The 70219-nt window shown below is 32.2% G+C and overlaps 7 protein-coding genes across 14 annotated transcripts in view; 1 reads left to right on the top strand and 6 right to left on the bottom strand.

The window, feature by feature from the left end:
• Positions 1-9084: 9084 nt before the first annotated feature.
• On the bottom strand, positions 9085-15389 carry LOC129291860 (flap endonuclease GEN-like 1). The gene is given in 8 exon segments (XM_054929415.1): positions 9085-9622; positions 11354-11814; positions 12037-12172; positions 12237-12474; positions 12575-12756; positions 13393-13566; positions 14425-14601; positions 15021-15389. Coding segments are annotated over 8 exon segments (1821 nt in total). The 5' UTR covers positions 15216-15389; the 3' UTR covers positions 9085-9364.
• A 7901-nt stretch (positions 15390-23290) lies between these two features.
• Positions 23291-26750, bottom strand: LOC129291360 (uncharacterized). Of its 5 annotated transcripts, none has more exons than XM_054928656.1 (8): positions 26591-26750; positions 25777-25935; positions 25376-25468; positions 24638-24885; positions 24448-24530; positions 24224-24335; positions 23987-24061; positions 23291-23624 (listed from the first exon to the last, which is right to left on the bottom strand). In XM_054928656.1, exons 2-8 carry the CDS (start codon positions 25859-25861, stop codon positions 23439-23441), a joined length of 882 nt encoding a protein of 293 aa, XP_054784631.1. In that variant the 5' UTR covers positions 25862-25935; positions 26591-26750; the 3' UTR covers positions 23291-23438. The 5 variants fall into 5 exon arrangements, with proteins under 5 accessions (XP_054784631.1, XP_054784630.1, XP_054784633.1 ...); XM_054928655.1 differs by having other exon boundaries at positions 25777-25932; XM_054928658.1 differs by having other exon boundaries at positions 25376-25465; positions 25777-25932.
• Positions 26751-29153: 2403 nt separating this feature from the next.
• On the top strand, positions 29154-33678 carry LOC129291341 (monothiol glutaredoxin-S15, mitochondrial). Of its 2 annotated transcripts, none has more exons than XM_054928635.1 (7): positions 29154-29308; positions 29820-29893; positions 30746-30880; positions 30998-31097; positions 32596-32662; positions 33299-33377; positions 33464-33678. In XM_054928635.1, exons 2-7 carry the CDS (start codon positions 29831-29833, stop codon positions 33509-33511), a joined length of 492 nt encoding a protein of 163 aa, XP_054784610.1. In that variant the 5' UTR covers positions 29154-29308; positions 29820-29830; the 3' UTR covers positions 33512-33678. The 2 variants fall into 2 exon arrangements, with proteins under 2 accessions (XP_054784610.1, XP_054784609.1); XM_054928634.1 differs by having other exon boundaries at positions 30743-30880.
• An 804-nt stretch (positions 33679-34482) lies between these two features.
• On the bottom strand, positions 34483-38906 carry LOC129291255 (uncharacterized). Of its 3 annotated transcripts, none has more exons than XM_054928527.1 (10): positions 38617-38906; positions 38189-38280; positions 37836-37950; positions 36800-36836; positions 36392-36461; positions 36203-36307; positions 35754-35904; positions 35557-35639; positions 35292-35385; positions 34483-34827 (listed from the first exon to the last, which is right to left on the bottom strand). In XM_054928527.1, the coding sequence occupies exons 2-10, from the start codon at positions 38217-38219 to the stop codon at positions 34749-34751; spliced, it is 765 nt and encodes a 254-aa protein (XP_054784502.1). In that variant the 5' UTR covers positions 38220-38280; positions 38617-38906; the 3' UTR covers positions 34483-34748. The 3 variants fall into 3 exon arrangements, with proteins under 3 accessions (XP_054784502.1, XP_054784501.1, XP_054784500.1); XM_054928526.1 differs by lacking the exon at positions 38617-38906 and adding an exon at positions 38474-38608; XM_054928525.1 differs by lacking the exon at positions 38617-38906 and having other exon boundaries at positions 38189-38431.
• Positions 38907-47604: 8698 nt separating this feature from the next.
• LOC129291706 (cytochrome c oxidase subunit 5b-1, mitochondrial-like) lies at positions 47605-51118 on the bottom strand. The gene is made up of 6 exons (XM_054929193.1): positions 50826-51118; positions 50637-50722; positions 50455-50505; positions 49028-49094; positions 48845-48924; positions 47605-47976 (listed from the first exon to the last, which is right to left on the bottom strand). Exons 1-6 carry the CDS (start codon positions 50977-50979, stop codon positions 47914-47916), a joined length of 501 nt encoding a protein of 166 aa, XP_054785168.1. The 5' UTR covers positions 50980-51118; the 3' UTR covers positions 47605-47913.
• Positions 51119-56197: 5079 nt separating this feature from the next.
• Positions 56198-59864, bottom strand: LOC129291705 (protein DUF642 L-GALACTONO-1,4-LACTONE-RESPONSIVE GENE 2-like). Its single transcript, XM_054929192.1, has 3 exons — positions 59771-59864; positions 58376-58888; positions 56198-57242 (listed from the first exon to the last, which is right to left on the bottom strand). Exons 1-3 carry the CDS (start codon positions 59838-59840, stop codon positions 56707-56709), a joined length of 1119 nt encoding a protein of 372 aa, XP_054785167.1. The 5' UTR covers positions 59841-59864; the 3' UTR covers positions 56198-56706.
• Positions 59865-66590: 6726 nt separating this feature from the next.
• The window catches only part of LOC129291314 (boron transporter 4-like), a 5071-nt gene continuing 1442 nt past the window's right edge, over positions 66591-70219 (bottom strand). The window contains exons 5-12 of the mRNA XM_054928603.1: positions 70115-70219; positions 69579-69745; positions 69328-69501; positions 69158-69253; positions 68908-69024; positions 68225-68812; positions 67043-67186; positions 66591-66937 (exon numbers count right to left, since the gene is read on the bottom strand). The exon at positions 70115-70219 is cut by the window's right edge and continues 61 nt beyond it. Coding sequence (XP_054784578.1) covers positions 66890-66937; positions 67043-67186; positions 68225-68812; positions 68908-69024; positions 69158-69253; positions 69328-69501; positions 69579-69745; positions 70115-70219 — 1439 coding nt within the window. The 3' untranslated portion in view covers positions 66591-66889. The remainder of the gene's footprint in view (positions 66938-67042; positions 67187-68224; positions 68813-68907; positions 69025-69157; positions 69254-69327; positions 69502-69578; positions 69746-70114) is intronic.

The raw sequence follows: 70219 nt of genomic DNA, 5'->3' as shown, positions 1-70219 counted from the left end.
ACGAGATTTATAAATGTTATACTACTTTAGAGTGTTGAATGGTCAATACTCAGGAAAGATAGACAAGAGTAAAAGGCATGATCTTGGTGGGAGTTCACCAATGAAAAGGTGTGGATTTTTGATATTTTATGGCACATTGTCAATACTCAGTGTTGTCTTACGTATTGTGGGCTCAGTACACTAAAGTGGTTAGTGTATTGAGTGTTCGACACCTCTCAGTAGGGGAGGGAATGCGACATATGAAGTGTGAGGTTTAGTGCCTAGGCCAAGGTAGCCCTCACATGGAGAGTAAGTCGGGCTGGCTCTGGGAGGGAGTTAGCTTTGACTGCTCAGGATTCACGTCGAAGGGGCATAGGTGGTTCGGTGGATTAAATCATGCCTTAAACTATGTTTTGTGCCTGTGGAGGTACAAGTAGGTATAAGATTTACCTGTGAGTTAAAGAGTGCCAGGGGGCATTTTGTTGGTCATAAAAGGCCATACCGGCCTAGGTCATGCATTCATACATTTTAAATGGCTAAATTATATACTATGTTGAATTTATTATTCATTTATTTGATTATGGCTTACTTTGTAATAATCAATGTAGATTTCTCTGTTACTGAGACTGTGATTGTCTCACCCCTTTCTTTTCAATATTTCCAGGTCCAGGTGAAGGATCTAGTGGTGGACGGGGAAAGGAGCAAAGCTAGGGGTTTGCTTGTGATTTGTAAAGAACTGCAACCCCTTTCTTTTGAGCAAATATATTGTAATGTATTTAGGATTAGAGTGCCAATAGGATATGATTATGTATGTGTGTGTGAATATGTGTGAATTGTGTGCTTGTGTATGAATTTTTGTCTATTTGCAAATTTGTGGCTAGGAAACTTAGTTATGGTGTGTGATTTTGATAGATTTACTTAGTAGACTAAGTTTCTATTACAAGAAGATATTTATTTTGATATATATGTGATTTTATAAGCAAATGCAAATGGTTGCATTGCAAATGGTGTGCTATGGGCAAATATATACCTTGGATAGAGAGAGTGGGTGCGTGGGCCCCACAAGGAGCTCTGAGCCAAGTGAAAATGTTTAACATATGTATTTATATAAATACATAATTTAGATTGATTTGTGACCACTCTTGTATGATTTGTGCATTTTGGGGGTTTAGGGTCCATTTTGGAAAATGGCACCCGAATGGTCAAATTTTGATGTATGGGGGTTTTTCATCATTTGAATGTTCTATCAGGTGTTTTTAGTCTTATTTGACATGTCCAAAGTGTTCCCACAGGTTTGTGACCATTAGGATGAGATTTGGACAATTTTGAAAATTTTTTACCAAAAAGCTGCACTTTTGCATCCGGGTGTCCAAATCTTAATCCGACCGTTGGATTTCTCTAAAATTTAGGTCACAAGTAAAACCTTTTATAAGATTCATGTGGGCTTTGGAATCACGTCGATCGGATATCGGACGGAGAAACGACGCACTGCAGAATTTGGTCTGGAGGTGCTGTCATGACAGCATTAAATTGCTGTCATGACAACTACAGTATTGATGTTGTAACCTGTATAAAATTCAATCCGTCTGTTGGATCTTTTCAAAATTTAGTATACTAATAGTATTCTTTAAAATTGATATGTGGGCTTTGGAATCACTCCGATCGGAGTTCAGATGATGAAATGGTGCACTCCGAAAGTTAGTCCGAAAGTGCTGTGACAGCAAAAATAATCAATTTTTTAACATGTTTAATTTTCAATCCGACCGTTGGATCTTTTTGAAATTGGTATACTTATATTACCCTTTGAATGTGACGTGTAAGCTTTAAAATCACTTCGATCGGAGGTCGAATGACGAAACGGTGCCTCTCAGAAGTTTAGCCCAGGAGGACTGTCATGACAGCAATTTAATGCTGTCATGACAGCATTTTTTTTTATTTTACTTTCGTCTGCTTAGTTTCGTGTGCTATAGGTAGAACCTATAAACTTTTTTTAAAGGCTTTAAATGTTTACTTTTCAATTGTGTATTTGCTTAGTATTTAAATGGTTTGTTTCCTAAGTTGGTTTTAGGATTAATTCCTTAACCCACACTTAGTTTATTTGAATTGTGTGATTTTTGGATAACACTCGGGGCAAGTGTTACAAAAAGGCAATATCATTAATCAAAAAATCATCTTCTAAATAGATTTTTCTGCATCTGGCTTTCTATATATTCCAAACCTTGGGCAAACAGTCTCTGCCAAGAGATTCTTCTAGTTATTTGATTGCTAACTTCATTCTTAACATTCTAGATTATCTAATCCTGCATATTATGAGAGAAAGAAGGTGTTAAAATATAAAGGAATCAGAAGCGTTACATCTCAGGGGACATGACCATTGTTGAGTGTAATTGGATTGAAGACGATCTCAAGCAGCCTTTCAAAGAAAATATTTAATGTTCTCCTAAGTGCCCACTTCCCAAAATCTACACTAGCTGTTGAATCTATTTTTGTTATTTTGGATCTTTATGCTTTTATAGGTAGATTTAAGTTTCTATCAGAAGGTGCTCTCCAAATAAAAGTGTTTTTCTTCACCTTGTTGAGTAGGAGGTCGGGACAAGTGTAAATCTGTCTCAACACGTTAAGATGAAAGATACGCGCTTAAGAAATTTAAGGCTTTCTATGACATAATAGAATAAACTAATTCATTGATCCTAGTAAATAAAATCTATAGAACCGTTTATTAACCAAAAATTTCTCTTTATCAGTTTATTGATTTAAGATTCAGAACCCGTAACTTCTACCCTGAGGAATTCGGGAAAAAACCAAAATGAAGTTGATATTTTTATTATCCCGCATGCATGCATCAATTTTAAACTATCAATATCAATCTTAAACTATTAATCTTAAACTAAGCATTTTCCTTCCCATTATCATCTTTGATTGTGAATTTACCTCTGGTAGGATCAGTCAGCATGAGAATGCCTTGTGAATTGTAAGGATCAGGGATCAATTGATTTTGCCCATAATTGAACTCTTGGCAAGTCTAATTTCTCAAGAAAGAAGATTTGAAAGACCAGGACCAATGCATGTATGTCAAACTAGCTAACAAATCCTTTAGACACTTATTGCTGGAGGCAAGTTGATAGGTCACTGGTTGCTTCTCTGAGGCTTACATGCAATTTGTTTGAGACAAATGTCCTGCCCTCGATATAAATAAAATGAACCCTTGATTTCCTTCTCTTCTTGTTTCATAGAGAGATGATATTTCTGAGATAGAATATTCATCTTTAAGTCATGCTTCTCTACATAACATGATTAATTCAGAAATTAATGTATTAGTGAAAAAAATTTTCATACTACTCGATCATTAGAGGGAATAGACCTGCAAATAACTTGAAACTGCATCTTTTTTAAGCCTGTCGGCACATTTATATGCTCAAGTATTTTCTTTAGACCAGCTACTCATAAGAAAGAAAAGCAGTCAACATAATTACCATGCAGCAAGGAGAAATGACAATATATAACTAACAACAAAAGTTTAGACTTACCAGAAAGTCCTAATACTCTGATAGATTCCATGAACTTCTCATGGCAAATCAAAAGTCCAAGTGAACTTTTGCCTTTTCAGTTTAATGATTCTTTCTCCTTTAGCTTGATCAGTAGTTCTGGCTCTTTCCTTTTTGCACTCTGAGTCTTCATACCCCTTGATTTAAGCCCCACCATTGCTCTATTAGTTTCTCCCTCCTCCCAACAAACTTTCATAGGCCCCTTAAATCAGCATTTATAACTGGCTTTATGAAATAATGTCCATCCCTTCTGTGATGCTCCCACATTGAAATCTGCTTGCATCAGCTGACATAACTACATAAGTTGAACAGACAAAGTCAATATATATTAGTTTCATGAGAGGCATCTGAGGCTTCATATAAGAACTAAGCAAAAGCCTAAGAACTTACTCAGAAATGGCAATTTGCAGGTTTCTCTCATTTTTTTCATGATCTCAAATCTTCCCATGTCAGCCAAGTGAAACTCCATAAGCACAAGACGAAGCTTATGCTTCATTGCCTGAATAACCAATAAAGCACTAGAGCTAGTGTGGCAATTGCAACTAGAAGGAAATAAGAAAGGGAACTTGGGTATGATGTGGAGTATAATTCAATATGAAATCATGAGATATTATTTTCAAGTGCCCTCACTTTAATAACCATGTAGACAAGAGTGAAAAGGACTAAAATGATTACTAATTAAAGGCAAAACGGGTGTAAACTTAAACCTCCTCAATAAACAAAAACTGTTCAAAAAGAAGGTTAAATTGTTTTGTTTCAATTACGATATTCCTAGAGCATACAAAAAACACAAAATTTAACTGTACGTCTATTTAAGATTGAAAAGATTTGTTTTCTATCCAAAGAAAGAAAGAAAGTTGATTGACACAAAAAAAATACCTCATCTTGTAAACTCCACTCCATTTGTAATGCCCCTCAGATGAGACTCACAACAAAATCTTGTGGGGCATGCATGCAAACTCAGTACAAAAGGGGAATGAAAATGAAGCTGCCAGATGCATGGGCCTGAATTACTTGCAAATGGCTATCTCTTCCATTTCTAGTGATTTTTGGTAGTAGAAAATACCAGACAAATGGCAGCAAGATTTGAAAAACTATAGTGGACATAAGCCATTAGTAATTTATGTTCACACAATCATAAAGCAGACACTTTCAGGTAATTATTCTACTGATATTTTTATTGTAACAATATATCTTGTCATAAAGTTATTAATAAGAATCTCATAAAACCCTTTAGACGATTATAATTATTATTTTTCCAGTTGGAAAGTGCAAGATTTTTGACAAACTAGAACTAGTGATGAATTACAACCTAGTTGTTCATTCAACTCTTAACAATAAGCTATGGAATTTGGAAATGCGGTATTGAGGCATAACCCAACCCAGTTTAATATCTATTAAAATTAATAGCATCAATCTCACCCTATAAAATGAGCTTTAAACCATCCACAATGGTGCCTGTTTTTCTTTTATGAAGTCCATAAATTTTGACAGTCAAATGATTTCCAAACTAGTTAGTCATGGAGCAGTTGACAACAATATATACCACAAGAATGCATAACAAGACGGAATGAGCAACATCCCTTAAAATTTAAAATGTAAATTTGTGGCTAATTGATCATCAAATAGCTAATTAGATGGTCAATGGTGTTTTTGAAGGGATTTAAAAAATAATTAAAAAAAAATTCAGCCTTTGCCAAGTAAAACTCTTAAGGCCATTACAGGTAAAAGCTATGTCGCGGGTAGCTTTTATAAATAGGCAAAAAAAACAGCAGAAGACAAATAAGAAACGTGGCGGCTTGAGGTTACTGCTAAAGATTCATATTTTTGAGAAATTCGATGCTTGAATTTTGGTTTTTGAAGTTTCCTAACATCAAGGTGCAAATATTAATCCTCTTCTGCTCAAAATTCTCAACATTTTTCCAACGATTGGTTTTTGTGACATATGGATTACGATTTGTGATGCTGAAGTGAGGGTTTGTTAACTTTATGAGTTTACATGTTGAATATCTACCTTTTGGAGAGTGCAATTCAGTTGTTCTTGTAGAGATTTATCGGTCCTTCAATGATGAGGCATGTTTGAACTCCAAACCTAGGCTTAAAATGTTGGAACTTGATTTGAATGGCTAATTTCTTGCTTGATTTGTTAATGAGAGTTATGGGTAACTTCTTGAAACAAGAATTCAAGTTTATTGGTTGATACATAGATTTGTAGATTTTTGAAAAATTGTATCATAATCTTTGAGATATTTTTTATATAAAAAATTCAGATCTTGTTTATGGGAAAGTTTTTATAATTCAAATCCTTATGTAGATTTGATATTGAGTAAGAAGTTCATGACAATTTGAAATTCATTTCAAATGTTTTAATTTAACTCAAAATTCTTATTCATTGAAATTTTAACATGTGAAATGACTAACTTCAATAGACATTTTAGATTAGGTCTTTAGGTTACTTTTTTTAAAAATTTGACCTGAATTTGTTCACGTCAAAGCAGGTTGACCAATTTTAGGTTAGTTACCCCTAGTTTTAATGATTAGTGAGATTGGGTTGTATGTTTTTAGTCTAATTTGAGGCATGAGTTTTGTTTAATTAGCTAGGTTGATTGATTTGAATTAGTTACATCTTGGGTTTGGTCTTAACAGAATGATAATTTTGGGTTTGATTTTAATTAGGGAAAAGTAATCATTTGCTTTTTATAATTTTAATTTATTATAACTCAATCTTTATAGTTTGACTTAGAAGTTTCCCAGTCTCTAAATTTTAACTCTTACAAACTCAATCTTTATAATTTTAATTATTTTAAATATTAGTTCCTATATTTTACACAATAAAATTAAAAAATATTTAAATTATGTTAAAATTTAAAAATATTTTAAATTACTAAACTCTTTTAAGCTTTATAAAAGTTATAAAGATTAAAATTTTAAAATATAGGAACTAATATTTAATGGCTAAACCTCTAGAAAAATGAGTTAAATAGGACAAAGATATGAATTGAGTTACAATTAAGTTACAACTATAAGGACCAATCGAGTTAATTACAATAAATTAAAGTTTAGAGATTGAGTTATAATTAAATCACAACAATATAAATTAAATAATTAATTTTTTTGATTATTTGGCCACACCCACACACACACACATTAGAATACTTGGACTGTACTACATTTTTTATTAAAAGAATACTTGAGTTTTATTAGTTTAATTAGAACTTGTTTTTTATTTGACTAGACTTAATTTTTTAGGTGTTATACGGCCATTTACATCAAGTAATTCCACACACCCCACTCGTGTAGGAATCATATTATTAGATGGTATGAAGCAAGAACAAATGCTTTTAAAATATCAAATCTATAATGTCCAATGGTTGTTCCACACTTGTAACAGGTATGGCATATGCCTCAAATTGCTCTAGGACACCATTATTGCATGCCCAAATTATATTTGTGACACAAGGGCTTAAATTATCAGGAATGACTATATCATCCATTTCTAGTGATTTATTGTAGAAAATATAACATAAATGACATCAAAATTTGAGAACTATAATAAGCATAAGGCATGAATAAGTTGTGCTCACAAAGTATATAGTAGACACTTTTAGCCTATTCTATTCTCCTGATATTTTCATGAACCAGTAGTATCATAAAATTAGTGGCAAGAATATTAAAAAAAGAAAAATCTAGTTAATCATGCAGAACTTGATACAAATGAAAGCAAAACACATTTTCCTTTTAAAATATGTTGATGCAGATACCTTCACGTCCAAGGCCATGGAGAATTTTGGATATAATTGCTAGGCATGTTGAACCTCCATCCACAGCCAAGACTCTGATGCCAAAAATTGGTACTGATTCATCTTCTCTGTGAGCATCAAACTCCATGATGACAATAACAAATAGATCTATTGCAGAAGTTGCAATATCAAGGGGAGAAAAAAGCGCAAAGCATTGCATTTATTATCATTCACCTGAACCACTAGCATTCTTTTTGTATGCTAGATTCAATGTACAAAGTTATTAATTGGTAAAATCTCATTCCTAAAGGAAATGTTCGGACAATAACATTATTTTTCATTTTTTTTAATTTCAACAGAAACCACATTTTCACCCCTGAAGTAAGGCCTTATTACAAAAAGGAAAAAGCACTTCGAAATGTTTAAAAAAAAAAAAATCCCAACACTTCAGACAAAAGATAAAACACTAAATTCTTAGTTAATTTTTGGAATTAGAAATAAACTTTTTGGCGGTTGATTGACAAGCCACCATCATAATAAAATCACTCCACCTCTAATCGTTAATTTTAACCAGTATTTAGTATTTTCATTTCAACATAGAGTCCAAGAGTCCTTTTTTAAAAAAATAATTTGAAGTCAATGTTATCTTACAAGCCTTTTCAAGGGAAAATAGATTCCCCTGAAATTTAGCAGATGAGATAAATTTACATGCTTCTTAATGCAAAAAATTCACTTATTAACTTTGTATAATACATTAATTATATTAAAAAATTTATTGAAAAAAATTACATATTACTATTACTCCATCAATCAAGTTAACAACAACAATAAAACTTACCCTACTAAATGAGATCGACAATAAATTAAAATTAAAATAAAATATTTTTAATGAAATACTACATTACCTTCTTTTTCTATAAAGCATATTTACCAATGAAAGCCTTTTGGTTCATGAAATAGAGTGAAATGGAAAAGAGAATAAAAAAGGCGTATTTATAAATAAAATTTTCTTTTTTTCCCTTGATAAAAAAAGTGAGAAAATAAAGAGTTAGTACTAAGTAATGTTAGTAGAGAACACACCCAATTTTTGTGCAAGAGAAAGGAGAACCCTTTTGTTTGCACCAACCAAATGAGGTACAAAGAAATAGATTATCATTTGGACTTATTTTTATTTCCTAACTCAATGAATATAAAATCAAGATATTGATTTGAATCAAAACTCAGAAGACAAGCAATAACCTTTTTTTTTTTTCAACTCATAAATGTAAACAATGAAGGCTTTCAAATATACCATACAAATAACTGGGAGACATACTACTGCAATGCATGTATAAAAACACAAGTTTAGCATGTCATTTATCCCAACATACCTACCATACATGTTAAAAGGTAAAAGTGCAAATTTAATTATAAATTATTTTTCAAGAAATATTTAATATGTTATACTATGAAATGATATAAAATAAATTATCAACTATCAAAAACATAACATTTGATATCCTTCTGTCAAATTGGAAGGAACCCTCATAAGTCGACCAATGTAAAAAACAAGTTGAATGTGACGTTGGCAAACAATAGGCTGAAGGTGTAGGTACCTTCCTTAACATGAGGGGCAAAACAAAATGTAGACCATCTGTATGATTAGAATGTAGGGCTAATGTTCAAGGATTATGTGAAATGTTTTGACAAAAGATTATCCTTGATGATTTCATAGTAGTTAATTGAAAAGCCTTGTGAAGATCTCTTGCGAAGATTATCCTGTATAATTTCAACCATGATCGATGTATCAAAAGATTATGAAGAAAAACATCAGTTGAGGCTATAAGACAACATAATCTAAATTGAAATTCTAGCCACACAACACAAGAACTCAACACTAAGAAAGACCGCAATTTACAGAAAAGAAAATGAGATTTATACATGAATGGAAAGAAACAGAAGCTAATAACATAAGAAGTTATCTCACCTCTGAAGACCCACCCTAGACATGCAAAAAAGAAACCTAATACCATACTAACACGCCAGTCTATGTTCAAACTCTTGTTGCCTCAACATTTTCCAAAAGCATTTCAGGACTCGAGATCCAAAAGTTTAACATATCTACTTAAATAAAAGGCGACGCCTCGCTGATTTCGTTAGATTTGGACTGGACATCGTTCTTTTCCCTTTTGAGGTCCCACCATCAAGGTTATCAAAGCTATCAGATGCCTCTTCCTGTTTTGAATGATTTTGCGTTTTCACTGAGCGGTAGAACTTTGTAATGCTTAGTTGAGTGCTTCTTGTGTTCAATGGTGATGAATTCTCATTCTCTAGAGATTGCGGGGTAGAAGCTTTTCTTATTTTCAATCCCTTCAATTCCTGCATTTTTCAAGAGCAAATTAGGACTCAAACTTCCAATAACACGAGTTAAAAACATAAACCAGGTGATGGAGATTGGAAGAAAAATTGAATTTAATTGTCTTGTGAAAATTTAAGTAGGATGTTAATTTAGTTTGAAGTTGAATTAGTATTTAAGTGTATTATCCTATCTTATCTAGGATTATATTTCTTTTGAAATTTTAGGATTCAGTTTATTTAAACTTGAACGAAGTTCAAACATTTCGGTCTCTCCCCCTCGATTTAATTTCTCCTTGCTTTCTCCCTATCTCTTTCTATCCCTCCTTCCATCTCTTTCTCCCTACCCTCAACTTAGAATAAGGTTCTTCATGCTCCTCGCATGCTCCTGTCACCAGAAATTCACCCTATTTCATGCAATTTCTTCCATCATGGCCCATTCCAGTTGCTTCAAATGTGGCTCTTCAAAATCAAGGGCAACCTACACGAAGCAAACCAAGGTAGCAAGTCGATTGGAGTAGATCATAACTCACTCATGCTCTTGTGGCATCAGGTTGATGTGTACCAAACTAGAGTCAGGAAAACAAGCACAGGCCCGGCAGACCAACCCATTTACCTTCCAATTTTAGTAGGCTAAGCTAGCAAAATGAGCCTGTTTTCAGACATGGGTTGGATTAGCCTGCCTTGTGAAAAGGGCGAGCTATACAAGGCTAGCATACGAGTTATGCAAACTGGCCCCTCTTTTATTTAGTTATTTCTATCCTAATAATACTATTGGCAATCGCTGTAAAATCCCCAAGTCCTGAACTCCTAATTGACTAATCTCCCATCACCTCCATCCAATACTCCATTCCACTCTCCAGATCCACATTGCGCATCAAGCTGCTAGAAGATGATGAAGATTCGTCCCGTCTCCATCGTCCCAATCGAACAAGTTCGAGGTGTATCATCTCATATCTATTCACTCCTTCCATTCCCTCTCAAGTCTCAAATCTATCGACATTCCCTCTCCAATACAGCCCACTCCCTCTCCCTCTGTGTGCCACTCCAAAGATGAAGATGAAGAAGAGCCAATTGTGTGACAGTGTGTGCTCTCCTCCACCAAAAGCTCAACACTACAGCAACTTCACCGGAAGCCAAAATGATAAGCAAGTGAATCAGCCCAAAGAAAATATATTCGCTAGAATATGATCTAAGTAGAGGATGGGTGTAATACACCAACAGCTTTATTCCACTAGGTAGAAAAGATGAGTATAATAAGCAAAAGAAATCACAAACAACATGTAACCCTCACATCTAGCTTTTAAGAGGCTAGAGTCTCTTCCACAACACTTACTACCTCTCACTAGCCTCTCACCCCTCTTATATTCCTTGTCAATCTATATCTTCTCTCTCTTGCACTCTCACACCTTACAACCCATGAATTAGTCTGGGGCCAATAATCATGGGCCCACCAACATCCTATCCTGGTCCCTATTAGTTCCCATAACTACGTCTATTCAACACTTGATTATGAACTATTTGCAAAATAAAGCCATAATTCTTTTGCCAACGAATTTTTTGACTCTTAACAGTTCAATGCCAAATTTAATTAAACTAATACACAATAAAAAGGTTGACGTCCTAAATTTATAATACTAGTAATTCAATTTCCAACTCCCACAATCAACTAAAATAATGTCACATAGGGCAGATGATTGAAAAGTCAAAAAGGATTTTTTAAAGGGGGCTTGAAAAGGTAAAAAGTAAGCGCACCTGTTCTTGCCAAAACCCTTCAACTTTTGCTGGAAATGCAGCCCTCACAAGATCCATATTTTCATCTGTCAATAGGAAGCTACAACCATCACTCATATCAGAGACACTAGAATCATCTAGTAGATCCACAAAATCATCAATCTCACTACCATCTGCTTGTTGCATGCTAGATTCGTGTGATGGAACTGTACAACTAATGTTGCCAACTGCACATTTCCACTTGACAACATAAAATTGATATCCATATCTTATCTTCACACGTTGTATTGAATCAAACTCAAATGTCCCAAATACGAGACTTTCTACAGGAGTATTAGCCATGTCTCTCAAAAAGATGGTAGACATCATAGGAAAAATCTGCTTTCGAATGTAAGCCGGATCCCAATGCTGATGAAAGTTTAAAAAATCTATCAGCATCTCAATCTTTGGTCTACTCCATGAGATGCAAGGACCATCACTTGCTACAACAATTGAAGGACAAAATATAGAATGAATGGCAACTATAATAACAAGTTTCCATAATTACAGACATATTAGCAAAACTTGAAGAAAATCAACATAAATAGGATATACACCCAAATCCTGAGCACATATCATAAAAACCTCACTAAGGGCAATTGTAATTTAATGCCAGTGACAAAATTCATCTTGCCAATTACAGCTAGAGAGAGAATTCAACATACCAGAGTGGCAACCATTGTCATTGCAGAAGTACATTTCAATGATTTCATCTCTGGGAAACTTGGGCTCCTTTGCAATCTTGAGACAAATTTTTGTGTGCCAATTTTCCATCCTTCTCTGTGCCTTTCGTTTCCTAAGCTGCCAATCCAAGGTTGAACTTAAAAACCACCCTAGTAAAACTAAAATGGCTGAGAGAGCATACCATATCACAGGAAGGGCAACCGCAAGTAAAACCCTCTGGTTTTCTCAAGCAACCTTCATTATCATTTGCACTGCAAAATTCACAAGGAGATTTCATATGATCTCTTTTGCTGCCTGGATGCCCACAAAAGGAACAGTGAAGCTGTTTATGGCTTGGAAAGTTCCCATCCATGTCAACACAATCTTCAGCAGATTTAATGCCGGTGGGAGAAACTTTCCCATTGCCAATCTCTTGCAATCTGCAAAAAGACATTCTCAATCCAAACTAATTAATTTTCACTTTATACTAATCATTTCATGATCAAAAATAAAAAGTACGATATAATCATGAATTTACACCTATTCAATACATCTGCTTCACTAAAACAACTAACAAAACGAAGAGCCGTATCAAGCCCAATCCCTTGAACACCTGTTAAATCATGATCATTTCCAACAAGAAGAGAAATAGCTATGAGGTGTTTCCTCTTCAACCCAAGACCAGATTCAATATCTTCCATATTGTAGCATTCAAACGCTTCCTGCAGACAATAAAAGTCTTAAACTAAACAAAAAGCCAAAAGAAATCCATAAAAAAAAATTTAAAAAAATAAAAAAGAGTCCAGAAGATTGCAGGAAGAAAGAGCACTCAAGTAATCCCATCCGGCATGGAAAATGCATCTCTCTATTTTTAAAGGTTGATAAAGAGAAATTTTCAGACAAAGTTGGAATTTCCATGTCAGAGATTCTGCTTATATGTTGCTATGTTTTGGGAGTTATGGAACTAAAATATATGTATGTTGGAAAGAATTATTTGACCAAAAAGACAGTTTGTGGTTAAACCTGCATAATCATCTCAGTCCTCCTTCCTCATCTCATGCACTCTATCTTAAAAGGAGTAAATATTAACTTTTAATTACTACCATAAAGACATAACAAGGAAACCCTTTGTGACAGACTGACAATGCAAGAATAAAGAGGGGCTAGACTAAGGTAATTATATTAGATTTAGCTTTGAACTTTCTTTTGTCATATAAATGAAATTAGCATATTTACAACTCAATTTAATCAGTCAGGCAAATTTGAATTATTATAAATTTTGACAATAATCAGAAGACATGAGAAAAATTAAGGAAAAAGAAGGAAGATGGCAGCCGGCACTGTATTTACAAGGCCACTTACTTTAGCATTAGAGCAGAAGCTTTTATGACACATTTCGCACCGAATAGGAATGCATCACTGTCAGATGTAATGCAAGCATCCACATAACCTTCACTATTTAATTGGGCACAGAGTGCTTCTGCCTCTCCTTTAGCATATAGTACAGGCATTCCGAGTAGCTCAACAAGTTCCTAACACCAAACAATTATAACTATATAGAAAAGATTAAAAAAGAACAAACAAGTATAAATTAATAAAAAAGAACTCCAACCACTTATAGTAAGTAAAGAAATGTTATTGACATAAGATACAGAAGAAATTAATGGAAACAATGCAGGATCAATCAGTTGAAGTTTAGGGTTGAATTCAAAGGTTGGTGAATGCAACATCTCGCTCACTTGAAGTGTACACATCTCATTTATTCAAGCTAAACTGGATGAATCTGAATACAAAAGGTAGTCCTTCAGAAGGATGATCACTCCTAAACAAAAGAACTGCCAAGACTCCTAAATAATAAAATTCTCCTAAACCAAATCCTCTCTTAATTTGCAAGACTTATCCTTGAATGTTTTCTCAATAAAGTGCAGCCATGTAAAAGCACCCAGAAAAAGGACTTCAAAATGAATAATAATTCTACATAACACTAAATTAACTTGATTTTTCTTCAGTCGCTGAAATGATGCGCCCATAATAACTCAATAAATATCCAATATATTTATATTAACATCAGAAATGTTTCCCTCTTAATAATGGAAAAAAAAAAGTTTCAAAAAATAATCTGAACAGATCCAAAGTCATTATTAATACGGGAAAAAAAAAACATGAAGCTTACATATCCAACACGCTAATTGAGATCGATAGTGTTTTGGGATAGACCATGAATCCAAGACCTTTTTTTCTTTTTAACAAATAGACCATGAATCCATCGTGTATTTAAGGATGAAATGACGATTTGATCACAATAGCAGATAATGCCAAAAAAAAAAAAGGAGGATCTGCAGAACAATTGCAAACTGACGACAGGGATCAAGGTTAATCAATCGACGCACCACACATTCTTTAACACGTCTTGAAAATTCACGGTTCCTCTCAACGGGAACACTTTCTTCACCCACCGGAAAATCTGTTAGTTCAATGCCAGAAAAACGGAAAAATCTTGAAATCCTAGCTTGCGATTTCAACGGCGATGGGGTCCCATCTACCACGAAGACTGGATATGCTCCAAACTGCAAAATTCACAAAACCACCATCAATCTATCCCAAATAAAACTTACTTCTCTGCCTCTCCTTGCCAATGAAGCAAACGAGACAAAAGAACACTAATTTATGTCCACCTCATCATAATGACACCCTTGCTAGCTACTCTTTCACTGGACAAGAACTCATTTAAACCAAAACGACAACAAAAGAAGAGGAGGAGGAGGAAGAAGAAGACATCGCTTTCAAACACTTTTCCTTAACCCCTGTTTTGGTTGGAGTTTCCCTCCCCTGCAAATTTTTCCCCTCCAAAACCTCCCCCAAAGTGGGGGGATTCTTCCCCTCCCCCTTCCCGTCCCCTCCCGTCTAACCAAACATAGCACAAAAGTAACAACCAAACGGGTCGGAGTGAGAATGGAAAAATGTAAGACTAAGACATCATATGCACCTTGGAGAAGAGATTGATAGTGCGAAAGAAGGTGAGTCGCAGATGGGGTTTCCGAGCATGGGCCTTGATAGCAGTCTGATGCTGGATGATCCAGAAGGAGAGGTCCACGGCGACTCGCTTGTCCCTTAAGAAATCCAAACCTTCGTCTCGTGCGTATGGCTTTAGCAAATCCCAGAAATTTCCCCCCACCCCCATTAATTTCCCTCAGTTGCAAAATGGTTCTGAGTGAAAATCCATTGACAAAGAAAAAGAACAGTGTGAAAGACGGAAGCTTTCTGCAACTGTGAAGTCTGAACCCCGTGTTAGGTTTCCTCGTGGGAGTGAAGTGCGTGGCTTTCCTCGTTTGATGTCACCTGATTGTTTTGGCCACGCAGGCTTCTAGCCGTTGCAGTTTTTGTTTTGTTTTTTTTTTTTTTTCTGGGGTTAACGGAGCCGAAGCATCCAAAAGTCCTGAATGTTTGAGCCGAAATGCAAAATACTGCTGTTACAGCTCAAGCCCATCAATGTAATCGGGCTCTGCCTAAGTGGTTACATCTAAAATAATCAGTTAAATCATCAATATGACACTGTTACATTGCCCTGGATGCTGGATTCGTGCTTGTTCTAATCGCCAACCCAGAAAATTCAAAATTGTGTTTGTTGAGGCAAAATCTGTGCATGATTTTCCAGAAAACACATAATTATAAAATAGACAACTATTTCTATGAAAGGTCATGCAATAAGCACTAACCTGTATGGTAGTGAAAATCTGAATGGGAATAAATGGAATTATTTATGGGGGCAACTCTGCCTTCAAGTGATCACAATTAACATAGATCCGTCCAAAGCTTGTTTGTATTTTCCTTTATTCAATCCATAAGTTCACATAAACAAGGTTGGCATCTCTGAGCAGATGAGTGTTAGGGGTTGAAACTAATGAGTTGACAGTGATATTGGTTCGGGGCCATGCATGCTGCCTGACTAGATTATAGTCCACCCTAGCCCCTCCACTTTTTCCCCCCATTTTTCATTCTTTGTTAATATTAATTATTTTATTATAGAAATTTTTTAATATTTCTCATGTAATATGCTGATTCTATAATTATCATGGAGATTTTTCCATGATTTTAATTTTTAAATTCAATTGTATTCTCAAATTGTTTTTGTTAATTTAATATTATGCAAAAGTAATGAATCATTGTTATATACAGTATATCATACAATTTTAAAAATGCTTCCATGTTTTTTTTTGCCACAAAAAAGGTTGAAGTAGGGGTGAAAGTAAGTCAAGTCACTATTAGAGGCCTACAAGTAAGGCTGTTTTAAAAAATTTTGATGCCTAAGATAAAATGAGTAAAGGAGCATAAAATATAATAATTTAACGATCCTTATATTACTTTTCTAACTTTTTGAGCTACAAAATTAGATAACAGAATTTTGTAATTAAGTAATTCTAACATTTCACTCTTAATAACTAGATTCATACTTTCTATTTGACATTTTTTTACCTCTAAAAATAATAATAAAATTAAACACTCAGTATTTTGTATTTTGAAAAATAAAGCTTGGAATAAAATGGAACAAACACACCTTACAATACAAAGACAAAAACACAAAGTCCCTATTTAATGGTGTCGCACCCGGAAAAATGCGACGCGGACGGCGCGCGAGCGGAGGTCCTGGCCTTCGCGGCAGGAACCGGATCGAACGAGGAGTCGCCACCAAGATTTTGAGGTAAATCTCGGGAAACCGATTAATGGAAGATATGGGTGATCTGCGAAATCAAAGAATAGGTTCGGGAGTCGGTTGAGTGTGGGGAAGGTATTAGGCACCCCACAACACCCGTTCGCGAGAACGGTTACCTGAAGTTTGTTGTGCTCTATTAATATGGTTTTAAAATTATTTTAATTATCCCTTTTATATTCATGTGTTTGATATAAAAATGATGATAATTGAGTGAGAACTGTTTATTTATTTACGAGAAAGGACGGACTTGACTCAGAATCTGACTCTGAGGCCTACGTACCCTGTGATGGGGATCAAAGTCCACGTAGTTCGAGCTTAAAAGTTTATTGGTGAAAATATTTTTTTGAAGAGAAATTAATTAGAAATAATTCACTATTTTGCAAATAAAACAATTTCTGAAATTTTGATATGTGTGTTTTAAATTACAAAAGGCAATTTAATTTTAATTATTTTCTCCATTTTTGAATTTTTGGAATAAGAAAGAAAAGGGTTTAAAATCATTATTTATTATTTTTTTATGTTTTATGGTTGAGAATTTTAATTGCTATACCTGCAGAGCCTTATTAGTTCATACGGTAATGCAATTATTCTAAGTATCTACGGAGATTCCGAAACCTCACACGATAAAAGAATTTAGTAATTTAATTTATTTATTCTTAAGTGTTAATAATAGTTTGCTTAAGTATGTATATATGTTTTTAAAGAATTTTAATCATCATACCTGTATAGCCTTATTGGCTTATACGGTAATATGATTTATCCTAAATATCTGTAGAGATTCTAAAATCTCACATGATAAAGGAATTAAATTTAATTAATTGATTTAATTAATTATATAATATATATGTATATATATATTTTAAAAACTAAATCGTTATATCTGCAGAGTCTTATTGACTCATACGATAATACGATGATCTTAGAAGCCTACGGAGATTCAAAAATCTCACATGACTAAAAGATATAATCGGTAAATATGGTTACAATTTAAATACATTTAATTTGGTTAATTAAGTTTCTTAAATTGTATATTATATGATTATTTGCAAAAATCACTTATTTATTATAAAAATTGAAAATCACTATATCTACGAGGACTTACTGTCCCACACGATAATGTGATTAATTTAAGTTCCTATGAAGATTCTTAAAATCTCACATGGAACTTAAATATTTAGTATAAAGAGAGAGTTAATTTCAATAATGGGCCTTTAGAACCCGTATAAGTACCTACAAAATTGATCCTCGTACTTGCAAAATCTTATTGATCTTTATGGTATGAGATCATTTTAAATGCCTGCAAAAATTCTCAAAATCTCCTACTTCAAGTTTTAAAAAGAATATATATGTGCTTAGCATATGAGCATAAAAAAAAAATACGTATATTCGAGAATTATTCATCTGGATATAAAATTCATGGAAGCAATTAATAAGGAGTGAACTAACTTTACACACGCTCCCGCGATGCTCGTAACTGAGAAAGGAAGAGGAGATGAAGACTGAGCACATGCACGCACACCATCGTCGGCCACAGAGTGATTCAGAAGGTGAAGAAGAAGAGGTAAAGTTCAGTCTCCTTTCCAAACCTTCAGATGCACCAAGCCGAGAAGAAGGCTAGAGTTCTGTTGCAGCAAATGGAAATGAGCAACTTCAACTGACTATTCTTGTTCTTCGTCCTTCCTCTTTGCTTCACTTCCTCTATCCTATTCGTTCCTCATTCTTATTTCAGCAAATGGTTTAATCTCTCACTGTCACTCGCTCTCAGTTTTCCCTTTTGAGAATCAAATAACTTCAAGCTCTTGGCCTTTTTTAAAGAATCAAATTTTCACTCACTCCCTTTTCTAGAAAGCTCTCCTCTCGGTCTCTTCTCGGCTGCCTCCGTTTCTCCTCTCTCCGTCCCTTAGTCTCTGTTTTTCATTCAGTTTTTGGTCTTTTTTTTCCTCTCCTAGTATGAACATCCTTTTATACTCTCAGTCTTTCCCTCTTGGCTTCCTCTCTCTCTCCTTTTCTGCTGCTCTTTCTCTGCTCTGTTTCTCTAGCGTCTTTCCCGTGCATGCGTGGCCGCGTTTTGCTTTTTTTTTCTGCTGTGTGTGCTCGCTGCTCCGTCTCTTTTTGTATTCGTGTGCACTTTTCTATTTTCTTTTTGTGTGCTGTAACATGCATATCCGGTTTTACGTCTCTGGCTCTGTTTTTTCTTTCTGCTGGCAGAAAAGTGTATGTATATGTGTTCTGGTTGCTTGCTACTTTTTTTTCTGTGAAGCTCTTTTCTGCAACCTGTGTTTTCGTGTTTCTGCTTCTTCTATATTTTGCTCGTGTGTGCTTGGTGCTTTCGGCGTCTGTAACTCAGGTTGCTTTATCCTTTTTGTGCTGACTGTGTTCGTGTGTTTCGTGTATGTGCGAGACTGCTCTGTGCTCTCTGCTGTTCTTGCTTTCTTTTTGGTATGTTTATGTCTAACCGAGAGTGGAGAGATTTTGGATTATTATATATATTTTTGTCTTTTTTTTTGAACTAAAAAAATTAAAATCCTAGTCAATAAAAGATTATCTCAAATAAAATTAAATCCTATCAATTAAATTAAATTTTTTTTGAAAATATAATCCTAAAAAAGATTAAATTTTATTTTTATATTTTTATATTTTTTAGTTATTTATTATTATTATTTTATTAAATTTAAAATGTTCGGACAAAATACGGTATTCACAAATGGTATATGCTCTAATGGTTTGGTTAGATACAAAAATATAAAACAAAAAAAATATTGCAGCAAAAACGGTGTTTAATGACCGATGAAATTTCTTTAGGCTTTAGAATAGAAATAAGAAAAGAGGGGAAAATGGAGGAGTGGAGATGGGAAGTGAGAGAGAAATAGAGATTATGATAATTCCAAAATGAGAATTATAAAAAAAATAAATAATAATTAATTGCTACGTTAGAACTAACCCAATAATTAAATATTATTTTAAAAATATGAAAAGGTTTTTAATCTGGAAAATAGTTGGGGCTTTGCTTTTTATATTTGGGATTTATTACATAAGAGTTCAATTACATTTATTTAATCTATATATATTAGGAGTATTTAAGGCTTTTTTTAGGGGTCCTAAGCAATTGTCTTACTTGCCTATGAGCTGCCATGACCCTACCTATAAGTTAACTTATTTTAAATTAAGTTAAGCATATTTATTAAATGCATCATTGTTAAGTTTAGATTTTTAATTAGAACTATTTAGATAAATAAGCCAAACTTATTTTTATAATGTCTAACTTATGAGCCTCGTAGGCCAATCTATTTATTTATATATATATATATATATATTATTATATAATATATTATGTATATATAATATGTAATATATAGCATTTAATTTAAAAATTTTGATATAATCAATTTCACCTCCTTTCTTCAGCCCCTTCTAATTTTTTTTTGTATATCAGAATTTGAAAATACTAAACGATTCTTCCTTACCCATGTTCTTTCTTATTATGTCTTGTTTGATGAATTTATGATATACTAGTTTTATCATTTAATTTTTAATTCATATATTATTTTTATTTCTATTTTTTAATTATGTTTTTAATTAAATTGGACTTATACATGTATTGGTTACAATTTTGTTACCATATTGTAGTTGATAAGTTTTTTTTTTTTTTGCTTATTTTGTATTTTAGTTGGTAGGTTAGGATGTATATATATAACTTTTAATAATCCTACAACTTATACTAGATTTTTAAAGCTTATGATGTAAGCCTATTTAAAAAGTGTAATTTTAAGTAAACTTTTAAACAAGTTTTTAAGTTAAGTTAAATTTTACGTAGACTTAAACTTAAGTCACAAAAATAATTTTACATAGAATTTAGGTCAAATTTAAGCTTTAGATTTACCATATAAATTTAGAATTATTTAACCAAAACCTAACTCGATCTAATTTATTTTTACCATCAATTTCAAGTTAACCAAAGATAAAAACATTTTTCAAATGAAAAATTGCTCTTTTCATTTCATTTTCGCCATCCAGTTTCATCACGTTAGTTGACGAGTTATCGATGGTCTTAAATTATATTTAATTATAGAGAATGAGAATGGAGAAGATTTTTATAAGCTCTCTAGAATGCATGCACTCTTATGCATTAAAAAAAGGATGATTTTAATGCCAATGCTTTAATTTAATAGCACGAGACTAAAATTCTTACCCACTATTTTAATCTTTTAAAATGTTAGAGGTAAAATGTATTTTATGAGTTTAAGAAATTTTCTTACCCAATATGTTAATATTTTGAAAAGAGTTTTTTTTCTTAAACTCATGCTCGCGATATATTTGTACAATATTTGTATATCTTCAATATTTTTAATTTGGGTTAATTTAAAAAAAAACATGTGCACTGCACGCCAAAAGATATTTGGTTTCATAATAAAATATGTTCAAATATATTTTTAATCCTCTAATTTTATATAAAATTTTAACTTGATCCTTAATTTTGTAAAATATCTTTTTCGTCATTTAATCATAATATCATTAGTTTTAAATGATTATTTTTTATGTTAATTATTGTTATTTCGAAAAAAATTAAACTTAATATTTTAACATTTGAGAATGTTTTATCAATATTTAAAAGTTCAAAGTAAAAATTTGTTGAAGTAAAAATAACAACATTAAAGTTAAAAACCAAAAAAAAACTTTATAAAGTTAAGAGACTAAAATAAAATATTGTGTAAAGTTAAAGAATTAAATATATACTTTAACCTAATAAAATATAATAAAAAATTTCTATTCAATGGCATTAATATTTTTGTTTGGTTGAGGTATTTCCATAACCGACGGTTATAAAACTAACCTTTCAAGTAATTAGAGGATCATGTAAAAAGTTGTCTTCTTCCAAACACTGCTTGCCATATAAATCCCTAAGAATTGAATTATATAATGATATTTAAGAGGCTCAAACACTACGACAACATCCAAGACCTATGGCATTGATACAAAGTGGTACATAGTATGCTACTCTAACCTCATTAATCACATCATATCGTGCCCATAACAAATTTTCTCTGATATACTCCACAAATAATATGCACAACATCTCATGCTATTTATTTTCAAGAATAGATACACATACACGCACACTTACTCAAGTCTCAAACATACATGTATAGACATACATTTTATTCTCATAATTCAAGCATTTTTCACCTATTGCATGACTTGCCAAAATTTGCATCAATGAATTTACAAGCACCTAATAAGTTCTTAATGATTTATTTTAATAATTAATTAATTAACAAGTAATTATATAAGCTAAATTTTTATCAATTACCGCAAATCTTTGAGAGGTTAAAAATTTGTCTCTCAAAACACAACTTTCAAAACTCTTCTCAGCTTAAATGGTGTCAAATATATTAATTTACAATTCAACCACAAAATAAATATTAATATCTTCATTTGAATACTTTATAACACTTTATCTCATTCTTTTCCACTTGCATAAAAATATAATCTCCTATTTCTTATCATACCATGAGATTTATTAGGTTTTTATAACCCACATTGTCATTAATGAACCTTTAAATCACAATTAATGGCCATTAGACATTTTCAACTACCTTCATAAATGCAATTTTTAAATATTAATGGCCCTTACTAGCTAAGGACTTACAAAACCATTAATACTAAATTTAAATAATCTAAACAACTCTTATTAACTCTACTTTAACTAATGTTCTAGACCTATAATTTATATGAATCAAAAATTATTATTCTAATTGAAACTTTTACTTAACTGTTCAAGAAAATGGAAGAAAAAAAGAGGAGAAAGATTAATACACTTATCTTTGGTGTTCTCTAGCTCCAATAAACTCTTAAATCTCCAATTAAGCAAGCTCTAATAGAGGAATTGGATGCAAACTTATTTCTATAATTTTTTGATCATGCACTACAGCACATGTAACATATGCCATGGAGCATGACACAGAGATATCCTCCTTTGTTGTTTGTTATTTGTGTTCCGTAGTGGACATGTTACACACCATGACATATGACATAACGATTTTTTCAACTTTTCTTATTTTTTGATGTCTAGATCATCTAACTTCATTTTGAACATGAATTTAGAGCTGAAAACATAACCTACCACACTAATTAAACCTCTTTAACTACATACCTCATTAATTAACTCAATTATTTTATTTTACTTTACTTAATTGGATTATAAGTTTTTAAGATGTTACAACTTGTAAATCAATAAACTTGCATTGATAAATATTAAAACTTTAAATTGTAAATTTGTGAATTTAGAGTTTGTATTGGATTTAGAGTTTTTTTTTGGTTTTGTCATTTCGCTAACTTTAATAAGGTTGACCTAAAAAAAGAAAACTTTAGCTAATAAAAGAATAAAAGCATCAAACTTACTCTTTTTTTTTTTAAAAAAAAATATACGTACCTGTTTACTGTAATTTCTCACATAATTTATTGGAATTGGATTACTAATTAATAGTAACTCTTAACAAAAATGGAGCTACTACATTAAGCTTCAAAAATAAAAGCGAATGCATACGTGGCAATATAAATATTCTTTTTGATCACTTTTCCTGTGTTCACAAAACCCAGCAATTACAAAAATATGGAATGACATTTAGCCGTTAATGGACAAAATTTCTCTCAGCTAGAACTAGTATATATCATGAAAGTTATAAAAAGAACAAATCACTCAATAACAACATCATCATCTCCTTCAGTGTCCTCGTCACTGTCAAATGCATCACCGGATTGTTCTTCATCTCGAGTATTTTGGTCAGTATCCATTGCGTCATCAGATTCTTCATCACTATGCTGGTCCTCGTAGATAAATGGCACTGTTTGTTCTCCTTCATCTGCCTCCTCATCAATATCCTGCAATAAAAAAACCATGAATAAGTTCAATCTATCCTTGTGTTCTGCTAACCATGTACTTCCTCCGATTCTATATATAAAAGAAACTTCCACTTGCTTTGTTTTCATTTATAAATAAAACCATATATCTTAATAAATATTTATTACAATTTTCCTAAACTATCCTTTATAAACTCATAATTTTCATTCATAAGAAACAATTAATGCAGTCTTGTTTTAATAAAATGCAAGGGTATTTTAGTCTAATTTTTTACTTTCAGAGACAATGATTATAGTTCACCAATTTTCTTGAACTAAGTAATACAGTTATTTTCTCTTACATATAAAAACGGAGGAAGTATGTAAAAGTTAAAGAAACTTACTCTAGCGAAAAGGAGGTCTATGGTGCTTGACAATTCAATGGCGGAATTGAAAGTGGAGACCCTAGAACCAATCAGCTGTAAAAGACAACAGATTCAATTGAAGAAGCTAGTATCATGAACAACTACTCAAGAGTTGACAAAAGCAGTCCAATAAAATTTCAGAATGTGTTTTCAATCAGCGGCTATGTCGTCTTGCACAATGAGAAATCTATAATGAGTCATTATCTAACAGTCCACCTGATCCAAAGAATTCAAAGACTGGAATGAAGATTCCTGGGATATTATTACGGTCGCATGTTCTAGAAGCAGACATTTCAACCACCGTTCAGCACACGCCAAAATTGCACCCCTATGAAAGAGAAAAAGAAAGGGTATCATGTATATTAGTACTAGAAATTGAATGTACAAAGATATGGAAATACTGAACAAATAAGGTACAATTACTATAATGATGTTTTTACCTAGACTCAACAATGGATACAAGGAAGTTTGAAAATTTAAGAACATCGGATATCTTCAATTGTGAAATTGACTTCTGGATAACCTGCAAAAAGGGATACATCATGCATATCATACAAGAGCCTGATGATGAAAATAATTTACCATTCCAAGACAAGATGATTTGGTAGAAAAAGAACAAAAAATATAAACCTTCTCATCTTGTGTATACAAGCAGTCTAGTATCAGGGCACGATCATCAGCATGCAATGCTTGCTTGAGCAAAACATCTACTGAGTTTGCACTTGGAGGCATTGTTAGCGCTGAAGATTCTAGTTCCTTGCCACTCTTGGATTTGTCATTTTCACCTTGCAAAGTGAGACTAGCAAGTTTTTCTCCCATCGTTGGCTCATGCACGTCAAAATCAAGGACTCCATCTGCAACCTCACTTTGATCTACATCTGGTACCAGTATAGGAAGAAATATGGCATATTTAGCATCCTCACTTTGATCCGAGGATGAATTTTAAGGAAACAAAAAGGTACTCCAATGATTTCACCCCAAAAAAAAAAAAAAACCATATTTTAAGATCCAGCATCCTTAAACCTGTTAGCTTTCAGATTTTGACATCCTGTATTAAGTATAGAAGTTTGTCATACAAAATCATATATGCAAAGAATATAACACATTATAGGTATTTACAAGGTTCAAAGGAAAACATATATGCAGACGCAAACTTTAATTAACATTTCCATGGTATTACAAAAGCAGAAATCGGAATTTTCATGACAGATCACTTGTTAAAGAGAGAAAAGGTTAATGAAATAAATGGTTCAGATCAATTATTAAGAGAAAATGACATAATCAACGGACGTGAGACCTAAGAAAAGGGTATTTATGCTTACTAACATCCATCATTCAATGAACAGTTAAACATTCCATAATTCTTACCAAAATTCACCTCCTCCGTTATGGTTGGAAGATCAGGATCAAGTTCAGCAGCTTGCCTTTTCTTAGCTTTTTTGCTCTCTGCAGGTAACGCTGCTTCCGGTTCCAAGTCAGAGGATGTAGGTTGCGGATTAAAACATTTATAGAGAATGTAAAGGAAAAGGTTTAGAACCCCCCCCCCAAAAAAAAAAAGATAATGAAACATTTTGTCACATGCAACTTCCAAGTGATCATGGGCTTCAAAGTAATCTATCACATACAATGTCCCCTTAGAGTAGGAAAAGTATTTGAGATTTGACAATTATTACAACAGAACGTAATGGAAATCCATAAATATAGTCAACCAATATGCATAAGGGCATGCGTAAGAACCAAGAACTAGAAACATGAAGAGTATATGATACCTTTCCTATCAGATTGCACATGTTCATTAGCTGGTTCAACTTCATCTGCTACGCGATGAGATTTCTTCAGTTTGTCCTTTGCCATCTCAGTCAATCTTCTGGCAAGTTACGTATGCAACTTTGGAGTATCCCAAAACGATTTGACTGCAACAACACCTACTTCAATCACGAAGCAATCAATGGGATGAGACGAATTAAAAGACAGAAAAACGGAAGAATGGAGAGTGATCTTAGGGTAACAATAACAAACATAAGAAATTAATCGAATGGACATGATTTATGCGGCATCTTTGAGCTCTCCGATCCAAAGTTGCTGTAAATGCAAATGACTAGGTAGAAATTTTTACTGGGCACAAGTAGGCATTTTTCCCTTCGGATTTTTAAGGAATTCAAGAGCACGCACATTTCCTAATTAAGTATTGAGCTCTTTCTACTAAGCATTGACCCATAAGCATAGTTACAGAGAGGAAGAGGCCATGCAAATGACTAAGTGATCAAACTGCAACTAAGGATATATTTTTTGGTAACAACTGAGGATAATTTAAACTACAGAACTAATCTAATCAAAAGCTACAAAGGAAGATGGGTTAGTTGTTTTCTACAATTCTTATGTGATTGATGCTCTGCCATATCATCAACTTCTCAACATCAAATCTTCATCTACAAGCTCATGTATCTACAAGCTCAGACTCAGATGCTTTACTCATCTCCAGAAAATTCATATAAAAGAGAAAAATAAGGATCTGGACGAACCTAGGATGAACCGTAAGGAGCATCAAACATGAAAGGAAAATATGACAGTCAATAACATTACCTCACAGCGAAGACTAGCACGGGACAAAGAAACGACGCCGGTTAGGACAGTTTGACGTTGTCGATGTGGGCGACGGAGTTCAGGAATGGAGGAAGAGAGCGTGCCGAAGACGAGACTGGCGAAGAACGACTGGGCTTTTACTTTTTAACATTCGAGAGGACGAGGGTTTTGGGAGTTTTAGAGTTTGTTTGGGTCTTTTTAGCATTTGAAAAGTATTTTTCTCACGTTTAAAACGTGAGATATTGTTTGTAAAAGAAAAAACTTACCGGTCGTATTTTATTATAAATTTTTATATTTTTTTCATTTTTTAAATTTTTAAATTTTTATTTTACTATATTTTAGATTCTTAAATAAATAAAAAAAATATAAAGACTTTGAATAAACAAAAAATATTAAAAAATAAAAATTTAAAAATTTAAAATAAAAAAAAATTAAGAATTTATAATAAAATATAATCAAATTATGAGGATTAAAAATATGTTTTTTTAATAAAAGATGAAGAGATAAAGGTGCATTTTAAAAATATTTTAAAAATTTTATTAAAAATGATATTGATAAATGTATGACGATAAATCTTTTAAAAGTGGAATATAACTTGATCATAATATCTTAATTATAATTTATTATTATTTAATTAAAATAAAAAATATTATTAATTCATTAAAAATATAATAATTATTTAAATTTAAATAATAATCTTTAAAGTTAAAGTTTTAGCATTGTATATTAAATAATTAATTTTATTAATTTTTAGTATCGATATTTGTCCAACTATTTACTTTATCTGTTAAAAAATATAAAGTATTTTTAACATAATCTCATCCCAATAAAATATTTATTTACTTTTTAATTAATTATATTTTTTTTATATTTATCCTTATTAAATACCTTATAATAAATATAAAGTCATTATCAATAGGAGCGCATTTGAAAAAAAAAACAATAATTATACCTTAAAAAATTAAAAATACCTTACATTTTTAAACATTCAACTCTTCAAAAAATGTCTTATATTTTTGAATAAAGGGAGTATAAAATTTTTGTCCAATAAATTAAATTTTATGTTTTATACTTTTATTATTTAATATATTAAAATTTGTATCAACCAACAAATATTTATCAAGTTGATTAAATTTTTTTTGAATAAAAAATGTATCATATATATTTTTTAAATCATATTAATTTTCAATATTAATGTATGTTAAATTATTTATTATATTATTTTTTTTCAACATATCAAACTTTATATTTTTTATTTTTATTATTTAATATATTAAATTTTATATTATTTCAAATTTTTTCATATTTTTTAAACTTTTATAATATATTATAATTATATCAAAAATTATAAATTATCATAAATCTATATTTTTTTATATTATATATTTAAAAAAATATTTTAAATTATAAATCATCAATAATTCAAATAATTTTTATTAAATTAATTTTTAAATAAATATATTTAAATATAAATTTTATTATAACAACTAATTTTTATTAATAAAATTTTAATACTTGAATTTTTAATAAATTAAAAATTAAGTACATATTTAAAATATTTTTCTTTGGTTGAGTTTTATTTTTTTTGACCGGGCTTTTACTTTTTTTTCCATTTTACGGAAGGTTTTTTTTTTCTTTTTTAATGTATATCCATTTTTATTTTGCCCAAGTATTTTTTTTTAATGTACTTATATATTATTGGCAACATTTTATTTAGGTCCCACATAAACAAAATTTTCATCAAAAAATCTCATAAAATTCACAAAATATTATCAAATCTCAAAATTTATATATTTATAACTTAATTAAAGATATTGATAAATAGGCACCGATCATTATTGTAAATTGTTGTTGTCCAATTATAAATGCCCCCAGTGAATTTGTAAATGCATAAGATTTGAGAGTATTTTATAAATTTTATGAGATTTTGGTAATAAACTTTCTTATATAAGACTTAGATATAATTTTTCCTATATTATATTGTTGGTAAAAAAAAAACTTAGTGGGAAAATTAATTTTTAATCTTTCAACTTTTAATTTATTTGCAACTTAATTCCTCAGTTATGATTCGCTGTAATTTAATCTTTCAACTATAATTTCTTGCAACTTAATCTCTTAATTTTTAATTTACTTATAATTCAATCTTTTTTTTTAATTTTTTTAAAAATTATCTTTATCAAATAAAATGATAAAAGAAATGATCATATTTTGCTCTAAAATACCCTCATCTTATTTTTTGATATAGAATCTAAGGTAATATAAAAAAAAATAACAAAAATTAAAGGACTAAATCATAAACCAATGAAAAGTTAAAGGATTGAATCATAATAAATTATAATTAAAAAATTAAATTATAAGTAAATTGAAAATTAAAAGATTAATTTTTTCAAACTTATATATTATATATTGTGTAAACCCCACACACTAACACACACTCAATTTTATCATCAGCATATATTCGATTACTCGGAGGTGATTTATCCTATCTTAGTAGTTAGTATTTGCATTTTTCTTTTATAATAATAATAATAATAATAATAATAATAATAAGTTATATAAAAAAACCAAATTGTTAAATTTGATCATCGGCGTCGCTGCATTCTCTCACTCCTCTGCGATTAGCGCGCCGTTCTCGACTTCTCGCCATCATTCGCTCGCCGTTCGCTCTTTGTCGGTCAGCGTCTCGACGCTCGTCTCCTGCGCAGATCTGCGGCTTAGGTAAGATACTATCCTTTCTCTCAACACTTCGTATGTCAGACTTCTGTTCTTTAAGATTGAACATTCTGGGTTTTGCTTCTCATCTTTTTCTATGATTCTCTGCGTTTGAGGTGTTTGATTTGATTCCATATTACCCTTGAAAGGATTTAAGTTTGAGGTGTTCTTGCACATCCCTTGCATTTACATTTAGTTTGGCAGAACATGCCAATATATTCCTTTTGTGACTTTGTTGCTATATGTTTTGCTACTCTGTTCTAAATTAGACGAATTTACCTTTCAGTCAAAGATTTAATAATTTAGTGACCCGTTGTTTAGGATTCCATGAGAATTTCATACTGATAATAATCATGCTTCAAGGAGGGAGAGTGACGAGGCTGCTAGGGGTGGAGTTATAAGAGATGCAATTGCTAACCAAATGTGGATAGATTATCAAGATGAACTTCGGAATAGAAGTTCATGTATTCCTCTGAGTTCCGACTGTGTTTTCTTATTTCACTTGTATTCATTTCAGATTGGAATATTATGGCGGGTTCACTGCCGAACATCATCTTGAAGCGATTCACTGCTCGTTCTCTCAGTGGACCGGTAAGACGTTGGAGCATCTCTTTGTTGACACGAACAAGACTAATTTTTGATTCTTGCATCTCTTTTGTTAACTCGTTGTGTGGAATGTATAAAGTTATTTACTTTCTGCAATTTGTGTTGATAGGTGTCGTATGTTTTATTGTTTTGTTTCTATTGCCTTGGATGTCTTCAATCTATCCTTGCCAAAGTATTCAACTGCATTAAGTTAGAATTTTTTCATTGCAATTGAAATGGCGTTGGCATTCCGTACTGCAAATGTGTGCTGCCAATATATGGGAGCCGGCAAATTGCTTTGCTCGGTTCTTATTTGAATCTGTAGTGACTGTGATTCCCTTTTTCGTATTTGATTGAAAGTTTGAAGGGCTGTGACCATACAGTGAGATTGTCTCTCTCTCTAGCTCTGTTTATTATTATTATTATTATTTTGCTAAATTATTATTCCATGTAGAGCTTTTGGAATTGTAGCAAACCATTTCTTAGGTCTTACTCCAGTTTTACTCATCTGAATTTTCCTCAAATTATACAAATATTCTTTTATTTTCAAAATTTAAATGGACCTCTAATTTTTCCTTGGCCCTTGTATTGTTAACTTGTCAGTGAACAGATAGGATCGTTCATTTGTGTTTCCACGTCTACGTCAGCACTTGACTAGGCATTGTGTGTGCTTGATAGTTCCTTATGTTCTATTTGCTTAATCTGGAGTTGATTTCAGAAAGGTGGCCTGTTAATATTAACTCGAGTTGATTTAACATTGCAATATTATGTCCATTAGAGATAGAACTTATAATAATTGTACTTTATCAATGAGTTGCGATCTTCTTTCCAATGATCTTTGCTCTAACATGGTAGCAGGTAGGTGGGTCACTGTACAATTATGGATTGAGATTTTCAACCACTGTGCCAAATGATCCAGACACACATAATGACTTCAAGCCAACTAATAAGCTTGAGAATTCTGGCATTTCGTTGAAAGATGTTGTTGAGCAGGTTAGTGTACATCAAGATAATTTTGTGCATGTTAAATAAGTCAAATGTTTTTCCCCATTTAATCACTCAAGCAATCTGTAACTTCAAACTCTGGTTAACTGTGGCAAATGTGGGCAGGATGTCAAGGACAATCCAGTTATGATTTACATGAAAGGCGTGCCTGAGTTCCCACAGTGCGGATTTAGTTCTCTTGCAGTTAAAGTTTTGCAACAATATGGTGAGTACTAAAATTCCTGTTGTGTCCTTGCTTAAACATGGGCATACTTGTCTGAACTTTTATCACCCAATTTGTCATGGAAGTGTTGTTTTCCCCTGTGATCTAAAAATTGTATGCTTATCTAACTTTTGAAATGTCATGTGGAGACAGGGACATACCCACGTTATTGTTGCCCCCACAAGCCCAGAAAATATTACATAAGATGACCCAGAAAAATTTATTTTCCCCCTTCAAAAAAATTTCATTTGCCGTCTTGCCCCCCATCATTTCCAAAAAAAAAAAAAATTCACTTCCCCCCTTACAAAAATTCACATATCCCATCAAAAAATTTATGACCTAAAAGGCTAAAATATTATCAGTGTGTTACAACCTTCAATAGCAATAGTTTTATAATGGATGGGTAATAATTTATAAAAAAATATTTATAAAAATTTTATGCCAACAAAATTCTCTTCTATAAAAAGAGCTATATGGATTTTATTTAATAAAAATAAAACACATGATACTTATAAACATAAAATTTTTTTTATATAAATAAAGTTTTTTATTTTTTTTAATAATTTCATTTTTTTCGCATTGCTTTTAAGTATTAAATTTTATTATGTTATATCTTTAATATAATTTAATGAATATTAATATATATTTTAAGTAAAAATTATGCCCCATTGATTCATTTTCCTGGGTCTATCACTGTGGAGATCTGGTATGAAATCCTTTGTTTAATAAATCAATGTGGAATGGGTTGCCCCTTCCTTATTGTCAGACATTATTGTCTGTTTATTTATCCTTACCTCTTTTGATGGATTTTTTCTTGCGAAATTCTTAAAAGTACTGCTACTTTGAAGATGTCGTTGTAAAGAGTCTCATGTCAGTAATGTTTATGACTTCTGAATATACTCTGGTTGGTGGATGGATTTTGTTTGGAGTTGCTTGAATTTAACGGTCTTTGAGGTGTATGGACACATGAGAAATTATGGTATGGCAAGCACAAAAAACTTTGAATAGAATACGAGATAGCACTGGTTAGACCTGATACCTGTGAGATACTTGATGTGGGTGTGTCATACAATTGTCAGACAAAGATATGAGATGAGATTTGCATGTGGAGAATATTCAAAAGAAGAATGAATCTTAGATTTATCTTGGTTTTCAATCTATGGCTTAATTATGCAGGATGACACGACTTTAGATTTGTCCTTGCTATTTCGATATATCTGCACCATCAGATTATATGCTCCACCTCTAAATGCATTCTTCTCACTTCTAGTCTTTTTCATGCAAGAAATTTGATAGTAATATGAATTGGTGTTTTTAAGCGGGACGGTTTGGTGAATGGTTTATCCAAAGCATTGGCTGTTAATAGAGCACAATGGTGTAATGGAATTCTGTAGCTGATCACTTAGTGGGTTAAGACTGCTCCTTGTTGTTATATGAATTAGTGTTTACATCATGACAATTCTGGAAATTGCAATTTACACTGTATGATTGACTACTGCAGATGTTCCATTTAGTGCTAGAAACATTTTGGAGGATGCTGAACTGAAAAGTGCTGTAAAAGCTTTCAGGTAGAGACGCTTGTTGGTCTTATAACTGTTTGATTCATAACATTTCTGATGTCACTAATCACAATAAAAATTGTTGCCAATTTACAATTACAATTGTTTACTAAGAATTTGACAAGTGATGGTTTTCCATTATGATGGATTGAGGTTTCATTTCATTTGTGCCCCCCACATTCTGCAGTCAGGATTTAGACAATTGGTTTTAAGCCTCTCATTTTAATTTTAAGCTCAGCATGCCTTTTAAAATTAGAATTATTCCAATACATATATATATATATATATATGTATATATATATTTTCACACACACACACACACTAGTCCTTTGTGATTTTCTGAGGTCATACCCTAAATGTCACAATTCCAGAAGGCAAATACTTATACCACTCTCTTTTCCCTTGTTTCTCTCTGATTCATCTTCCACATGTCACCAAAGCTTCAATCCTCACCCCACAATTGCAGGCAATGGCTAATAGTCAAATAAACAAACATGTCAAAGTTTTAAAATTATCAGTAGATTCTCAAACATGGGAACTCTAGTAGACATGCTTCCGAATCTAATTGCTTTCCCTTTAAATGTTGGTTGATTGGCAACAACTAACAATTTTTTTGTTTGATGTCTAAATGTTCTTCCCCTGTAGTAACTGGCCCACGTTTCCACAAATTTTTATCAACGGAGAGTTTGTAGGTGGATCAGACATTATTCTCAATATGCACCAGGTTAATTCTATCATTTCTGGAGTTGATTTTTTTTTTTTAATTTTCTGCTTTGTCTATTGCTTAACGATATTTTACATCTCATATAGAATGGTGAATTGAAGGATTTGCTTAAAGATATTACGTCCAAGAAGTAAAAGCTCGACTATATGATGAGGTTCAATTTTTTATGAGGGGGTAGGTTGGAAGGACTTGTTTGATGTAATCTATTTCTAATTGAATGGCGTTATTATTTGTACCGGAATCTATGGATAATTATAACTTATTTGTCGAATAAAGAAATTAGGTTCGATTGATACGCTTACATGCTTTGCTTTCTTTTGTATATATGAAGTAAAATGGAAATCGAGACTGAATTTTATAACTCTGACTCGCACTCAAGATTATCTACAGTTACTATTTCAAAGATCAACGTTAAATTAAATTTAAGGAATATATTAGTTTTTAAGAAAACTTGGAAGTTTTTCGAGTTATGCGGAATCTTTAGACCCAAGAAATAATTTCTAGTAGTTTATAAAAAGGAAAAAGAGAAAAAATAATAATAATTGCTAGTCCATGCCTTCTATGAACGGATGTGCAGTTCATCTTCAACCAAGTGTCCAACGTGCATAGAGCACAATCATGAAGCTATGATACTGATTTTCTTATTCTTTGGAAAGGACACTCACAGAAGCACCAAAGAATAAAAATGTGGCTCTTTACTTGCTAAAACGAAAGTGGAATGCTTTTTCATATGGAGTTGAACTACAATTGAAATGTTCATAAACAAGTCTAGTTATTGAAAACCAAATTGGTAATTAATTAGTTAAGGTATTAGTTCTAGGATTAATTATTAAAATAATAGGCCAATTGTGATCATATCAGTCTTGTAAACAAAATATTTTATTAAATTGATAAAAATATTGGTTTAACAATTTATTAGTTCAAGCGAATGAGTTGATTGGGATTTCCAAATCAAGTGTAATCAATCATTTTTAACGTGAGTCCTGTGAAAATGTGTCATCCTATCTCAAATTGGCCATAAATATCAAGCTAGAAAGTCTGTATCATGCTCTCTTCGGTATCTGCCATTTTTCTTTATGACTATGAATTAAAGTAACTTTGGAGATAAAGAAGCCAGCCACCAATTACAACTAAAAATATTTCTAATAATACAACTGTTAGTCTCTAGGTTCTTAATAATATAACGTAACAGAAAAAACATGAAAACACATTCAGAGCATTATTCATCAGGAACATGACCAAAGAGGGGGGAAAAAGACCCGGAAATTAATTCTCCTACACCTTATGTGTACATAATATATATATATATATATATAGATATACCCACCAACCCTTCAATGATCTACCTATACCAAAGCATGCCATTTATGATCATCCTTCAAGCCCCAGCCTTGAGCTAAGCCAATTGCACACCTCATCCATCTCCCTTGGAACTGTATAATGACCAATCCTGCACACAAACCAAAACATCAAGACTCTAACTTTAACTGATGTACTTCCTCCAAATCTTATTATAAAACACTTTCAATCGTTTCACAAATCTTAAAAAAACTAGTCTTTTTTTTCTTGATATCATTAAAAAATGATATGTATTTTTCATTTTTACTCTTATCTTTAAATCATGATATGACTATATTAAATATCTTCATGTTAATTAAGAAAAGGTAAAATTAAAAAAAAGTGATTTAATTATTATAAGGTATTGTACATTTTAAACCAAAATTTCTTCTACAAAGTGTCCTACAAATAGGATTGGAGGGAGTAATTTTTTTTTCTTTTTGAGTACAAGGCCGAGACCTAAGTTGTGCTAAACACAACAAACTAAATCAAATTAGAGCTCAGAAAGTTCCTGCATACAAGGGCTGGTGGATCATGTATTAACTGATATATCTCCATCAGCATAAATTAACTTACCCATCATAGGATTTGAATGTGATATATCGAAATCCTGCTGAACTTAAGGACTGTGCTGATTTCTCTCCATATTTGAAAGGAACTACATCATCGCCTGAAAAATGATTTGTAGATAGGCTTCCATTAGCAACCAAATCATTTAAAACATATATACTTTAATCATGAGGTAGTTGATGGACTTCAGGAACTTTAAGAGATAAGACCCGGAAAAATTCAGGTTCATAAGAAACAGTGCTATTGGATGATAATATATGCAGACACATACTTATTCCATGGCACAGCAATAGGGGTAATGAAGCTGCTCTCCTTCTTGCTTCATGTGACACTTCTATCTTGTTTCTTAAACTCCTGCATAATATCAATTTTTAACCACAAGGTATAAACTTGTCAGCAAACTTTTGCAAAAGAATATTGAAGCTGAATGTTCTTTGTCATAACCTAAAGTGATTAAAGTCATTATACCTTGATCCTGGAAGCCAACCACTTAAGCCAACAACTGCTCTTAAGTTGACAGAGTATGGAATGCCATTTCCATACCTTCCCAGGGCAAAACAAGTTGCTGAGTATAAGGCTGTTGCTGCACCCATGCTGAAGCCTCCAATACCAACTTTCACTATCACAAAAGTTTCATCGCATGTTAATGAGATTCATAAACAGATTGAATCTACAACATTTCAATTACAAGATCTTGGATCCTAATCCCAATTTTCAAAAATTGCTGCAAACTTGACATGGTCTCAGACCGACAAGTGAAAAGAACTTAAACTGATAAATTTGACATAGGTTGGTGTTTCATTACTTCTCTTCCTTCCTTTTCCTTTCCCTTCAATGATGTATAATGATAAAGAAAATTTCATTTTCCAATACAGAATGTTGTTTGAGAGTGTGTAAAATTTAGATGTAGATGGTACCATCAGCTGGCTCTGTAGACAGTAAGTTGGCAATGTGAGCTGCTGAAGCATCTAAACCCTCCCAATCATCAGGACCATCTTCTGAAAGTTCTCCCACATCGAACCCTTATCAATATAAATTTACCATGTTAGATTCTTGTAGTGCTTCTATGTATGTATGTATCGGAATAGAAGACAAGGTTGCATTACATGCAGTGCAAGGGAAACCGCCAAGTACAGCTACAGGACGGGTAGGAGCAGTAGGGCAAATCCATTTGATCTGCATCATATGATGTCGTAAGAAACTGTGCCAAAAATTTATTGAAGCATTTAAGAGTGACTATACAATATCTATCTGAAATTACGTTTTGGTTTTGGATTTATTTAGTCCCTTAAATTTTATAACTCAATGCTCAGATGTAGAGTTAGTTCTTCAAAGAAGAGTAGATGTCCAATTTGGTCCAACAGAGGGACTAAAATACAATGAGTAACAAGTTTCAGGGACCTTACTCATACAGATTAATAAATCAAAGGACTAAATCATTAGTAAATGTGTGAAGTGAGAATGTGTGAGTTGATGAGTTAGGTAACTAATAGAAGGAATATGCATATTCTTACATTTGGAAGAGGAAGAGATTCCAGAAGCTGAGAGGAGCTGCAAGGAACAAACCTCAGAATCAGATAAGCTTGTCTTTAGATACTCATATCATTTCAAGGCCATTCACTAAATTTTCAGTAATTTAACAAGAGTACAAATTTTGGTGAAGTTTCTGTGGTTCTTTTATGAGATGATTCAGGCATATAATTAGAAAAGCCAGCAGACATCAGCCAGAAACCACTGGTCTGCTAAAAGTGATCGTCAAGATTCTCAACCACGCTTTAAATCATCCGATTTAATGGCTTTGTTAATAACAACACTAACACTGAAGAAAAGAATATTTCTAATATTTGTGCAAGATTTTTTTTTTTTTCCATATAAAATATTCTTCTGTCAAAAGGCTTGTCTAATATTGTTCAGATGGGTAGAGGAAAAAGTGAGCATTTGGTCCCCCAAATAAGAATTTAGTATATGCTCTTCTAAATTAAATTTTCCAAAGTTAAAAAATGGAGATTACATTATATCATAGTACCACATTTTCCAGCAACAGAATTTATTCCATTTAGAATCGCAACAGAAAGAAGCTGAACTCTGAAAGCACTTAACATCGAGGAAAAAACACAAATATGAAGCCTGCCACAATGTTTGACATTTTTTTCCTTCAGAAGTTTCATCCTTCTTAGAGTAGATTCAACTTCCCCTTGAGTTCCATAACCATGCATTAATCACTCAAATGAATTTGCAGTACACCCATTTAAAATAAGGGGAAGAAATGGACCTTTTTATTTCAATTTAGTCCCATTAAGTTTTTCAGGCAGTATTAATTAGTCCCTCAAACATAAATACATATTTTCAACGACAAAATGTGTTATTTTAAGATTCAGAGGCCAAATAATTTAGATATGCGTCCTTTAAGGACCAAAAAATACATTTTCTCTAGAATGGAAGAAAATAATGAAAGGATTAACACAACCCAAGAAAATTACACAGCCATCAACACAGGACTTGAGGAGAAAGAAGGAGTCATAGTTAAGGCAGTGTAAAGAGCATCCTTACCTGGAACCATTGTCACCAAGACCATGTAACCAAACAATAGTGGCTTGGTGTTTTCCTTTGGGCCTCACCACATGAGTTTTCCCAAACTCAAAAGTTCTTCGACCAGTTCTACTACCTGCATTTTTCACAAGCAAGAAAGCTGATGGAGTTCAAAACAAGGGGAAAAAATGACAAGAATCCTCACAAAGAGTAAATATATCAAACAGCAGAAGAAGAGGGGGAAAGAGACAGATGAAAATCTTATAAAAGTGACTTTTTTAATACAAGGTGCAAAACACAAACAGTTAGAAGGCTAGCAAAAGCTCATGCAGGTTACAGGATTTCTACAGTTCATGAGGAGAAGAAAAACAAACCAGAGCCCACATGAGAATACGCATAGCTCATTTTGCAGCTTGAAAATTGTTGAAAGCACCCTCAGCTATTGCAATGACTATGGGAAGAGGATCTGCAATGAAGAAAATGGAGAATGGTAGTGTATTTATACACAGAAGGGTGTGGTGGTGTTGGAATAAAACGTGGGAATATGCATTGAAAATGTATTAGTGAGAACAAAAGCTATATAGATCGCGGCCAAAACCACCTAGATAGATGGGCATCCATGAAAAGGAGAGAACAAGAGACAGACAAAAGAAGTAAACCTTTTATCAGCACATCACATTCATCCGTTTTCTAAGCATAGAGAATCTGTGCTTTACGGACAGTGGCTTGAAAATAAAGGAAGCCACAACGATAACTGAAGAATATTACTGAAAACTTGAGAGGGAGAGAGAAAGAGAATAACCTAAGTCTGCACAAAAGAAAATCTCTTTCTTTTCACAAATGATTTGTTTATGAATTTCTGCATGATTGATGGATTCCCATTAACCTCGAACCAATAGTTTTAAAATTTTGAAATATTATATTCTCAAGGACAAAAAGGAAGAAATCAGCAGCAAATTGCATATGGAAAAGGGAAAGGGAGCTTCCGGGTATTTCCCCCTGATTTCTATAGTTCTTGATAGATAATAATGATAAAGCTTATCAAACTGGATTTCATATTAGGATTGAGAAGAAAAAGCACGTAAGCTTTTTACACTATTATCTCCCCCCCCCCCCCCGGCTGTGCTCAGCTGCTCAAGCCCCACTTGTACAAAAGTTTTGTCTGTTTATACTCTTCAAAAACAGCACGAATCAAAAGAATAGTACAGTATAGTACATGTGTGCGTGTAGTAAATAATATCCGAAAATCATGTAAAGAGGAATGGAAATAGAAAAATTGCAGCCCAAACATTTTCCAGTACAAGTCCCATTTCTAAATTACTATCAGGTTAAAGAACACGTCTTTTCCATTGCCTGCTAGAGAGAGCTGTAGTGGAATCCAATTTGAAAAAAATGTTCCACTTGCACACTTCGTTTATTGTCTTTGATGGATTTTCCTGTTCCAGTGTCCCCAAGTTGAGTAGAGATTTTGCAGCTTTGATTCCTACAGTAACATCAAATCCGTAGTTTATTGTGAAGTGGATCTGGTATATATCCCTGCCTCACATAGATAAAATTTCAGATATACGGAGAGGCAGAGCCACTATGTACATAGGTCAATGAGTACATTCATTGTGCACCACTATATATGCTCGCCTATAAAATGCAGCTTTCATGCAGCTTACCTGGAAAACTTAAATTCTCATCTATGCTTCCTTCTGTCCACTTATTCTTTTTCTGAACTTCTAAAGCTTCATTGATGAAGACTCGGAAATTATGTGAACTATTCAAATAGGGTAGGGAATGCCCCGAATCTTGAAGAGCTTGATCATGATCTACAAAAAGTATTGACAGCTAGCGCTAACACTAAGATCAATTTCTTTTTCTTCTTTTTTATATGCATGTATGTGTTAATTGGAACTTTGAAGTTATAAAAGGACTACTTGAAAGTGAAAGTTTGTGGAAGATTGGTGAGGTAAAGATTTCAATATCATATAATATCTCTATAGCATGAAAAACGTCTTAACATTAGAGTCAATATCAAATATCACGTAATAGTGTATTTTAATGCAACAAAAGCACTTAGTGCATATTGGTTTAATTTGTTGTTATAAGCTCAAGTTTAAGGACATAGCTTGTTATTGGGTGCGAGAGCCTTTAAACTTATACATTTCACTTTTCTTGTGAGGTTCTATGATGTGAGACTTACAATAAGTTTGAGAGTCAATATTCTTAACAGCTTCACTCCATAGCATTTCACTCAGTCTTTGATCAACCTTCTATCATCAAGGCTTTTCATAGGTAGCCTTTCTTTGCCATCGACCTCTCAACAAAAACACTAATGTTACGAATACAAGCTCAAAAGAAAAGCCAACCCTAAAGGATTAGTTTGTTGGGTGAAAAAACCTTTTAAATTTAAATCTCATTTTTTTTAAAGTGATCTCAATGCGGAGCTTCTAACACTACTCTGAGTGATAGTATCAATTGGAAGTTAATTTTTTTCCCAAGTTTTTAGGCATCAAAGCACTTGTTAAATGGTTTTTTTTTTTAATCCAAAAAACCAAAAGTTCTTAAAAGTAATCTTATGAGTTGGGTTTTTATCATTCTAAAATTTCAGCCAAGTCATGAGCGCACTCACAGATTCATAGCAACCTACATTCACTATCATTCTGCATTTTGTTTTAAGGAACAAAAAAGAGCATCAATATAAAACTGGTTGACTTGTAGTTCAAACAAGCTGATAACATGGCGAAACCTAATTGGTTGACTATACATGGTTAAGCATCTAATATCCCTCTCCTAGGTCAAAAAATGAGTGGATTTCCCCCTGTTTAAGAGGAACTTAGGGCTAACTTTTTGGTTTTGTCAACTCCTTCCCTACCCCACAATTGATGAATATGAAAAAAAATATGAGAAAGAATGGCTCCGAACACAAATAATAGTTGAACCGGAGAGTGAGTACAAAATAGGAGTATTTGTTTATGAGCAGACAAGATATGCTGCTGGCACTAGACTATCTTATTGGAGATTAAAAGTACTGTGTGGTGGGTGTAATCTTGCACTTTAGATCAGGCTGCTTAGATAGGCAAAAGCTTTATAGTAAAGGAACATATTGATTGCCCAATTGAAAAAAGTTTGTAAATTTCAAAATCTCAGAGGCACTAGTGCTACTAACTTAACCATTTTCAATATATTTTACAAAAACTCTCTCTTCTGCAATATAAGCTGGCATGCACGCTGGGAAAAAAATATTCCCCTTTTTTCCTTTAAGAAAAAAAAAATATATATATATGTTAAAGAAAAAAAAGCGGAATAATTTGGGACGCAGATTTAAAACCTCTCCTCTTGAGGGGAATTTGACTTGAGCTCTACGCTTGAAGAAGAATCAATTGCTTAGTTTCATGTAGGCCAAGAAGCTGGTACTCAGCTATTGAGTAGACACTTGTGAACGATAAGAGGTGAGTTTCTAGCTTCACTTTTTTTTTCCCCTCAGTCACTTAAACAAGCTACGAATTCATCAACTGATTTGGATAAAATTAATAACTTGTTTTTCTGTGTCTTGGAACAAACAAGGACATTTAAATATTTGGACTATGGTATGCTTTGATGGGACACATACCTAAGCTTGGGGCATGTTGCATGTTTTATTGTTTTGTTTAGTCACATTGATAAGACGCCAGATTCAACCTGCATCAAGGAAAATTTTAAGCTAATCTTTCTTAAAAATTAATATTAATTAATTACTTTTTTAAATGAAATGCACCTTCAATATGCTCAGATATTTATTCATAATTAACTTGCCTGAATTTCCTCTGATTGATTGGAAAAAAAATTTTCACCTGAAGTGGAGCATTTCATACATTATAAAGTGGCTAAATTGCAAGAATAGAACAAGGGTTTTTTTTTTTTTTTGTGGATCCAATGTTTTTTTAGTATTTTTGGAAGATTTATTCTCATTTAAACTTTATATGAATTTTTATATATATTGCATGATATTGATATCAATATAAAATATAAATCCATAACAAGGTTTATTATTATTTTTATAAATTATTTCATTTCCAGTGGTATCAAATTAGATTCAAGTATTATTGAAACTAATTGGAGATAACTTTCCCAGTAGAAGAAATAACAGACACCTTAAATCCATATATCAACTGTACAAAAGAGCATGCACTGAGAAAATGCCAATAAAACCTCTTTTTTGAGCAGAAAAGTGAATACATATATATAGTAATGCAATTATTTCTAAGGCTATAAAAGTGGTATTGGGTTGGCATGCAAAATTCAAAATGAGCGATGATGATAAGGTGGACCTGTGTGGAGTTACGAGACAAAATATGGTTTCCGAAAAAAACAAAGAAAAGTTGGATTGTCATCATTAAAATTCAAAAGCATATGATAAGCCAGTTTGATATATATTTGCAAATCATGTCAGGTCCTCACGTAATCATTACTTGTTAATCCTTGATCTCCCGATCAGATCATGCTATCTGATGCATCTTCCAATTTAATCAAAGCTTAATTTAATTTGAGGTGATGTCAGCGTTAAATAGCAACTTCAAGATGTGAATTTAGTCAATTTTATTATGTTCCAATTTAATCGAAGCTTAATTTAATTTGATATGATGTCAGCGTTAAATAGCGACTTCAAGATGTGAATTTAGTCAATTTTGTTATCAGTGAAACTGGATATTCTATGTCTTATATCCCAGCGATAATTCAATCCACAAGACAAAACACAATCCGATGTTGTGGCCTTCTATCTGGCAATCGTACTCTTCCTTCAGTAAATGTGGATAGTTCGCACAATAAATTCAAATAATTTGTAGTATTATAATGATTAGATCAATAGAAAGAAATTCGATATGTTTTGAACAAGACAAAGGATTTCAACACTGTGCATTGGAAAAATAAACATAAGAGAGCTACTTCTTAACATTTGAGTATATTAATAGATAATAGATACTAGAGAAAATGATAAAAAAAATTTTAATTATATAAATAACAAACTAATCCCTCAAAATACCAAAATTTTATTGAAGCTGGGAATTTTTATGTCAATAATTTTTAAATTAAAATTATTTTACCCTTATTAAAAATAACAAACTTCAAACAAAATTTTTATTTAAAGAATAATAACTTTTATTCTGTAAATCATAAAAATTGAATAAAAAATTAAACTTGTCAAATATAATTTTTATTATTAAAAAATAAATTTTTAAAATAACAAACTCAAATCATAACTTTTGTTTAAAAAATAACAACTTTTATTAAATAATTATAAAAATTAAATAAGAAATTATAATTTGTCAATAATAATAAAATAATTTTTTTAATTTAAATTTTAGTGACTTAAAAATTTTTAGAGACTTCAATGAAATTATAACATTTTAAAGGATTGGATTATAATTTATATAATTTTGAAGGATTCTATTATCATTTTTCCTAAATACTAAATATTTCATTCGCTCAAAGATGTAAGATATTTTTAATTAAATTTTATTTTCAATAAATTAGTTGTTAATTTAATATCATATTTATATATTTATCCTTCCTTGATAGGATATTTCATTTTAAAATAAATATGAAGTAATTTATTTATTATGAACACTTTAAAAATATATTAGTTACATATTAAAATATTAAAAATATCTTATATTAATTGACGTCCAACCTTTTAATAAATATTTTATATTTTTTTATGAAAAAAATATCTATAGCCAACAAAGTAAAAGTTTGAAAAATTTGCAAGGGACTTCATGGCCATCGAGGCTTTATAGCTTTCTGTGCGGAAAAATGGAAAATTCAAAATTTTCATTGGGCAATAATTTTTAAATTGATGCTAAAGTTTGATTAAAATGGCTTCGTGTGCTTTTGTATTTGCAAAATTACTTCCCAGTTTAAAAAAGGTTTTCTAGATTTAGGATCAACTTGACACAACTCGATTATTGCGTCTTAATTTTTATAGTAATTTTACTCAACATAACTCAATTAATATAATTTTATAATTTAATAAATTGCAAAGAATCAGTTATGTTGAGTCAAAAATCATGGATTAGATAAAGTTTAAGGACTAGAAAATATATTATCCTTTCAAAATATTATTAGAATGTTTTATTACCTTCAAACATTCATGAAATCAGTTTCAATGCTTATCATACTGATAAGCACTAAGAGCTCATCACTTCTAAACTGTATAGATATGACTTTCATGATCTAAATTTATAGTTTTTCAATAGGTGTTTTTTAAATGTTTTTTAAAAAAAACCTAACAGTTAAAAGATTATCTTTATTTTAGATTCTATATCTATTAATATTATTTTTTAAAAAAAATAGAAATAAAAAGCTGTAAATCTTGATCATTTAAATTAGATCTAAACAGTCCAGAGGTGATGAACTCTCGATGACATTCAAACTGGTTCCAAATATCCATGTGATAATTTTATAATTAAAATCTAATCTGAGATTGATAAAATATGCTTTTCCTACTATAAATTTTTTTTTAGAGAAAGATTAAAATAAATAAACGAAGTAACAAAATAAATAAATAAATTCCAAAAGTTTCATAAAAGCAGGTTCGAGTTAAAAGAAGGAATAGAAGAGAATAAGCATTTAAAAAACTCATTAATCAACAAAAGAAGGTTGTAGTTGAATCTCCCTATGCATTATAGATTTAATAATCTATAGTCCTTACAACATAAATAGAATTAACTTTCAGTGAGCTGTAAAGTGGGGTTGATTTTGACATAAGATTATAAAAGGAAGTGGCTCCATATTTCAGTTTAAGAATGATAAAGATAGATAGGTGGAACATACTTAAAAAAAAAATGGTTATTCGTCTGCAAAAATAATTGTTGGTAAATCTCTGTTACTATTTCTTTTACAAAAATACAATTTAACGTTATAAGAAATCTATTATTTTAAATTAATAATATGACGAATTTTTAAATTTTTATTGATAGGTATAAAAAAATTTTAACTTAACGACATGTCGTGATTAAATTTTATAAAATTTTTAATTTTATAATATGACTGAAGTGTTTAATGAAGGAAAATATAAAAAGTTTTATATAGTTTAATTCAATTTTTTTTCATTCATCTCTTACTGCTAAAACAATGTGAGATGGTGATAAATAATTTAATTGAAGTAACAATTTATTATTGGTAAGTTTGTCACCCGAGCCTTTGAATCTATTCTGTTCGGATTCGAATTACCTAATTTAGATTTATTACTTTATTGTGCTTATAAATAATTTTCTTAAAGAGAAAAGCATTTGGGAAAACACTTTAATGAAAGTAATAATATTAAGTTGTCATTTCAGTATGTTCATTGCATTGTATGCTTTTGTGTCATTCCATCATTTCCTTTGGCAAAAGAAGAGGAGGTTGGTGGAAATTTCTATGTGAAATTTAACATTATTATTATTCATTAAAAAATGTTTATATTTAGAGGAGAATTTTAACAAAGAGCCTTGATCATATTTATTTAAATTTAAATTTTTTAAATTTTACTGCAGTTCAAAAGTATTGACTTGTTATTAAATTTTTGAAAGAACTGACAAAATTGCCCCGCATTTGAATTAATACTCCCTCCATTAACAAATATAAAGTATTTTTTGAGTAGTTGTATGTTTAGAAATATAAGATTTTTTAATTTTTTTAGGTGTAATCATTGCCTTTTTTTCAAAAGTGCTCATATTGATAATGACTTTATATTTATTGTAAGGTGATTAATAGGAATAAATATAAAAAGATAGAGTTAGTTTGAAAGTAGGTAACTATTTTATTGGAGGGGTGAGATTCAATTAAAAATACCTTATATTTTTAATGAAGAGAGTATTATAACTTTCCTATTTCACTTATTAATTTACTTACAAAATGTTGTTCATTGCCTTACTTACTTGTTTTTATTTTATATGTTTAAATCATCTTAAGACACTTTATTAATTATTATACTACATGTTATTCACTTACTTACGAACTGATATTTATTACTCCACTTCACTTGTTCATTGTCAAATTTTTACTTAATTTTATTTCAAGAAAATAAACTAATGAAATAGGATAATTAATAATATTTTATAAATAAATGGACAAGTAAAATAAGAAAATAAATAGGTGAAATATGACAATTTTGATATCAATTTAAATGAAGGATAATTTTGTTATTTTTTTTATAAATTTAATATTAAATCAATATTTCTAAAATGTAATGAAATTTTAAAAAGTTAGAGATTTTAAATTTAAATAAGTTTGGTTCAAAAATATTTATTGAAATTCCTCCTATATTTAGTGTGGAACCCTATCTGTGCAATCAAAAATATCATTATCATTATTATATGTTTTTTTTTTTGGTTTTACTTACTTTTTGGCGTGTGCCATTCGCTCCCAACCACCATTTTTGTTCTCTCTCTCTCCCCCTCCCCCTCTCCTTTGACCTCTTGACTTTTACCTGGAAACATATGTCATTTCTTTTCCTCTTTTCTTTGCTTTTGTTTTCAGCCGCAACATATCTCTGTTTAAAAAAAAAAAAAAAACAGAAAGCAAGCTAAGCATTGCTTCTACAAAGTCTCCAATTTCCTAAGCGAAGGGTATTGTCTTGCAACAGCCTCTTATATTATTAGGAGGCATGTACTGGCCATGCAAACTTCTACCAGCAAAGGAAGCCCAAAAAAATCTGCACACCTATTCCCTTCACAACAAACATGAGTAACATCTAACTGCCAGTCAAAAGTGAACAGATCTCCTTCACTAAGCCCACTATGAGCATTAGGAAGCACCGTCTCCTGGGATAGTAAATGGACAGCCATCACACAATCTACGACCCCACGCCATATGAAGACCATCAATCGCATTGCCCAAAGCTCAGCTTGCGGAATTGCACTGCCCAATATTACTACAGCTTCCATGTTCATTGCGCAAGAGACAACCCGCACCAGCTAAGCCATTAGTATTTTTAACAGCACCATCACAGTTTAACGTCATCCAGCCCGCAAGGAGGTTTACGCCAAGAGATCTGCTAGTGCCATTACCTTGAGTTTGTCTTAAAGCATCCCTGACTGTGAGTGCCCATCAGCCAACATCCTTGTTTCCCTCACCAGATGATAGCTTTGTGTAGACACCTGTTGAAAAATGAACCTATTCCTTGCTTCCCATAGCTTCCATCAGGTGAGGCCAAAGATAGAAGACCATTCTGAACTCATACCATTATCAGAAGAGATACCCATAAGGTTATGTACCAACCAGTCACCAGATGAGTAATCTCCTTCGGGAAAGAAGAGTTCTCCAAACTTCGCGTGCCAGTGGACAATGCCTCAGGACATGATTGATATCTTCATTGCTGCTCCACATCTGGTACAGTTGCTGTTATTTGAGAAGTGCCGCCTAACCCGTTCAAAGCCGCAACATCACTGCATTCGTTATTTGGCCCATATTTTCATTCCGTATGACATTGGAACGTAAATGTACAAGGATTCCAGGCCTCCAGTGCTTGTAGAAAGCTTGGTCAGAGTCCCAATTTTTTTTGGGCTGAGTTAAAATTTTCATAAACTAACTAGGATTCCCATAAATTTGAAGACACAAATATCGGTTTATTTAGGTGGTCACAAACTCTTATCCACAAATTCTCTTTATAACATTCATCTTTGAAACTTTTTTTTTTTTTTTTTGCATACGCATACAAATGCAAGCTGAACCATCCAAATATAATCCGCCAATTGATCCCTCGCATGTGCATATCAAAGTTGAACTATTACTCAAGTGTATACATACTTTACACATCATCAATTTATTTCAAATTTCTGTAACGGAACCTGGAAGCTTTTCTTTTAATTATTATTTTAAGCAACTTTTATACAAAAAGAAAAGAAATCAGAGAGTCGCTATCGTTATTAAGGTTAACCAACAGGAATGATGACAACTCCAGCAAATGACCAGACTGCGTCTAAATAATCACAAATTTTCTACGTCAAAATTTGCAAGAGCATCAAAACAATGTATAATCCAATTAAAAGCAAACAACATTAATGCTTCCGGTATTTTAAAGACTCGAGTGTATGCTAGACAAAGTCTCTTCATCTGTCCAAAATTTATTCAAGAAAAATTTGCAGGCTTAAAATCAATGATGGTCGTCGTCATCGCCATGTCCATCAGGTGGACCACCGGGTCCAACCACTTCAAGCTGTTAAAACGTGACGTTCATTAATCAGTGCCGGTCTGTAGTAAAATCCCCTTGTAATGTAATATGATGTATTGATGATCCTACTAAATCTATGTAATGGGGACCAAATGGTAATCAACGTCAACCAAATGACCAACGTTAAATAAAGATGTTAACATGCTTTGACAATTGACTAGTCTCTCATATTCCACATTAAGTGATCAAGAATGTCTGATAATTCTTGATGGATCAAGAATCACATTAAACGTAGAGGAATATACATGCAGATATGCTGAAGCTGATTCTATCATAATTACTATTGGAGAACCAAAAACTTGACAGCCAATATAGTTCAAACTAGTCCAAAGTAATCAGATTGCGGAGATACTCCCTCCGGTCTTATATAGTAGTCACCTTCTAGAAGAACTATATGGTCCTGAGCATACGTTACAAGAGTGTGCAGCATTAATTTCTTTTTTTCAAAGTATACTTTTTTTCCAATTTCCAATGAGGAGATAGAGCATGTTTGCTTTTTAAACTTATGGTATTTATTAGAGTTAAAAATGAAAATCAAAGCAATTTTTAGACAATTTCAATTATGTAACCAACTTTTATTGGTTTCCCCGTGAGTTAGTTCTAACTGACTTGCAATAGGTACCGGAGTGGGTATTAATTAGAAAAACTATATCTAAATTCAAATTTCATGGGAGCAGCCTCAACCCATGCAATTCATGACAAGGAGGGCTCTTGAACAAGTGTCTCTAAACAAATAGGTAGCTTTAAATCTATAAACTTAAATGCACAGGCATGTAAGTCAAACCTGATCGTGTAATGCTGCTACATATGGGGAAAAAAGGTAAACATATAGTAGATGGAACTCTCAACTTACCACAAAATACTGTGAACACACTGGACATTCATGAGGCTTGTCTTTCTCCAGCCAAAACCAGACAACATCATGCTCATCCTCTGCAGTGAAAAAGTCATTCACCTCAATGTCATAACTGAAGTATGATCATTTTCATTGAAGAAGCTCGCACACAAGACGTATCTAAAGATTAAAAGTACCCACCGCCTTCACCTCCAGGGCATCCAACTATCCTTTTGTCATAGTATGACTTAACAACAGCAGGTGCTTCCTATGAACCAAAATAACAATGAGATTAATATAGATGGAACATGTTTACAACATAACACTACATATACCAGGAGGAAAAGGTGAATATGAACCAAACATAGATAAATGTAACTTTACCACTCAGAGGCAAGTTTTTTGAAGGAAAAAAAATTCAAAAAATAAGGAAGCATGAATGTTATATCTGGAACCTATGTCAATCAAATGAAAAATGGATCTTATCAAGCTTAAATGTGACAAGTAGAATAAATGATCAGAAAGGCACAAAGAGCAATAGTACTTAGAGTCCATCTGAGACAAAATGACCCAAGTGAATGTGATACTTCAATACAGGAGAATGAAAGATGATTTTCCGTCCCAAAATCTATGTCACAATGCAACAACTCTATGTTATGTTTATAACTCTTTCTTTGTTAGAAGCCTTTATTCACTGTTCCTCTTTCTCAGCCATAGTAAAGATCCTCATACTTCGTTTTATTTTACAAGGGGGTTATTATGTCCATTGTAAATTGCTTCAAAGGAAGATCATACTGATGTTATAAGCAGTTTAGGTTCAAAAATCAGTAAATATCTATATTTTAATCCATTATTTATGTTACTTCCTTTATCTTCCTTCCACTTCCCCATACTCCTTCCATTTCTATATATAAGGAAAAAAAAAAAAAAAACTGTATTACACAGTTTAAGAAAGTTGGTTGATCATACTAATTATGTCTGAAAGTAAAAAAATCAGACTAAAATGCTCCATGTTAATTAATATAAGCATGTATTAATTATTTCTCGTTAATGTAAATTATGAGGGGTAATTTAGAAAATGTGTAATAAATGCTTATTGAAATAGATGGTTTTGCTTATATTGAAAAAAAAAACAAGTAAAAAGTGATAGTTTCTCTTATAAATAGAAATGGAGAGAGTATTCCATACATCGAAACAAACAAATTAGTCATCATTTTCAACATCAATACTATTCAAAGTTAGTTATTTAACTTAAGCAGGGATGAGGAGCCACAAAATGGTGGTACTTAATTTTATGTCAATAGCTATGCATTATCTGGCTGCGTAGCGCCTGCTATGGTATACATTAAGAAAATAAAAAAATCGATAGAAGGATTGAATTTGACATAAAAAATATGTTGGCATTTTGAAAATCAAATCAAGGCTGCCTTAATTAATATGCATATCAAATATAACATTTTGATAAAATTAAATACGAATTAATAGGTTTTAATACACAATATTAAGATATTCTGATAGTTTTTATTTATTTTCTCATGTTTCTCTCTGGCTACAAAATAAGCGACAACACGCAACTACAAAACCAGTATTGGTCTTTCGAAAAATTTTAAATATATTAGAAGACTGACCTTTGTGCCAAAAGGACCTTCAGGATAGTTTATATCCAGAAGCATTTTTCCCTGATAGAAGTAAACAACTCAGAAACATGAATTATCCTTCAAATACCAAAACTACCCACTCTACGCCAAAACAACGATTCAGAACGATCCATAATCCACACAGAAAACCAGAAAAGCACGAGAGTAGTCACCTGAAGCTCTGCCTCAATCTCCTCGCGCTCATGGCCAGTAGCAATAGGCATTACATCCTCAACCGTCTTCGTGATCGCAGCATCCGCTATTTATAGTGACAAAAAAAAAAAAAAATAAAACAACGCATTATGTCAATCAAGGGATGAATCGCGAAAGAAATTATCAGTAATAAAAGAAAACAAGATTACCAGAACTAAAATGGCGAGGAAGAACACAAGAGCAGGGACGAACAAATGAAGAAGTGTCGATTCCAAATCGAGCAGGCGTGGAAGCAGATCGGGAAGAAGAGGAGGAGAGCGTGGCAAGCGATTTGAGCTGAGAAGCGAAAATTCTTCGCCACATCGTTGGTGAGTCACGCCAGAGATCGAATTCAGCAGTAGCACCGAAATGAATAAAACAAAAAACAAAAACGAAGGGGTGTTTCCGTTTCGTTTTTTCTCTTTGGAAAAGCAAGAAGGGGCGAATCACGACTGTGCGCTAGGCTCAAAGCCTTTGGGTTTGAAAGCGTCATGGACTAGTGGGAGAGGCATGCCCCTATCTGTTTGCCACGTGGCGAGGACCCCCGCTCGTGCTACATTCCAAACTTGTCTTTTGGAGATTGGGCGTTTTCATATCGACCCAACTCTATTGGGCTCTCCCAAAACAACAAGGGCTACTAATTATGGCCCACATCCTCCTCGTTAGATGAGGAAAATAAAAGGACGCAAAACCTCTCAATTTCCTTATTATCATTTTTACTCTACTATTCTAATCATAACCATTCATAAAATCTATTACTAAAACCAATTCACTTAAGTTACATTTGGATGTTTGGATTTAAGTTAAAAATATGGATTTAAAATTTCACATTTAAAATTCATAGATTTTAATTTCTTTATTTGGATGATATAAAAAATTTCAAATTATAATATTAAATCACTTGTTTGGATTTAAAAGAGACTTGGACAACGTCAGCAGTCTGTTCCTAAACAAAGTTGATGGTCTAAATGGCTAACTCCTATTGGGACCAAACTGTCAATACCAACTGGGACTGTAGCACTGACGATGACTAAGATTAGATGGTCGACTTTCAGTGGGATCATATCAAAGATGCCATCAAGATTGGATTGCTGACTTCAATAGGGAAGCAATTGAGTTTGGACTAATGGTGACGACTGGTACCAAACAACCCATTTTAATAGAGAGGTGATAGTGTTCGGACTAACGACAATAACTGGGATCAAACAACCCACTTCAACCCAGAGGCGACTGGGTCCAAATTAACGATGACGACTAACACCAGACGACCAACTTCAAGTAGGAGGCGACCAGGACTTGATCATCATTGTCAACTAGGATTTTGCTTGCGGCCAGGATCAAATAACCAACTCCTACAGTGAATGGGTTGATAAATTTGACCAAGATCAAATCATTGACAATCCAATCACGATTAGCACTAGCGATCCAATCTCAATTGTAAAAAGTCATCTAATCCAATCAGCACAGGCTGCCCCAATATTAGTCCGATCCTTGTGGAAGTCAGTCGTCCTATCTCGATCATTATCATCTATCTGGTCCAAGTGAAAGTTGGTCATCCTATCTCGATCATTGCTATCGGTCTAATCCTTATGGAAGTCAGCTGTCCAGTTTGGGTTGTTGTTGTAGGTCCAAACCCAGTAAAAGTTGGTCGTTTAGTCCTAATCTTCACTGTTTCTTAAGTTATAATGGAAGTCAGCTATCCAATCTCAGTCATTATTGGGGTATAATCCTAGTAGAAGTCAGCTCGGTGGAAGTCAAGGGCCTATCCGAGCTATCATTGATGGTCTAATCCTAGTAAAAGTCGGCCGTCCAGTTTGGGCCAATGTAGGCAATTCAATCTCGATGGAAGTCAACCATTTAGTCTGGATTATCACCTGCACTTTGGCCTTTACTAGCATAGGTGGTTTGGTCCTAACAGAAGTCAACAATATGGTCTCGGTTGGCACTTGCAGTGCAGTCTTGGTCGGTAGTGGCAGTCGATTCAGTTCAGTCAACGGTGGTAGTTTTGTTCCCAAGGCTTTAGCAGTCCGATCTAATTACCTTTAGCAGGCCTATCAAACCTTTGTGGATTTAGGTCAAATTATAAAAGAAGTTGAGTTAATATTTGAAATAATAAAGGCTTAAAATGGATTTTAAATTATAAAGAAATTGAGGTATAATTTGAATTTGGATTAGGTTCAATCCAAATCCATACATGTTTAATTACCTAAACAATAAATTTAGCTTAAATCCAAATTCATATATATCCAAACATAGCATTAATGTAGTGATGCTAATGGTAATAATAAGAAAAGTAGAGGGAAAATGATAATTAAAAAATGAAGAAGTTTTACATCTAAAAAAAGAGGTTAATTTATTTCATATAAATTTTTGTATTTCAAAGATAATTCTCTTACCATCAACTCACGATTTATACTTGTAAAAAAACACAACTCATCTCATTTTCACAGCATTTAATGAAATCACCATGTATATCATTTCCTCTCTTAGGATTTTCTTATGGGAGCTTTTGTCTCTCCATTGATAGGAGTTCTTTTTTATGGCATTTGTTCTCTGATGCCTCTCTTGTTGGTTTCTACCATGAAAGGGGCATACAGTGTGAGTGAGTGTGTAATCGAATTTTAGTCTCTTTATGTTAAGGTGTTTTGTTCCCCCCTTCAAAGTGATTATCTTTCATGTGAATGACTCAAGTGATAATAGGTCCTTTTCACACATATGGGGGATTGTTGAAGTAATTGTGTGTGTGTGTCAAAAGAAGAAGTCCCATATTGCCCGCATGAAAAAAGCTCCTAGTGTATAAATGTTGAAAATTGTGCCCTAGGGCTAATTAGTGTATTATGCACATTATTATTTAATAAATTTCTCTTTTGTTATTATAACAATTGCATGTTCAATATAATATCTGTATCCTTGGATAAACTATAGTAATTGTTCTAAATGTCCCTAGTCGGTCATCTATGAGGGATCATAAATGAAACAAGACTACTATGACTTTGATTAATTATAGATATATAAATCAAAGTCATAGGCACTTGAAAGAATACAAGATGCTGGATCGAATCGTTATGAGAAAGTTGCATAGCACAAATCATAAGCCTATCTCATATGTAACTATATCACTAAGCCCTTTGACTTGAGATCATCATGGATTCCTACATGATGACCATTGAACTTTGACCTAGTTAAAAGTCACCTTTGACCGGGTGATCATAAAGGCTATGATTGAGTTTAGTGATATTCATGCAAAGAAATATAAGCAGGCAAGATGAAATTTGTCCCTCACATTAAGTGAGAGATATTATTGGGCCCCTCGATGAGTAAGACTGAGAAAATATATGGCCATGCTACAATGGAAAGGATTTTTCCATTACTACTGTCAGTCCACTTAGAGATTGAGAATGTAATGGTTAGGTAAAGGAGAATGAAAATTTCATGTCTCTTACTAGACCAAAATATTGAGTGACAAAAGGAATGTGATACGGTTGCATGATAGGTTACATCAGATTATCAATTCCCATGTGAATTGGGTAGTTTTAATATCTTGCTAGAGGCCACTTGTGACTTGTGGGCTAATAGCGTAATTAACCTATTGCTAATTTCATATGGGCCTACAAGGTCGCACACAAAAACAGCTCAACTCAAGCTATAATGTTCAAATTCATTGAATCTGAAATATATCTAGATTCAATAAATGTAATATATGGTGAATGAATTATATATATATATTTGAATATTTATTTGATATATATATATATATATATTTATATGAAATATAAAATTCAAAATATAATTTTATATATATATATATATTTGAAATATATATATTCATATGTGTGTGTGTATATCAGCTATATATATAATATATGTATACGATATATAAAATTATATATATATATATATTTGAAATATATATGTATATATATAATCATGTACATATATATAATATAATATGTATATGTGATATATATTATATTATGTTAGTTTTAAATTAAATTTTATATGATAGATTAAATTTAATAACTAACATGATATGAGAGAATATCATGTCAGTTTTATAATTTAAATTTATAAGATAAATTCAAATTAGATATGATATCATGGATTAAATTTATGAGATAAATTTAATTATATTTTCATGAACTTTTTAAATAAAAGATGAAAACCCTTATCAATATACTATATATAAATACGGACATTCTATATGAAGGTACAGAGAGTTAGAAAAGTTCTGACAATAAAAACACTTTGAGAGCCACAAAACACCTTATAGAAAGGAAAAAATAACGTTCAAAGAAGAACGAATGCTGGGAGCTGTTTGAGTTATAGAGCTGTTTGAGTTATAGAGCTGTTCGTGTGGATACTAGTAGAGGGAATAGATCTACATTATTAGTTCCTGAGATCCAAACTCTTGAAGAAAACGTGCACCAAATTTAAAGAATTAAAAGGTAACTCTTCTATCCACCTTGACTTAAACGAGTTCGTTCGGTCTATATTAGGATAGGGACTTTAAAAATTTAATCTTTCGCTGCACCTCCCTATCCAACAATAAATACTAAGAAATAAAATGGGCTAGTAAAATGGGTTCGGAGGAGAAGTGGGTTCGCGAGCATGAAACAGGCTAACTCAGGGTAATCATAATTGAAAACAATCAATTCACCCCTTGAGCAAGTTAAATAGGCAATGAGTTCCTTTTGAAAAAATAAATAATGATTTATTTATATGAGCTCACTAGAAAATCTCAATTTCTAGCTGTTTGGAGTTTGAATTCAAAACTTGGCCATCTCTAGGTTTTAAACCATTTCTCAAACAGATTTTACTAATCAATTTTCATTAGCATTTTATCCCCCCAATGACTCAATGCTTAATGGAAATAATATTCTTGTAATTGAGGTTTAACGGTGCATTAATTCAGTGATTACTGCTCCAACATTCGTCTAGGACCTTGGCCTATATATAGGCATGCACGCGAATAGAACCATTTGCCCAGCTTAAGAGTTTTTGAGCCACTTCTTTCCTCCTCTACTTTGATTGTGATGTGTTCATCTGTCTAAGTTTCTTTCATATTAGTGCTGCTATTTTGTTGCCTTACTTGTGCAGGAAATGCTTGTTTAATCTTGGGGAACTGTTTGTCTGTCGTAATGTGCTGGAATAGTTTTTAAGAGCAGTGTCTTTTGGCACAACTCAAGCAGCTTTTGCTCTCCTATCTACTGCTAATAGTAAAGAAATTTATGGAGAAGAAAGTAACCATATCCAAATATTGGCCAAAAATATACTTCAATTCAAAATGTTTCAACAACTTATCCAGTGGATACATGTACAACTAGTTAATGGAGTTGAATCAATAGTTTATCTTAAATTTCAAGTTCAAACCTTATAATATACAATCATATTAAATAAATATGTCACAAGTATTTTGAAATACCATTAAGATTACCGTTGATAATAATAGTCCCACACAGCGAAGATTCTAATTAGTCTAAACAGAAGGTGGTACCAGATGGTAGAATTTAAAAAAAAAAAAGTATTTCAATAACCTTGCTAATTAATCATTTTCGAAACTTGTCACGTTCATTAAGACCTAAAAAGCATAGATATATGTAAATATAATAAACTTTAAATCGACATCACCACCTTTGCTCCTATTATTACAACAAATCTGTATGTTGGCTGCAACATATATATGTAATTTTGGTTCTATATATCTATTTGCAGCTAGACACGATGCTGCAAGGAGAGAGATAAACTAATAATGAGAGTGGACTTCACCCAAGTGAGCTTCATTTACCCACCGACATGTCCATCTCTGTGCTAAATCTTATTGATGCTGCAACCAAAAGCATTTAGTCCTCTTTCAAATTTTAGTCCTAGTTCAACCCTTTTTTCATAGGAAAGGAAGATACATATACTCACTCACGCGCCACGCTTACATGTTCACTCTCCAGCTCTTTTATTTTCGAAGAAGAGTTTTGATACTGATCGGCCAGTAAGTCGATCTCCTTGGCAGCCCTAAGCATTAATAAGTATATATATGGCTGATGGTTGATGGAATTTTCAAGCCCGTCTTGGATAACGAACGCTGAGCAATCTGATATCATCTATGACAGGACCACACAAAGAGCCAGAGTTGTCACTTTTCATCGTATAAAACGAACTGAAGAACATAATATGCGTACGTGTTGACACAGCCTTGAACCGAAGCTTCCCTCTAACGAACCCTCCTTTGCCCTCGGACTGGTACGGCACCTTCACTGTGTCTCTACTTGCGAATGCCTCTACCACCATCGGTCCTTCGCACTTGTTGCTGGCGTCCCCCACGGCGAAGGTGAGGTCGTAGACCTTTCCGACGATTGTCCTGACCACTTGTGCGATAGCGCTTTCTTTGCCGGCGACGAGTTCGATGGCTCTTTTTCCCGCCGGGACGGTGAAGTGGTCAGAGTCGATGTACTTGACGGCTTTGAGAGATTCGACGATCCATCCTGGTAAAGGACTGTGATCGTCCTCGACGTGAGGTGGAATTAGAACTCCCCAGGATGTGTTGGGCAAAATGAATGGGCCTTCCTCAAAGTTTCCGTTCTTCAACAGATTGGCTGTACCCACAAGGTGAAACAAAAAAATTTAGACAACGTTTTGCACAAGCATGAAAAGACCCGTACTTGAATCTAAATTTCTTACATGTCTACAAACATACATGGTGATGGCAGCCAGGGGTGAGTTGGACTTCTTCTATCTCTATTTCTTTTTTTTTAATAAAATCAGAATTTAATAATATATTAATATTTAATCATTCATGTATTTATTTTATTTGTATTATTATATATGCCTTCCGAACTACAATATAAATTATTATTAATTAATTTATATTTTTTAAAAAAAGTTTGTTAGAGTATTAATTTTTAAAAGAATTTCATATCTTTTCATTACTAACCTTGAGTGGATCAATATATATATAATAGTAGTTGACTTATTCAAAAGTCAAAACACCATCATCAATAATATAATTAGAATATATATATATATATATATATAACCTATTAAATACTCTATTTTTTGGAATCATGAAACTTCTAAAAAATGCCATATATTGTGGCTAGAGGGAGTATATGAGGTTACTTTATTATTACCTTGGTAATATGTAATATTTTCTCATTTTTGTTATTTTTATTGTATTTTTTGGACTTGTCTCAACTTATTAAGTCGGTTGAAAAAGGTTCCAAAATCTATGTATTATATAAAAATTAGTTTTTATTTTCCATTTTCACTAGCTCTCTATTTAATGTCACAATAATAATTTAAACTTCTACTACCTATGAAACAAGTTTTTTTTTTTTGGAAAAGAACCTATGAAACAAGTAAACCTAAAATGAGTATTTTTAAAATAAGTCTTAATTATACCTAAAAAATTTATATTAGGATTCATATTTAGGACAAGGAAAAATGAAAATTAAGATTAATATTTACTATGCATGAAGTGTCAAATCAAAGGGGTGCATTGTTTGTCACGTGTCAAACAAGTGTCGTCACATGTTTCGATTTACTATGTATGTCCTTGTCTTGGTCTAGGTGTAGCTGGACTTTCACGACTCAAATTTTATACCTTTATACTGATATATATATATATATATATATATATTTGTCTCTTAGTAACGTTCTAATTGCTGAGTGTTATGATTGATGAACGATTTGGGTTGTTGGAGAGTGGAGAGAGCAAGATGAAATATACCTGAAGTCCTTCTGGGAGGATAAAGGAGCTTCAAAGCAACCGAATCAATGAGCGGGCCACAAGCCGGGTCCTCCTCAACTCCTGGGTTATGGATCACGATTTCTTCTTCCTGATAGTCCGCTTGGAACCCGTACGCGAAAGACTCGCAGCCGTTGCTCCCGTACATGGTCTGAATCGGAATCATTCCCCAGTCCGCCTTCTCCGTCGTCGGCACCACCGACACGTTGAGCTTCTCCACCTGCGCGCACGTCCTTGACGCGCTAAACGTGAGCGAGTAGAATCCGCCCTTCACCAGCTCCACTTTCTGCTTGATGTAAGCTTCGTTGCCCAGCCGGACAGCGAAGGACCCCTCCGGCACCACCAGCACCATGTCGCCTTGCTTCTGGCCGGATCTGATGTACTCCACGAAACCCTGCGTCGTCCAGTTCGGGATCGCATCGTTCCCCACCACCACTGAACCTCTCAATTGAGACGGCCTTGGACCTTTCTCGAAGTTCCCGTTCGGCAATAAACCTGAACACATATTTAATTTTTTTTTAAAAAAAGTAATTCATCATGTAAAATTATGCATGCATTACTCATCGTAAATAATATTGGGTGTGTTTGCGAGACTAGCTAATTACTTAAATAAAGATATTATTGCCAAGATAACCCTAGAGGACCCGAAAGAGCAAGTCTAATAATTTTTTTTTTAAAAAATAGGAATAATGACAATTAAGTACCTCCTAAAAGATTAATATCAAATCATGATTTTAAAAACAATTGACTATTCTAAGGTTGAAACCTAAAAAGATGAGTACCGTGATGAGGTCCTAGTTTAATATTAATTTTTTATTAGAGTTTTAGTTATCATTCTTCTATACAACATGCAAGAATAAGAGACGGCCTCTTTTGGGAACTAAAAATGAAAAAGTTAAAAATTTTATAATTATAATAAGATGCAGAAATATGGGTGAAGATCTAAAGAGCATTCAGACGTTGCAGGTGCACATGAATAGCAGGAAAAGTCACATGCAAGTACAAAGAAGCGTGTTGTAGACTTCTTTTTCATAAGCTTGCAGCATTATCATGTCATGTCATTAATTATATTATTGCAATGCTAATCTTCACTTCGCAGAAGTATTAAGTACATTAAACAAACACCTGATATACATATATAAATGATCAGTTAATAAGTGCCTACCGCATATGATAGTTATACTTATATACCAATTGATTTACGTCATAATTAGATCCAAAAATGAGAATTTAAATAGAGAGATCTCAGTTTTTTCCCCCCTTCTCACACACACCCCACCAAATTCATGATAGTGAGATGATCGGCCTCTCATTATTACTAAACAGTCAGAAGTTAAAACTACAGAATAGATAGATAGTACGAGGCGAAGAGCTTACCGTCAGAGAGAGACAGAACGGCGTCGTAGCTTGCTAAGAATAATACTAACAACACTTGAAGCTTCTGCATTTTTATCGAAACAAAGAGGGGGGGGGGGGGGGGGAGAAGTGTCGCACGTCGCGATCCAGCGAGGGAGGAGAGCACACTCTTTTATTCGAAACGACTCCAACAATTGCCACTGACTTTGAAGTAATATTACAGGAATGCCACAGCATATATCGTTCTTATTTATAAGTTGTTTTATAAAAAGAGAATGTGGTCTTAATTATAATTTTCCAAAAAAAAAAAATCAATTCTACCCATTGATTTAAGAAAGCATTTGCACACAAAAGAATAACAAACCTTGTTATCATCTTTCTTTAATTAATAAGAGTATAATTAAAAGGTTGAGATATTTTTACCCAAAAAAAACATAATAACTTTTCTTAAAAAATGTAAAAATATTTTAAATATCTTATAAATAGGATGAGAGGAAGTATACTTTTATTGAGAGACATTTGGTTTAACTAGCTGAGAAAATTAAATCAACTCTAAGATATTTGAATCTAAATCATAGAATATACAATCTAGATGGATGGTGGTAATATCCAGGGTTTTCAAGAACTAATAGAATAAATAAATAAAAAGGAGTATGCAAATTAAATGGAACCAAAGAGAGGCTGATAATTGTACAGTGCGAAGGTCACAAGTCTCGCAGACACTGCACGGAGCCAAAATTTTTATTTTATTTGTGGTGTAATAATCATCATTTATTGTTGGGCTCCTTTGGTGAGTAACGAGATTGACCCCAACTTTTGTCCTAGCTCCATTCTTAATTAAAATAAAAACTAAAAAAATAGTGTATATATAAAAATATGAGACTAGTTTCTAGAAAAAAAACTAAAGAAAGAAAGAAAGAAAAAAACAAGACTGATTAATTTTATTTATCAGGTAAAAAGAAATAAAAAACAGAGAGAGAGAGAGAGAGAGAGAGAGAGAGAGAGAGAGAGATCCACGAAATGAAGAACCCATATAGAAGGAAAAAACATTGAAATGAAATTTAGTAAAATTCAAAGCTTAAATTTCGTAAATATATTTTGTGTGTCGGGATATATCTGATTTTCGATTTGGGATAAAAAAAATTGGGAGAGTTGTGAGAAGCTTGAAATTTGAGGCAGAGATTTGGAAGGATATAGAAAAGGCATTGAAAGGCACATGCATTTTGTTCCAAATCCCAAGTAACATCCATTGTCGGTTTGTGGCTCATTGCTTCTTCTTCCGGTATACTATATATACTATAATCTTCTTCTACCTAGTTACGTTATTTCACCATGTTAATTAATTAATAGCTCTGATCTGCTTTTGATGATCCCACGTTCCTCTTGATCCAGCTAGAGAGACAAAGATCACTTATTCGGTGCAGGTTTCATCTGCATTAGTTAATCTTCCCTCTCACTCCCTTTATCTTTTAAGTAAACTTATCACGTGTCTTTGTGTCTTGCTGCATCAACTTTAATGGGTTCTACTACTCATGTCCTAGTGCATTCATGTTCACAGTAATATGTTCATTTTAAATTATAAGATACTTTTAAAAAAGTTTTTTCATCTTGAAATATAAAACACTTCAAATACATTAAGGTTTCATTAAATGCAATAATTTTAATATTATTTTTTTCTCTCTATAATTAATTTTTATCCTTTTTATTTTTAATATATTAAATGATGGGTATTTTTAAAAGTTTATATTTTTGTTTTGGAAAGATAAGGTTGTTAAGTTTATTTAGTAAAGTTTATTGATATGTGAGATTTTGTCTAAAAACATCTTATAATTTGGGACGGAAGGAGTATATTGCATCAACTTTTGATTTTATAAGAAAAATGATAATAAAATCTCTCGAATCATATAAATGACAATTTAGTTAATTCCTTGAAATATCATAATTCCAACTTTTATGTTAATAAATTTTAAATTGAGAAGAAAAGTTTACTTTTTTGACAAATTATAATTTCTTGTTTAATTGTTGTAATTCTTTAAATAAAATTGTTATTTCTTACATAAAAATTATGATTGGAGCTTGTTATTTTAAAAATTTATTTTTTAATAACAGAAATTACATTTGATAAATTATGATTTCTTGTTCAACTTTTACAATTTACACAATAAAAATTATTATTTCTTAAATACAATTTGTGATTGTGGTTTGTTATTTTTAATAAGAATAAAATGATCTAATTATTTTAAAATTTATTAACACAAAAATCCCTAAAATTTTAGTAAAATTATGACATTTTGAGGGATAAGATTGTTACTTATATAATTAGGAAGTTTTATTGTCTTTTTCTCATTTTATAATTTATAGTAATGTTCATTTATCATTTGAAATTTGATTGATTGAAAAAAAATTATCATACATTTTCACTTTTGTTGTATATCACTACACAATCTCCCATGATATTCTAGCTTTAATTAGAAAATTAAATTAAAATGTAAGATAAAATGAATTAATATTGTACACTACCTTGGCCTTTTGGGTCATTTTTTAGACGGCGTGATTGTATACTATATACAGGGAATCCAATTTCATCATGGCATAAATACATTAATGGACTGAAAATGAATATAATATCATATAATTCGCCTCCTGCCTAGTCATAACAGTACTTCTCTCAGTTTCTACTTTCAAATTTTTGCAAGTAATAGCTATATTAATGCTTTTTAGATACAAGGAGTATATATTCTATTGACAATAGGAAGATTAATCTCCAAGGTCAAGTATATATCCAGAGCATATGATAAAGTCTCCTCAGCTATGTTTGTTACATATATATTGGTAGATTAAAAATTGAATCACCAAATCACTCATTTAAGTAGATCTCAATATTCATTTCTGGATAAAAATTGTCTCTTTTTTGAAAGAGTTAAATGGTAAATTATTGGTCTTAAACTATAGGTTTAGGAGTGTATGAGATTTTAAAATTATTTTTAATATAATGTTCCCTTTAACTTTTAAAAATGATGCAATGTTGACTCTATTATTAACAAAAGTTAACTTTAATTATTTATTGATCATAAAATAATAGAAAATGACCTCAAATAAATGTCCTATAGCATTTATTACATTTCCAACAATTACAACAACTAAAATAAATCATCATTGGTTTGGATTACATATCTTATAGGAAAACACTAAACATGAAAATCCTCCTTAAACCTAAGAAAAACTACATAAAATGGTAGATTAGAGGACTAGGAAGTCGGAACTCACCTCAAGTGGTTGCACAACTTGAAAACAACCCCAGGTCGTCAGAAAAGCTTGCCCTAGAAGAGCCACACCAGAGCTCTCTCTCTGATTTTTTCCCTCTCTCTGGCATTCTGTCTAATTTCATAGAATCGGGACACCTTATAACAGTCTCATTTGTGCATGGTTGAGATAGGCAAAATCCTATCCGTGCATAAACACTGTTTATTTAAACGGTCCCATTTTTCCTTGGTTGTGTCCGTGCATGGTTAACCACTGTGTTGTCTTCATCTGTGAATAGTCGAATGTCAAAAGGCCCAATTCTACCCCTTTGAGCCCAATTTAGCCGAATCACTTATCTTGGACCCTAAGCCACATTCTTGTAAGACTATTGGCTCAATTTAAATCATAATTAATTGCCTCCTAAACATGTAATTAACCTCAATCAACCTCAAGTGCGCATTTATTCCTTAATTTCACCCCAAAATGAAATTCAACTCCTAAAATTTAAATCCTCATTTTCCCAATTTATCTCCTAAGCAAAAATTAGGGTGCTATAGTAGAGGCCATATTACACTATTTTAAAAAGTTAAAGGGAAGCATTGTCCCAAAAAAAAAAAATAAAGAAAGAGTTTGATTAGGATCACAAACGCTCGTGGACCTGTAATTTATGGACCAATTTACCATTTAATTCCCTTTTTCATAGAAATACAAAAGGATGACTAGAATTGACCAACCTTTGAATGAAGGTGACCGGAAACATGCATGGCAAAAAAAAATTGTTAAAAAAATGGAATATTTAGGACGAGAAACAGAAAAAGAATAGGGCGGTGGACGAGAACATGGATTAGAATCAAAGGGTGTGAGAGAGCATGAGTGGTGTTACATGTTTGATATTAAACAAGTGGGAAGTATTGGTTCTTATCCCAACAAGCAGCCCATGTGCTCTCAAGGGAATTTCCAGAAAATGTGCCTTAATTAATTCAATTAATCTCCCAACAATACAACATCCATCGTTTAATTTAGTGCCTCGGTGAAGGGAGTGTTAAGAAAGTATGAATTAGGAGAGGGTTCAATATAATTGGATTTTTATGTACCATTAACTAGCAAACAATTGGAAAGCTTTGCATGTTCACACAGATGATTCTGCTCATATATTTGCTTAATTATTGCAGTTTCAATTTCATACATTTGAAGCAATTCTTAATCATTCAATCAACTATATATGGCCCCTTATTTGTATGAAAGTTAATAGATGAAGTATATTATAGAAAAATATATTTGCAAGTTTTTATAGTTTTACTCAATTTTAAATTAAGTCTCTGTAGTTTATTTTATTTTAATCAAGCCTTTATAATTTCATCTATTATATATATTCAATTCTAAAAGTTAAAATTAATGATGAATAATTTTATTTTTTAAAAGGAAAAATGTAAGGATTTTAACTTGTAGAGATTAAAAAAATTTATTGGTTAAACTATAAAGGCTTAATTAAAATAAAATAAACTGTAAAGACCTAATTTAAAATTGAGTAAAATTGTAAGGATCTACAAATATATTTTTTCTTATATTATTTTTACATTGCAAACAGTATGATTTATTATAAATTTTATATCCTTTCATCTCAATTTATAAGAGATTTTTAGATAAAATCACACATGTTAATAAATCTTATTAAATACACTTTGCAACTTTACTTTCTCAAAACAAGAATATAAATTTCTAAAAATATCTTTTATTTAATATTCAATTTGTGAAAGAATATTAAAATTAGCGTGAGTGATAAGGGCTCTCGCCATTTAAGCAATTAATGATTGAGAGTTTGAATTTCAATCCTTTTATATGTAACAACTTAATTGGGAGAGATCTATCCTTTTGTGATGAGCACAAATCCAAAGGGAGGGCCCTTATCAAAAGACAAACATATTAGGTAGAAAAGCCTCTTAAATTTGTGAACTTCATTTCACTTATAAAACTCCCCAATATGAGATTTAAAACAATGTCGTCCCATCAAGAGTCGATATCCTCGGTGGCTTCCTCTTGCCAATCAAGACCCTTCATAAGTAGCCCTTTTCGTGACACGGCCTCTTAATGAAAGCATTAATGTGATGAGTACAAGTTCAAAGGAAAAGCCCCATCATAAAAGATTAGCCTCTAGATAAGAGAGTCTCTTAAATTTATAAATCTCATTCCACTTATGAGGCTCCTCAATATAGGATTCATGACACATTCTCTTACCATGCCTTGGGGGAAATAATATATGTTGTTGGTGGAGTCTGCTCCTTATGCTATTAAGAAAAAGAATATAATGAGAAGAGTAATATTAAAAAAGTATAATTTCTGAAATCTTACTTTTATCAAAGTGTCTTATAGTTTAGGAAGAAGATAGTGTTATATATTGATGATTATATGAATAAATTTTTATTACATTTATTTACTTAGACTGACATGAGAAGTAAGGATTCTCATCCCCTAAACAAAATGACTAGAGATTCAAATCGTAAGTTTTGTGCACAGAGAAAATCTAATTAAGAGAGGCATATCATTTGTCATTCATACTATAGAGAAAGGGAAAATTTTCAAGTCTGGCATAGATCAGCGATGATTAAATCTGTCGTTGCCATACATTTCCTAACTATCACATGCAAGTGATGACCCTTCTTAAAGGGATCTTAGATGAAGTTGAGAAGTTCAGCAGAAAGATTTTATGGAATTAATTTAAAAAAAAATCAAGGAAGATGCATCTTCTTCCCTTTAAAAAAAAAGTAATTAAAAAAAAGGAGGGCTAGGATTTAAAGATCTCTAAAAGCAAAACATGGCTTTTTTTATCAAATTGTATTGTTAGGGCCATTGTTTTAGGAAGTGAACCATTTGGACTATCGATTAGTCAGTGCCTTGATTTGAATCTAAAAAATTATATTTATGGTTGAGCCAGACTAAACTAGAATCAGGCTATCATTGAGCTCAAAGTGAGACTGATTCCAAACTCAATATTTAAAAAACTAAAAAAAATAAAAAAAAGGACCGTACTAAAATCTTACTTCATTTTTCACCCTTTACATGTATATAACACAATTTTGTGATCATTTTCTTGTAAAGATATTAACAGCTCATATGTACAAATGCAAATATTTTTAAATTTAATTATATTTAATTTAACTAAAATTTACTTACATTTAATAAGTTTTAAAGTTATGATTTATAATATTATTGATTTACAGTCATGTTGTTTTGTTTTATATATACAAAAATTATATATATTATGATTTTATTTCTTATATATATTTTTATATATACATTTAATATATATTTTTATTTAATTTTTATGTCATCGGTTCAATTACTAATATAATTAGTTAAATCATAAAAATTGAGACTCACCTACCTTTTCAGTTTAACATCTGATTCTGTATTTAAAACATTAGTTGGGGCTTAATCTCCAAACCAAATAGCTTATGGGAAAAAATAGTGGTTGGGACTTAATACATGTTGGGCCAGTCGGGTCCTATTTTTCATAATTTTGGGCTCATTATTGGCCCAAAAAAATAAGAAAACAAATCCATTCAATTCCATGGAGCTAAAACGAGAGGGTGCCTGCCAATTAAACGAAATCACTCAGTTTTAATTTACACTTGGACTAAGTCATTCATTTTTACCAAACTTGTATTGTTTGGCAAAGATACATCAAACCTATACTACATAACATTAATATAAAACATAAAATTTACAGAGAGACGTGCACTGTTTACGAGGTGTGAACAATACGTCTCAAGCATAAAAACTCCACCTAAATACCACCAAAAGTTCCACTCTTAGTATCATCATTATTACATATATAATTGCAAAATTAACTACAATATCAAACTCCACTATTTTTCATTGCACAAGCTTTGCATTAATCTAGGAGTCCGATTCGCTTGCAATTTCATCAGGACGCACTTGCAATGCCTTCTCGATCATGCAGAATAATAAAAAAAAAAAAAACCAATTTATGGTCAGTTTTATTGAGTAAAATAAATGAATGAATATGTTAAAATTGTGTAATGTTTATACATGTGTGTGGGCATGTCTCTGATGATCTTGATCTGATCTGAAGCTAAATGATCTGAGCTTCAACTCTCCTCTACCAGTGGTGGCCTCGTCTAATATCTCTCCATCAGCCATTTCCCTTGATCCCATACTTCCCGAATCCGCATCCTTATACATAATTAACAACAACAAATCAGGAAATCAAAATATTGATTAATTTATATAAGAAACTTTTGAGCCCTACAGTTTTGCTTTTATGGAAGAGCAGAAACAAAAAAGAAAACCAAGTTAGATACGTGGGAGTCATATACTCTCTGATTGGATCGCTTGCAATACAAGTCCAGATTAAATTATTTATAATGCAAGAGTAAAAATTAAATGGCTAGTTAGGTTTAAAACATTTCGGTCTTAAAACATAATTTAATAATAGTTAGGTTTTAAATAAAAACCGCTAAAAATTTATGTTACAAATTAAATGTAAGAGTCTTGGCTGAAAATATGATATTTAAGTTTCATAGTGATTTGCAATTTAATATTCTCATATTTGCAGCAGTTTAATTAAATATTTACAACTTATTTTTCAGCAATTTTTTAGATTTAAATATTATTAAATTATTTTTTAATGTCATTCTCTTAAAATAAATTAATAAAGAATAAACTATGTAATAGTTTTTGAATTTTTTTCTGAAATTGTTCAATTTTTATTTGAAAAATGCATAAAAAATTCTTGAAAGAGTGAAACAGACGCACTTGAGTTTTGGTTAAATAACAAAATTTTCTTTTGTCCAAAATATGTGGAACCTCATTAGAAAAAGGGGTAAATCTGTAGGTGTTTTCAATAAGGCACAAGATATGTACGTATATTTTTATTTTCATTTAAAAGGAAGGTTAGGCTATGTATATCTTAGAGTGGATGCTTGTATGATATCAATTAAAATTAAAAATTAGAGAAAGATTTGTATTCTGCTTTTTATATTATAAAGAACGCTTATGAGATTTTTTAAAGATAAAAAATTATGTCGACTTTTCCATTCAGTTTATCAACAAATTTAATTTATCTTAATTTTTGTTTCATTCGTTAAAGCTAAGCAAACCAAATTTCTTAATCAGGGGTTCTCTAATTAGAGAAGCAAGAGATATCAAGGCCCAAAAAAAAAAAACAAAAACAAAAACAAAAAGAGGCAAGAGATATCATATCATACGTACCTGGGAAGAAGAGAGACGAAATGAGAGTCTTGGTGTAGCGGCAATTTCTTCATACTCAGCAGCATCGAGCTCCTTCAAATGGCGAGGATTGAACAGCTTGGGAAGCAGATACTGTCTTAGTACGATCAACACAAAGAAAGGCAAAGGAAACAAGATTCCTGCTATGGGAATCCAAGTCACTCCAAACACAACCAACAGATACACAAACTGGAACAGTGTGAACCACACTATGGCTCTGATCGGCACTGTCTCTACAAACGAAGCATGGTCTCCTTCATACACTCTGTATCGTCTGTTGGGAGATATGAAGATGAATATTATCCTTTCCCAGAACTGGTTTCCAGGAAGACTGTCAATGGCCATGTATGCGAAGTAGCCCCACAGAACTGAAGTTGGGATCTTCTTTATCACAGGCATGGCAAACACTGATGCTCCGACCATTATGGCTTGCAAGAGATTGCTCACTCTTTGCTCGTTCACTCTTATGGGAAGATGCTTGTCAATGTGTATTGCTGGGTCGAATGATTCTTTCTCTTCCTCTTTCAGGACTGCTTCTTTCAGGTCCTCTAGTTCTTTCACCACTGTATTCTGCAAAACATTACATGGAGAGAGCAAAATAATCCTCTTTGGCAATGAGGAAATTATATACATGATGACTTAAAATTGATTAGGTGATGGCTTACAATTGGGCTTTTGTCTATTTCTACGAACACTTGCTGCAAGTTTCCATAGATCTCAGAGCTGCTTGCCTTGCGCCTCATGCTTTCTTTCACGCTTTCCATCATCTTCCTTCGAATCAACTGTGTCACTCCATGTTCAGTCAATCAAAACAAAGCGTGTACATTGACCAACTTGTGATGGTCATCAAGTCTCATATATGAAGCAAGTGCCTTAATTTATATGATCAGCAAATAGAGTTGAAGATTCACGAACCTGTTTCTTGAGAACAGCAAGGCTTTTAGTGTGCATGGGGGATTGAGGAAGAACGCCATTGGAAGGTGGTAAACCAAGCAACCCACAAAGCAGAGTCTGAAGATTAATTTCTTCATGATCAGATCAAATTAAAACACGACTCTTTCATTAAAGAGAGATCAGATATATACCATGAATCCTAGCAGCAAGACGTCATAATGATAAGCAGAAGGTTTCTTGAGATTGAACTCCTTCTGTTGTGCCAACTGAGAAGCAACACTATGATCAAAGAAGTACAGACCTGCTATCATCAACGCAGGAATCATAGCACCAAATATATATGCAGCTGGAACCCTCCCCATGTCCTGCAATTTTAAAATATCATCTTGTTAAGTAAAACATAGTACTGTGCATATATATGCAATATAGCGTAGAATATTACTGTGATGACTGTCCAATGGCGTAAAGAAGCAGATTCCCAAGCAAGAGGAGCAAAGAGCTTTCTAGGGACTCCAGTGGGAAGTTTACTTGGGACTGTGTAGGACAGTGCTGACCAGACTATCACCATTAATGGAACCCCATAGTCAGCCAAGAAACTTCTTAACTTCCCTGTACAAGTCATATATATGTAGGCCTTATTAGCTTCAAAGGTCGTTAATTAAATCAAATAGTCGAGACTAGTCAGAATACACACACACTCTTCATAGTCTTTGAGGTGTAGCATATTAGATAGTTTCTTTTCTCATTATATATGTTACTTATTTTACCTACTGCAGTTGGATAACTGATCAGGTATCATCACTTTGCTTGTAAATTAGCAGTTAGATCCTATGGTTCAATGAAAGTCTCATGTATACAGTCTAAGTGTGTCCTCTAGCTAATTAATTTATTCGTGATCAGTGATGATTAATTTGAAGTGCTGCGTCTTGTCTAATTAATTTAAAAATATTTTGTAATTTCACAGTAACAGTAACAAACCTGTGGCGTACAACCATGATCTAGCTTTTCTGGTCTTGAGAGAAGAAAAGAGAAGGCCAAAGGAGAATATAATTCCCAATATTCCATTTGCGTATAGCCACTGAA

This window comes from Prosopis cineraria, unplaced genomic scaffold (genome assembly GCF_029017545.1).
Source record: "Prosopis cineraria cultivar Desert tree isolate PC_DT_omini unplaced genomic scaffold, ASM2901754v1 PC13, whole genome shotgun sequence".
In the NCBI taxonomy this organism is placed as follows: domain Eukaryota; kingdom Viridiplantae; phylum Streptophyta; class Magnoliopsida; order Fabales; family Fabaceae; genus Prosopis; species Prosopis cineraria.
This window is presented reverse-complemented; position numbering and strand designations above follow the sequence as displayed.

Excerpts from the sequence above, each read along its gene's own strand:
- LOC129291705 (XM_054929192.1), bottom strand. The coding sequence starts at position 59,840 with ATGCAGAAGCTTCAAGTGTTGTTAGTATTATTCTTAGCAAGCTACGAC. Across the intron at positions 58,889-59,770 it reads CGTTCTGTCTCTCTCTGACG|GTTTATTGCCGAACGGGAAC; the intron begins GTAAGCTCTTCG and ends ATATGTGTTCAG. Across the intron at positions 57,243-58,375 it reads TCCTCCCAGAAGGACTTCAG|CCAATCTGTTGAAGAACGGA; the intron begins GTATATTTCATC and ends TTGTGGGTACAG.
- LOC129291341 (XM_054928634.1), top strand. The coding sequence starts at position 29,831 with ATGGCGGGTTCACTGCCGAACATCATCTTGAAGCGATTCACTGCTCGT. Across the intron at positions 30,881-30,997 it reads TGAAAGATGTTGTTGAGCAG|GATGTCAAGGACAATCCAGT; the intron begins GTTAGTGTACAT and ends AAATGTGGGCAG. Across the intron at positions 31,098-32,595 it reads TAAAGTTTTGCAACAATATG|ATGTTCCATTTAGTGCTAGA; the intron begins GTGAGTACTAAA and ends TGACTACTGCAG.
- LOC129291255 (XM_054928527.1), bottom strand. The coding sequence starts at position 38,219 with ATGAGCTATGCGTATTCTCATGTGGGCTCTG. Across the intron at positions 36,308-36,391 it reads CGGTTTCCCTTGCACTGCAT|GGTTCGATGTGGGAGAACTT; the intron begins GTAATGCAACCT and ends TATATTGATAAG. Across the intron at positions 35,640-35,753 it reads GGTTGGCTTCCAGGATCAAG|GAGTTTAAGAAACAAGATAG; the intron begins GTATAATGACTT and ends GATATTATGCAG.
- LOC129291706 (XM_054929193.1), bottom strand. The coding sequence starts at position 50,979 with ATGTGGCGAAGAATTTTCGCTTCTCAGCTCAAATCGCTTGCCACGCTC. Across the intron at positions 48,925-49,027 it reads ATGCCCTGGAGGTGAAGGCG|AGGATGAGCATGATGTTGTC; the intron begins GTGGGTACTTTT and ends TTTTCACTGCAG. Across the intron at positions 47,977-48,844 it reads TGTGTTCACAGTATTTTGTG|CTTGAAGTGGTTGGACCCGG; the intron begins GTAAGTTGAGAG and ends ACGTTTTAACAG.
- LOC129291360 (XM_054928656.1), bottom strand. The coding sequence starts at position 25,861 with ATGGCAAAGGACAAACTGAAGAAATCTCATCGCGTAGCAGATGAAGTT. Across the intron at positions 24,531-24,637 it reads TGTATACACAAGATGAGAAG|GTTATCCAGAAGTCAATTTC; the intron begins GTTTATATTTTT and ends CCCTTTTTGCAG. Across the intron at positions 23,625-23,986 it reads TAGACCTCCTTTTCGCTAGA|GATATTGATGAGGAGGCAGA; the intron begins GTAAGTTTCTTT and ends TTTTTATTGCAG.